This window comes from Haemorhous mexicanus, chromosome 3 (assembly GCF_027477595.1).
Source record: "Haemorhous mexicanus isolate bHaeMex1 chromosome 3, bHaeMex1.pri, whole genome shotgun sequence".
Taxonomy (NCBI): Eukaryota; Metazoa; Chordata; class Aves; order Passeriformes; family Fringillidae; genus Haemorhous; species Haemorhous mexicanus.
The window spans coordinates 12,645,129-12,706,239 of NC_082343.1; the positions used below are offsets into that span (position 1 = coordinate 12,645,129).

The window sequence follows — 61,111 nt, forward strand, 5'->3', positions numbered from 1 at the left end:
ATTCTGAGTTGGAAGGGATCCAGAGGGATCATGAAAGTCCAACTCCTGGAACTGCACAGAACAACCCAAGGGTCACACCAAGTGCCTGAGATTGTTGTCCAAATGCTTCTTCAACTCTGTCAGGCTTGGTGCTGTGACCACTGCTCTGGGGAGCTGTTCCAGTGCCCAAGCACTCGTTGGGTGAAAAATCTTCTCCTAATTTCCAAATAAAACCTTCCCTGACAGAGGTTCATGCCATTCCCTCAGGTAATTCATCCTTTACTCCCTTTCTTGAAGAGGAAGCAAGGAGAAAAACACAGGAATAATTTTGCACCTGGAAAACAGGGTTGTCCAGAGAATTTTCTAAAGATTTTCCATGCCTCCCTTGTACTTCCTGGTGGCCTCTCTGCTTCTTCCCAAAAACTCTGTTCTAGTTTGTGGTGTGAAGCCATGTCTGTGACCCAGCCTCACCACGGACACCCTTGCAGGGGTTTGGACATGACATCAGCCAGAACCAAAGATTTTGTGTTTCTGACTCTCTGAGAGTCTCTCCCTGTGAGATCTCTCCCTGTGCATCCCACTTCCTCTTTTTATTTTGCCTTGTTTTCTCTATTTCTTAGACACAGGTCTAGACTGAAACTGGGAAGAGCTCCACTCTACAAAAGTACAATCACAATATGGAGGAGTCCATCATGAGATTTAGATCTAGAAAGCTCTAAATATTCTGTCATATTCAAAAATAAAACCAAAAGTGTCTGTATTATAAAAGCTTTCACAAAGAACAAATAGTTAGCTGAACTTAACAATAGTTCAGCTGAACTGAACAAGAACTCAAACAGTAAATATGAAACAAGAACTAATATCTAGAAACAAGAGCCAGACAAATCTGAATTAGAAACTAGATATACACTTTTAAACTTCAAGTGTGATTAATTACTGTGACTTACTGAAGTCTTTCCAAAAGATAGGCTTGAGTTAGACTTAATGTCTTGGACTCCCCAGAAAAATAATTGGATTCAATTCTACTTTCACCTGATGATCAGAATATCCCCTCTGGTCCTAAGTGACAATGTCTGCATTAGTTGAGTCAGATAGAACAGAGCTTTCATCAAGACAACCTCAACATTTCATAGTTAAACTAAACCATTGGGGTGTTTGCTTGTCTTTTCTGCCAGCTGCATGTTGACTTTTTTAAGATCTAGGTTCCTATGTCAGGCAGTTTATCTTCTTTCACAAAGCTGTCCAAATTGTGTAGCTGTCCTTAGGGCTATGAATACTGCTCTAAGTCAGAGGAAAAAGGTTTTGATTAAGATTCTGAACTTCCAGCCCTACGGCATGAAGGGAAAACCATGTGACTTTTTTATTGCACATTGGTCATTAGGAAAAGAGTTTCCAGTCCATTCTGCAAGCAATCTCCAGCAAAACTGTGTAGCTGCTCAAAACAACTTTGTAAAATCACTGACACAGACATTTCTTTATATTTCATGACATTTTATTGGTCCTGTTACACTGGGACTTACTTCTCTCTACAGTGCCCAGGAGGCAGTTTTCAGTCAGTAATGACTATTTTCTTGGTCCCTTCTACAACTACATGAAATAAAATTCCAGTTTTATTTCCCATGTTCTGTACAAGTAAGGCAGTTTACAACTCAGCTGAAGCAAATCTGGTTGCTTAGTTCCACTTTCAGTGTTTAGCAAGAAAACCTTTTCCCTAAAGAAGTCATTATTTATTAGGGGCAATGTTTATTCTGGTTTTGAAAGGTCAACACGTCTCTTGTCCTCAAAATATTCCCCAAAGAAAGGGGGATTCTTAGATGACCAGGTAACTCCCAGCAGATAAGAAGTTCTGTTACTATTTCTGAAAAAGAAAAGCACTGTAAGACTCATGTTGTGTTCTCAGGTACTGAGATACCTTGGGTTTACCATTGAGCTTAAAACCCTCAAAAACCTGACCATGTTTTAAGGCTCTATGCAGGAGGCAGACACTCAGCAGTCATTAGCCTTCTGCTAATTACCAGCTTGTGAAGGAATTCAGAAGTGCTCAGTGAAGATGGAGGAGAAACCTCTGACCCCTCCTACTGTCACACCATTTTGCTGATTTTGGTGGAGCTGCTTTTAATTAATTAAGTGAAAGGAGCCCCTTTTAGGTTCCCACCATAAAATCTCACTTGATTCCTCATAAATAATGTCTCTAGAGCTCATTCAAAATAATAAAAATATATAGTGTGCTGATTAAAATGGTTGCAATTTATATGCATTAAAAGCTCGATTTAAAGACGTATTAAGGGGCAAAATTCTTTGACCATGACACTCGAGTTTGCATTTCATTACAAGCTAAAGATTCAGTAGCTGAGATTGCCATGTTCTGGCAAAGAACAATAAAACTCAATGACATGGTGTTCCTATCCTTCTATGTTGGGAGAAAATCTTTCACTAAAAAAAAAAAAAAAAAAAAAATTAAAAAAAGACAGTAATACTATTTTCCATAGATTTGCAAAGAGGTTGTCAAGGCAAGGTTCAGGAGAGCAAATAATCCACCTCAGTGTCCATGATGATGATTCATATGGTCACCACAGCCATTTTTAAAACAAGGGCTCACTTTTCTGGTTCATGTCAAAAATCTGAAAGGGAAGGAAATTGCAAACTCCACAACCAGCCCCACGCCTGGTCCTGCATCCCATCAAGCTCCTCCTGTCCTTCCAATGGTAATGAGCACAGGGATGCCCAACACTTTTTAAAAGGGTACCTGATGTCTTAGAAGAACAAGCCTTTTGCAATGTGCCCTTCAAAGCAATCACTTTGCTTAGTCTGAAGGAGCATTTCACAGGTTTTTGCTGTTCTGACAGTTCATGAGCAGCCCACAGCATGCAGAAGCAAAACCCCTGCATTAAAAATACTGGAGCCAAAGGTGGTATTTCACATATCAAGGGCTGAGGTGGCCAACTGTCTGAATGGTAAAAGCAGCACAAACTTCCATGGAAGATTCTGTGCCTGCTTCTCCCCTGGCATAATTCAGTTTAGTATACCAGTTTATTAAACTGACAGACCTTGACCTGTGCCTTTCATGCTTTCCATGCACTCAGGTTAAGGATATCTTTTCAGTCTGAATGACCCTAGGATGCAACAAGCAATGCTGAGAAAGAACTGAAGTAGGATTTCAGAGCAAGAATTTAGACAAACACAGGACCCCCATGCTGCTGCCTGAAGCAGAGCAAAAAGACTTTTTTTTTCTGTACAAAAGCAGAAAGGCACAAAGCTGCTGAGGACAGAAAACCATTTTTAATGTGTTCAGCAGCTGTAAACAGTATTATCTGCTAAGATTAATCATTAACTATTTCTTTGCCATTTGTTCAAAGGAGGACAAATGCAGGAACTGGAAGTGCAGCCAGCCTGTTCCATCAGAGAGCACTTGATGCAGCCAGTGCTGTAAATGCACTCCCCATTAGCTGAGAGCTCATCTCGGGAAGGCCACTAAAAGCAGCAGTCAGCTCTCACAAAACCAAACACAGCAAAAGGCCCCACCATATTTTACATTGTTACAGAACACTCCTGGTGAGGCACACTCTGAGCTCCTCAGCATTAAGGCTGCTGCTGCACAAGGCCATTTCCACCCCAGCCCCTTGCTGCAATCCTCCAGCCAGGGGACACCTTGTGCACAGCACCACATTCACTGGGCTGAAATAAAGGCATCCACCTCCCCAGCACCATCAGTCACTTCTCCATTTCCTGTGAGCAAGGTGCTTTCACCTTGACCTGCCTTCAACCCAGCTGAGTCAGAGCCCCCTTCCTGTTTGTAAGGCTTGGACGAGTGTGCTTGGTGTGAGTTTCACTACCAACAAAGTTATTGGCTTCATGTTTTATAGTGAGATTGAAATTAAACTTTTTCCATGCCAGTGGCAGTTCCTGTCAACACAAGGCCATGCTATCCATTTCTCTCCTGTGCACCTGCCCTTGTAAACTCTCTGCAGAGCAATTCATGCTGATGATACAACAGGCTTTCCTCCCAACAAGCACAGGACTGAAGGAAATCATTGCACGGTCAATGTAGTGGAGAGGGGAGGTTTGTAAACTCCAATTATAATTACAGACAGAAACATTTCTATTCAAGATTTTTACTCCTGATGTGAGTCAAGAGTGATGAGATTTGAATAAAGATGGCTCCATCAGATTGAAATCACTCAGTGCAGTGAGGTGATGTCTGCGCCAGGTTTTAGCAGAAGATCCTCCTTCAGCAGCACCCATTTACATCTCTGGGGGCTGAGCAGTGCTGTGCCATTCCATCCTCTGCAGCATTTCCCCCACTGGGCAGAGGAGCAGGAGAACTGAAACAGCCCCTGAAACCAAACAGGAATCTCCAAAGACTGCAGAAACCTGACATTGTTCTTGGCCTGAGCACACTCCCAGACCAAGATGAACTTCCAGTCTTTGGGATGAAGTGGAAAATAAATTTTAATGCACGAAGACAAGCCTCCTGTCTGTCCTTAATGCCCAGCTGGTCCCATCTCCCTACCCTGCTCAGCTCTGTGGAACACCAGTCACCAGCTCCTCAGGTCCCTTCAGCTGGTGAACATCCTCCTGCAGTGCTGTGCTCTGGACACACAAACAAAACCCTCAGATCCAGGGGATGGGGGTGCTCAACCTAAGCTGTTGAAGGTGACTTATTCTGCAGATGTCACTGGGAACCATTCACGTGCTTCAGAATTAAACCCGTGATGAAAGGCTTTGTTGGATAAGGGACTGAGCTCCTGGTGTTTTCAGGATGAAGCCTGAGATTTGGCAGATTTTTACTGTTGCAAATAAACAATGCCAACAGCAAGAAGAGGTTTTCAAACTCTTTTACTGGGAATTGACTTAAAATAGATATATTCAGCAGGACTGAGAAAGCACTGCATCACTAGCCATTTGGGACAATACTGCTTCACAAACACATTTGGGATGATATTGAAATTCCAGTTATTCAGCCTTGAAATTTTAGTCCAAAAAGCCAGTACCATTTTGGGCTCAGTTAGAATTTTCTTTATTAGTTTTTAATTTCCAAGTTAACTGTCATCATAAAGCAGGAACACAGTTTTGCTGTAGATTTCCCTGGGGATCCTTGCCTTTAGCCAGCCATGCTCAAAAAGAAGAGGGTACAGGACTTTTCCCTGCGTGTGTGGGAACAGGCAGGAAGCAGAATTACAAATCACACCTGGGCAATCTTTAGCCCCAGGTGTCCCAAAAAAAGCATCAAAAAATGCTGTGAAAGCAACCCACTTACCTTTGAGGAATTGCTGAACTGTTAGTGCACTGTAGATGGAAGCAGGCAGAATTTCTTATGATCTATGGCCCCGTTTACATCCCTTTTTCTTTCACCAGTGTCTTTATTTATATTTTGCAGTTATTTGCTTTCTTTGAGGGTGGAGGGACAACAGTCATTACGTGCTGTCTTTTACACTTGAGATGTTTTCATGGATCCAGGATAATTGCTTCTTTTCAGAGTGCTAAGGTAAAAACTGTGTAACAATTAATGTAAAAGGTGAGGTTTGATTGAGTTTCCAGTGTCACAATATTGCTCTCAATAATATTGACAATGCTGAAGGCCATGATTCATTAATACCAGGGAATTTAATATCAGAGTCAAGGAGCTAGCTTATAGCTATCACACCTCTGCTGGGAAATGATACTGAAAGGAGCTTTATTGCAGAGGATTTGAGACTTACAGAGGCAATGGGAGAGGCAAATGCAGCTTCTAGCAAAGCTTTGCTGCTGCATAGAAGACAAGTTTGTGCATAAGTACCAGATAGGAGCCATGGGGATGTGGATGTAGTTTCATGTTACCAGGCAGGAAGCATGGCAGTAAGTAATAAATCTCTTTTCCATGTCTCAATCTCCTAGCAGCAGCAATTGAAGGGGCAGTTGATAAAGACTCAAGTTTCTTCTGAGTAGAAATTAATCTTCTAATTATTCAGAATTGTCTTCTTATCAAGAAAATACTGATTAAAGAGGCTAGGAAAAGAGCACAAAGGAGGAGATCAATCTGCAGTGATAAGAAACTAAAGGTCAATATGACAATGTGCCTCTCCTAAAAATGACAATATGATTGTTCAGCCAACATCATTCCCCCATTTCTATGCTCTCCCATGGTGTTTCACTGAGCTGGCACACCCTCATGGACTGAATTTGACAGCTTCCCTGCTCAAGAACATTTGCACCTACCTTACAGACTTGTAAGCATAGAGGTGTCTATTTTTCAAAAATTTTTTTTGCCTCTTTTTGTTCACGAAGGGTCTAGAGTGTGGCATTTAACAAAAACCTTCTAACAGCCTTTTTTTCCTCCTCTGTGATATTTTTGTGCTTCTTAATCAAGCAGGGAAAAAAAAAAATAAAACAAACATACTTCCAGTGGATCTGAAAGACAAATCATTATTTTAAATTTACAGAGTAAGGTCTGCCTTGAAATGAACATCCAAGGCAATTGCTGCATTTTAAAAGCTCCCCAAGTTGCAGGCTTAATATGAAGCAGTTCTCAGCAGAATGTCTTTTACTGCCTTTTCAAATAACAGCCTAACCATAAGTATAGATCTTCTGGATAGTCTCCGTGTAAAAGATCAATTGCAGAACAGGCAGGTTGATGTTTGCAATCTGTCTTTTAGTAAACATTTCTCTTTCTCCTCCTCAGTTGGAAAATTCCTGCTGGGTTCTGAACAGTGGAGACCTTGAGGAGCTTTCATGTCGGTAAATTATAACAGATGTGACTTTTTCTTCTTTTTTTATTTTTTCCCACTGATAAGGATGTTCTAGCAAAATCCCCCCTAGCCTTTCTTCCTAAATGCATTCCTCAGCCAGCTTACGAAAGTTACTTGAGTTCCAAAAGTCAATGTTGCTATAAAAAGAGCATGGAAATGCAACACCCCTTTTAGTGGGGATTGGAAAGAAATAGCGTGTGTGACTGAGGTCTGTATGCTATCCAGCTTAAAATACCTGATGATGTTTGGGAGCACTTTAGCCATTCAATTCAGTTTGCTGGTATTGCAGATATCACTTTATATAAAACACTTCAGACTCCACCTCACAGGCAGTCTAGTTTTTTGCTCTCTATTCTGCCTATTGGAAGACTGTTTAGAAATTTGATTATTTTAAATAGCTAGGAACATTCTCAAATATTCTCTCAGTGCATTCATAGGCAATACATACTCATTTGCTTTTGGGCCAATGTTATTCTTTAGCTTAAACATATATTTTCTTTCCCTGACTTTCATCTCTCTGATTCCTCTATTCCTCAGTCCTATGAAACCCAGTGTTATTTAAATATGATGTAGCCTAGAAGAAGAATCCTAAGGTCAGGCAGCCCCAAGGATTCATAACTCCTAAAAGTGCCAAATAAGGAACTTCTGGGCTACATTTCTATCAGCTATACACTTCCTCTGTGTGTGTGTGTGTGAGACCTGGGCATACACACTACAAGCTCATAATTATTCAACACCCAACTGATAAAATCCAGGCACTCAACTCCTCTATCATTTCCAGCTGATTTATGGATTTATTTTGTTGTTAGGCTGAATCCCATGACACAGGTTACCCCATGCTGCAGTTAAGGTGATGATTTATATTCTCTTGTATTGCAACAGCCCCTTTAAACTTCAGGTCTTGATCAGAGGTGGGAGAATTTGCTCCAAGGGTTCAATACACAATGGTACCACTGAGTAGTGTAGGGCACAGTCCTCTTCAGGATCAGAACTGCACAGCTCCAGAGACACTCCCTACTTGCTAAATGTGCTCACTCAGTCCAGAGCCAAAGGAATGTTCTGCAATCCCAAACCAGAGCAAATTGTGACTGGGTCACCATAAGTCCAACCTTCTAAAGTGCCATCAGAATAACTGGAATGAATCATAAGTTAAATCAGGAAAGACAAATTTTAGGAAGACTAAACTCTGACAAATGTAATGTTTCCTTACTTGAGGGTAAGCATGATACAGGTGTGATCCTACAAGTACACCCTGCAGAGTCCAGCCAGCTGCTTCATCCCACAGCACGGACCCTGCTCTGGCAGGAGGTCTCACCAGCTCAATCAGAACATCTCAGTATGTCCAAGACCCAGCAAAAGTCCTCAGGTGATGCTGAGAGGTCTTTCCTTCTCCTGGAAAACACTCCAAAAAATCTAGGATCCTCTCTAGATGTTCCATTCTCCTGGATGGGCAAGTGTCTAAGATGTGACAATTGTCTTTTAGTACAGAGAGATAAATTTAGTGGTTGGGATCAAAGTCAGAAACATGGTTTGTAAGGACAAAGCAAAAATAAAATTAACATATTTTGCTTGGAAAACGTGTCATTTTTTCCTCCCTATTTAAATTCCCAAGAGTATTTGGACCATTTTCACTCATGAGGAACGAAACAGACCCAGGAAATTTCCTCTAGAAAAGTGAACATTCCTTTTCTAATAGTATTTAATACTGGAGCAGGATCACTTAGTGCATACCAGTTCTCTAAAGCAAAAAAAACTCCGAAAGCGGCACACTGAAATCCCATAAAATAAATAATAACCTGTGATTTCTTGCCTGAGATTGTTCTGCTGCTTTCCTTAGCCCAGACCACAAAAAAGCAGCAATTTGATTTCCGTGTTATACACTGCCTGTTGTTTGTCAGCAGGAAAAATTCAGAGTATTAAAAATGCTTACTGCTTTGAGAGCAATAATAAAATGTGTGCTTGCCTTCAGATTAGCTATCACTGTTTTTTCCTGCAGAGTATGAGAGAAATATAGAGGTGAAATTCCATGTTGTTATGTATAAAATAGTCTTTGAAGAGGAGCCTGGGGAGTTATGTTGTATGGATATTAATGTCTTATGCAGCTAAATCCCTGCTCACTACTTATAAAAGATACAAAATCTAGAATCTTGATCATAAAACACAAATTAAATCAACACAGTCAACTTCAGAGAGCCTAAATATATTTCACTTCATTAGAAAATAGTAAGCCACACTGGCAGAAATGAAGCCTGCTTGCTAGAACATGCTTTTTTCACAGCATTTTCCCCTTATATCATTATCAGCATGACAGGGTCTCCCCAGTACCATGGTTCTCACACCAGCAGGATTCTCTTTTATTTCCTTCAGGGATGGTGGGAAGCTGGCCATGGTTTCTTTGCATCTCCAATGGAGCTTTGATAATGCATCAAAATAAAAGCTGTTCTATTCTGGAATATTTCTCAGCCTAGGGAGAGAAACAGGACCAAGGTCTGAAGGGTAAGTAAGGCAACTGGTAGAGAAATTATTGGACCAAGGTGATGCAACGTGTCAGCTCTTAACTGGTGAGAAATCCATGTTTTCCAAGCCTGGCTGTTAGACCAGGAGCTGTGGGTGGCACATGGGCTGGACCTGACACAGAGTCACTGTAAAATGGGAATGGCTCCATCCTGAGCCATGGCCAAGAGTGCCAGGGAAGGCAGCAGCCCCTGCGTGTCCCTGGGTGGGAAGCGACACTCGGCCACCCGGAGGCAGCTCGTTCCCATGTGGGACAAATCCCCTATCTCCCAAACCTCTGCCAGCCCACTGAACTTCTGGTTAAGAAAATTCAAATACACTTTGGCAAGTGCTGCTTGAAAACTTTCTGCCCTAGACCATGCTCACCTCCAAGTCAACACACCTGAAAGGCCAGCAAGGGGACTGCACAGCAGAAGGAAATCGTCTGAGAGGACTCAGAGCTTCTAAAGTCTGTGCTCCTTTCTATTCTCCACCCCTGCCTCCTGCACTTCTCCCAGATGCAGAGCTACAGAGGTGCTCTCCCAGGCACAGAGTTACCACTATTTACTCCACTTCTGAGGTGTCCACTCCCAGGCACCTGTCATCCCACTGTTCCTTTGTGTCCACCTCATTCCTTACCTTAGCAATTTCTGCCCTGAAGCGCCCTGTGCAGTGTGGTTTCAATATCATATGTTCTTCACGGTGCATTTTTATTTTTGATGTTTCCACAGATGCATTTTCACTAGATAAGTGCTTGTTAAATGATAAATCAATAGCCCAGTGCTCTAAAACCAAAGTGAGAGCACTGGCCACACTACACCTACAATGCATTAAAGCCACTGTAACAAGTTTAATCACTTTGCATCACTTTAACTGCTCCTTTGTGGAATGACTGCAAACCCCTGCCAAAGAGCTTCATTTCATTTTTCCTCAGTGCTCAGGTGAATATGGGCAGTGGCCATCTCTAAAAATAGGAAAATGGGAGGCTGAAGTTCAGTTCCAGACTAAGAAGACCAGAGATGAAAATTACTCTGGTCCTGAATGTTTTCCCTGGCACATTTTTGCACACTCAGTGGCACAGCAATTGTCTTCCTTTCATAAGATGCACAAAGACTGTTTTGGTATTACATATGAAACACTTTAAATATGTTTTTGTGGCCATAAATAACAGGAAATCCTAATCTGAAAAGGTCCTTTGAAACCCTTTACACAGCAAACTGGAATTTTGCTCTTTTTTTAAAGCTTGATACATTTCCCTATTGCTTAATGGACAGCTGTAAAAGGGAGCCTTCCTCACTGTGACATTCTCTTCACCTTCTGCTTCCTAGCAGGAGCTTAAAATTTGTTCTAAAGATGCTATGTTGCTTTTCTTGTATGTGCCTGATACCTGCACAGGAGCCTGAGTAAAGTCTTCAGCCATACACTTCCACTCCACACATCCTCAAGAACAAACCAAGTTGTGTGAAGTTGCTTGGTCACAAGTGGAACCTGCTCATGAAAAGCTTACCAGGATAAATGACCTCAGAGGAACATCAGCCAGCACCTACCTGAAAGAAACAAGAAGGACAGATCCAGGGCAGGAGGGACATTTGAAGCTGTTTGGTGGTAACTGACAGGTGTAATCAGCACACAATTGATCTCTGAAAATTCTCACCCTAGAGAGAAAATCTAACAGGCCAAAGAGGTTGCCAATATTTTCTTCAGAGCTGTGATCAAGTGCTGCCTGTCCTGAACTTCTGTAAAGCCTCAGCCTGATGGAGTGAGTGTCAGCTGAGTTGATTTCATGTTGGTGCTGCTGGCTGGAGAGATTTGCAGGAGCTGCAGCCACAGGCTCGATCAAATACATACAGTACATCTTCAAGTGGCATGAAAAAGGTGTTTGCCATTTCACAACTTTGATTCATAAATCCCTCACTTTGTCCTTGGCTTTCATGTCAACAGGATAAAGTTGAACAGGCTTTCCTGCCTTGAAACCCTGTCTGCTCAGGGGCCCATTTCCAGCCCCACATTCCTGTGCTTTCCCTCGAGAGTGGAGGGAGGGTGGGCAGGGTGATCTCTGCCATGCTCACCAGCCTAGCTGGGTAAACACCCACCTGTCAATGCAGGCAGGGATGTGAAATGTAAGGAGGCCCCATCCCCAGGGATTGTTTCCTCAGTGGCATCACGAGATTCAGGGCTGCCAGCTCCCAGACAGACATTCCTCCTCCACTTTTCACCACGCTCTGCTGCAGCAAGGCAAGTACTTCTGGGAACAGGCTGGAGACTGGATCCCAGCTGAAAGTAGCCCTTCAAAAATAGCAATTTTTAAACTGAATCATTTTCCAAATCACATTCTAAAATTACTTCCCTTCCTGGCAAGCTCCCTGCAGCTCATTGGTACACAGGCAAGCATGGACTTGGAGGATGCAGATTTCTCAGGAGCTGCACCAATCCCATTCTGCAGGATTCTGCATCCATCCATCCATGCATCTGTCTGTCCATCCCTCCCCTCTGCACTGTGAAGCTCAACCACAGAATACAGGGGCCACATCTCTAACCTTAACAGAGATTTACAAAGAGCTCTTCTTCTTTCCTCCAAATTCTTGTCAAAGGAAATGGCAGGTGACAGAAGTGCCTAACTGGCCTTTCAGTCCTTTCAAGAACTGAGCTCTTCACTTGGAGGGCTGGAGGATGCTGACCCCTCCTGAAAGGCCAGGCCCTGGTTAGGCTGAACAAGGTGAGATCCAGAGAATAATTGGTTTGTTGCCTAATAGTCTACATGAATTCAACAGTGGGTTGTGCATTTAGAAATGATCCTTTGCAGGGTCTCAGGGCTGCATCTTCCTGAGTAGCAGAATAGCAGCTTTCCATTATTAAAATGCATTAAAAATCCCTTGCATGCCAAGCCACTGACAGAGATTTCCCTGTGCAAAGCAATAAGAGAAAACAAATTAGCAAAACTAATGCAGGAACAGCATAAGCCAGCAGAGTGGAAGGTTTTCCCATAAAATGCCAGATTTCATACCAAAAATTGTGAGCCAGGTAAGTCATGTGAGCAGAGCTACCTGCACAAGATGCAGGGTGCCTGCAGCTTCCATTGGCAGCACAGGCAAGTGAGAACACATTAATTAATTAATTCGTTAGTTAGTTAACGTGCTTGGGATGCTCGGAGCACTAGAGAGAATCAGGCCTTCTGAAATTGGCTACTCATCAGATTTAAACTGAATGGAATTGGCAGCACAAATTAGATCATTCTCAGTGAGAGCAGTGAAAGTGAGAGAGTAATAGTTAGATCACTGAGCCTCAGGAAAAATAAAAACAAAAGGCCATTGCATATTCATAAATTAGCAGGAAGAATGAAGGAATCTCTGATTTAGACAGCAATTGCTGCCTGTTTCTCTTAAACCTGTGGAAATATTCTCCCAGTAAAACCATGTCTTTGATTAACAACAATTTCCCCACAGCTTAGCATCCCCTAGCAGTTCGACCCAGCAAACCAAAATCTGCACTGGCTGAACCAAAACCTCCTACATCTCACCCTGACTTGATTTTGAGCTTGGGAGGACAAGAAATGGTTCCCAAAGGATTCTCAAGTTTATCTCACCAGCTTCTTTGGCTCTGCTCCCATGAAAGCCAGAGTGCTGCTGGAAGAGCAATGGGCGCTTACAGAGCCCAGCTACCTGGAAACAGTTTCATGCCAAGACTCCACATGGACCACCTGCTAATCAACACATAAAATGTCTTAGTTTTCAACCAAATTATCGGCAACAGGCAACTCAGGGCTTCAAGACCAGTAATAAGCCTGCCTGTTTCTCTCTCCCCTCCCCAAAAGCTCATCCTGGTACAGAGAGAAGACATGAGAGCACAGTAGGCTATTTGGGTCACAGGAGTGGTCTTCTGTTTTAAAACCTAAAAAGTGCCTGGGGAGGGTGAGGAGACCCTAGTAACACCTGAGGCTCCATGGAAACACACATTCATCCCCAAATACTTTGTACTTAGTATACTTTTCACTGTCTCAACCTGTCATCACACTAGGTCAGGTAGTGGGAAGAGCCCTCTATCCTAAAGTATCCAAATTTCTAACTTAAAAATTGGGCATATTCATTTCTGTTATGTATAGTGACTGAAACCCTTGTTCACAATGCTACCAAGGCTCTGATTGCATCGGCTACCAATTACCTCATCCATTTTTCTATTGAAAAGGTAATACCCAAGAGACTGTTCCCTGATATCCAGCAGGAGGTAAAGGTGAAGAAGAGCACCATCTCATTGCCTGCACAACTTGTCAAGCACCCAGGCTCACCATAAGGCCACTCACTGAAAAATAATTTCCTTGGTACATGTTACAGACAAAAACTAATTCACACAGCCCATATTGGGCTGCATGGAGAGCAACACAAAACTGTCTGCACATTAACTCCAGCTGCAGGAGCAGTTACAAATCCATTTGCCTTTGGTCGCTGTTGAGGTAGAAAATACGTCCAGCTACAGCAAACAAGCTGCACATTTCAGGTCAGGGACTGCATGGCATGTTTACCTTCAGATTGTATGGTACACTTCCAAATAACTACTTCAATATAGTGGTAAAAAGCTCCTGAATGAGGTACTTGATATTTTTTCTTGGCAAATATTTGCTACAGAGTCAGTGGGGACGTGCATGAGTGAAGCCTGTACTGGAACTGAGAACACAAATGTGGAGGTCTTGGTATCCCTGAATTCAAAAGAAGTGGTCTTGCTAATTTGCTTGTGAGTTACACAGTCAAACCATGGCTGGAAATTTAGAGGATTTTACCCATCCAAAAAAAAAAAAAAACCAACTGAAAAAAACCCCAACAAAACTATTCCCTTGAAAGGAATAACAGTAACTGGTCTTTTTCAGGTTTAAAATACTGTTTTAAACTGTATTCGCTAATAAAGGGATGTGATGTTTAGCAGTACCACCTATTTGCAGACAATGCTTTAATTAAACATTTAATGAGCCCATCTCATTTCTTTGCACGAGCTTAACTTCACACAGACAAGATAATAATGTAAACACGACATCTTGGTTATTAAAATAATTGCTTTCACAAACACTGACCTCCTGACAAACCAAATGCCTGGTGACATGCACACAATACTCCCACAGCTCAGGAACCTAATTTTAGCATAAAGCCCAATTCACAGCTGACCATCAGCTTTTAAAAAAATTCTAGGCAAATAGTTTTTAAGACAGTGATGTTCTCAACAAATCTCTCAAGATTTCATTAAATTATTCAAGAAAATTTAGAAAAACATCCTTCATTTAACCATATAACAGCCTTTAAGAGGGTTACTCAAGCAGGGGCGCAGCAGCAGCTTCAGGATGTTTCCTCAAACTCTCATATCTGGATCAGGGAAACCAAAACCATGATCTTCCCTTAAGCCACAGCTCTGGAAGATTTTTTTATCTAGCTAATGGAGTTTTTCCAGGAGCCAGTTACTTTGGAAAGGACCAAACATTTTCAGTGGGACTTAAATGAAAAAAAAAAAAAAAAAAAAAACAACACCAAAAAACCATTTTCCCCCTAGCTTTATAGCCAAAAAAAAAATACTTTATTTCTGCAGAACGGTGACAAATTTTCAAGACTCCAAGTAAAAAAATCTTAGCAAAATGAGTTGTCAAAACATTTTGAAAATCTGTCAACAGCTCAAATTCTTAGAAACCATGATTCGGTGTTCGGTGATGCTGGAAATACAATCTTGTCCATGCTGAAGCAGCTAAACCACATCCCTTGCTGCTTCAGCTGAGCTTTTTTCTTCATGGAAAGTTACTGGTAGGCTTTCATATCTATGAGGTGATTCCTCAAGCTAATCAGCATCCCACCAGCATCATCCTTTTCCAGACAGGACATCTCCAGAGAGGCCAACATAGACTCCAGAGCCAGTCAGCTTCTACTGCTTGGAAACTGTCCTGCCACCCAAGGAAATGGCCAATTTTTCACTCCCCATCTATGAGAAACCATCCCCCAAGAGGGGAGAAGGCATGGCATGGTGAGGTATGAGTTACACAAACTTTGCTAACTGGCTTCTCACTAAAAACATCAGGGGTGTCTCACAGTGGGTGACATTGCTGAGGACTCCAGAGAACTGAACCCTCATTTTATAATGTTCCCAACAGGAAAGTGAAAAAAAGCAATAAAAGCAGCCAACCAACCAACCAAAACAAAACAAAACCAAAACCAAACAAAAACAAAATCCAAACCCCAACCAAACAAACAAACAAACAAAAAAACAAAAACAAAAACCCAACCAAAAAAACCCAAAACACTTCCCCTGCAAGCACAAAAGCACCAGGAACCTAGTGATATCCATTTGCAGCAACAAAATTCCTGCAAATTCAGGTAAATGAGCTTAGTTTTACATCATCTGACACAGTGGATTGCATGTAATCGTTCCTGGATTACCACAGTGGAAATTATTTCCAACTATAGTCCTTGGCACTAAATGGCCCATTTCTGACCTGTTAAGCCCTTGACTGTCCATGGGAGACTTTCCACGCATTTCAATGATCTTCTGATCAGGTCGGATATACTTTCCCAATGTTTTCTGCCTTTTGTGTCCTTGAGATCTGCTATTGCTTCCCCCAGCTATTGGGTTTGTGATTTACTGGTTTAATTTTTTTTTTTTATTCAGTTTTAGTATTTATTATGGGACACAACTGACACTTTGAAATAGGAGACACTTTTTTTCTTAAGCGTTGCATGTGGTATTGGTTGCCTTGAGCACAAAAGGAGATTGGAAATCTTCTTTGATACTTCTAGACGCTTTCACCTCTACCGAACAAAATGCTTTAGCACAAAAGCAATAACAGCAAAACCCCAAAGTTTAGACACATTAGTGGCTATCAAAACATGATATGTTGATTAGATATGTTCCTAGGAAGCATAGGTGTGAACCCAAGCAGTTTTCTTCACCTGACAAGTATGAACAGTCTGTTAGAAAGGGAGGAAGTTCTCCTGCTATGGATGTGGTGGCCAAGAGATAACTGCCAATAATGTGAAATCTCATGGCAAAGCAAAATCTCTCAGATCCAAAATAAGAAATAGATGTGTGAAGCTATGGAGAGGTTCTAGTGATGGCAAATAGCCCTTTGCTAAAAGACACCATGTAGCTACCAAGAGGCAGCAAATATCTTCCTGTAAACGAAAAAAAAAGAAAAAAAAATAAAGGAAAAAATAGAACCTAGGCTAAAAAAAAAACCATAAACGAGGGCACAAGCTCCCATCCCAGTGAGACTGACACTGGCAACTGTAAATTGTGGGGACCATTTCCTCCTCCAAGCCCAGATCTTTCCTACACGTGTTATCAACCCCTACACATATGTTTGCAGGACTGGCATCACTCCCATCCTCTTTGCAATACTTTATCAGTGAGAATTCTCATTTTATTTAAAAGATACGAATGTAATTATTTACTTCAAGTCTCCCAGGAAAGGACTGCAGTTCTTACTGCAGCATAACAGATAAGAAAGGCTACTGTATGTGTTCCAAGGCAAACAGCAAAGACAGAATCCAACATCTTAGGGGAAAAAAATCACTTTTCAGACACTAGCTAAGATTAAATGGGCATTTGGCACTGAACCCAAAATGTATCATTTTCTCGGGTCTACCTCTGTGGAGTCAGATCAGAAACAGCCATTCGTTCATTTAGAAATGGCTGAAATTAAGTAATTAGCGCTCCACCGACCACCAACAACTCCCTCAAAAACACCCTCTTGGCACCAGGCGTAGAGGAAAGCTTTTGAAGCCAAACCACCCCCGCAGCCACCACGGCGCATCCCACACATGTCGAGGGACCAGCGTGCCCGGCCGGTGCCAAGGTGGGAGCGGAGAACTGGGGAGCGGCGGGCAAGGCAGGGCAGGGCAGGGCAGGGCGGCCCGGTCCCGCCCCATCCCTCCCCCGGGCCGGGCGCGGCGGCCCCCGGGGGCGCGGCAGCGGCGGCTCCAGCGGCCCGGCCCGGGCGGGCGGCGGCAGCGGGGCTGCGGGAGCCTCCCCGCCGGGGATGCGGCTCCCCGGGGGACGCGCCGTACGCTCCCGCCCTCCGCCCGCCGTCGACCGGGCGCCGCGCGGAGCCTCCGCCTCCGCCTCCCCGCGGCGTCTCCCCCGCGGCGGGGCCGCCGCCGCCGCCGCCGCCCCGCATGGCCAGAGGGAGCCGGCCGGTGCGCGCCGCCCAGCCCGCGCCGCCGCAGCCCGCGGCCCCGGGGCCCAGGGCGGGCGGGCCAGGCCAACGGCCCCGGGGCGCCGCCGTCGCCAGGCGGGCGGGCAGCCCCGCCGGGGGATGACTCAGAGCCGCGGCCCCTGCAGCGAAGCCGCCGCCGCTCCGGGCTCCGCGCAGCGCCGCCCCATGCCCGCGCCCCCCGCCGGGGGCCGCCCGCCGCCCGCCGCGCCCGCCGCGCCGCGCACCGGATGATGCCCCCGCGGGGGGCGGTGGGCTCCTGCCGCCGGCGGCGCCTGGCGCCCCTCAACGAGGACAACGGGCGGTTCCTGCTGCTGGCCGCCCTCATCGCGGCGTACCTGAGCGCCGGCGCCACCGTCTTCTCGGCCCTCGAGAGCCCGTCGGAGGCGGCGGCGCAGCTCCGCTGGAACCGGACCCTCCACAACTTCAGCCGCATCTTCAACATCAGCCTGCCGGAGCTGCGCGCCTTTCTGCGGAGCTACGAGGCGGCCATGGCCGCGGGCATCCGCGTCGACGCCCTGCGGCCCCGCTGGGACTTCCCCGGCGCCTTCTACTTCGTGGGCACCGTCGTCTCCACCATAGGTGAGAGCCGCCCCGACGGCCCCGCGGAGCAGACCCGCCCGTCCGGGGGATGCCGCGGCCGCGGCCCCGTCGTTATAGCGACCAAAGTTTGGGGAGAGGCGCCGCCGCGTTGCTGTGGCAACCGGGGCTTCGCAGCGCCTCCGGGTCGCTCTGTCCCCGCTGACCTCCCGTCCCGGGGGTCGCGGTCCCGCGGTCCCCTCCAATCCCCCCCGTCCCGCTGCACGGAGCCGGGACCAGCGCTGCTCCCGCCCCGCAGCGCTCCGGCTCCCGCGGGTTCGCGGGAGCGCCGGCCGTCGCGGCTGCGGGAGCTCCGTCCCTCCCCTGCAAACTTCTGCTGCCGGCGGCTGGGCTTCTTCATTCCGCCGGCCCGAGGGAGCGGACGGGGCTGGCGGCTGCCCGTGTAGCGCTGCCTGCGCCGGGATGCGCCCGCCGGGCGGATGGCTCGGTACCGGGAGAGGCGGCGCGGGGGCCGGCAGTAGCGGGCTGATGGAGATGCTGAACGAGAGATAGGCTTTCGCCGTGCCTGTCCGCTCAGCTTGGTACCGGCTTTTACTGCTGGCAAAGTTAGGATGTGTATGTATTTAAAGACGCAAAGTCGCTGTCTTCCAGCCGTAGCGCAATACAGCGTTCTCAGTGTATCGCTGGAGCCGGCTGCAGTTTTTCCTATCCCATAGATGTTTAGGAAGAGCAGCACTTTGTAAAGCAAATGATGAGTTATGGTGCGAGGATTTTATGGTTTTTTTTAACTCTGCGGCTATCTAGTGCTCTTGGACTATTTCTTGAGAAACCCTGTCCCTGAGTACGAGATCTTAGCGCTCTTAACTCTGCCAGTTTGTGAGTTCTGTAAGAAGCCAGGGGTCTTCTGAGCTTAAATGTTGTGTTTTCCGTTTATTGTAGAGGAAGAAAGTCACAGCTCGTTATTGCATTTGCACTCATTAGGTATGGGAAATGTTTTATCAATAATGACTAATCCGTATAATGGAGTCGTGATGGTGAGTACAGCAGTCTTGTCAGGTATTGTTTTTGCATTGAAAAATCCAGTTAACTTTTGCTTTGCAATTACATTTGGTAGCCCGGTCATTAAACCACTGTTTTAATTAAGCATTAAGCTTTCTTCATCGCAGGAACATATATTTAAAAGAGATTATTTTGACTGATCAGAATGAGTGAACAAAAAAAGCCAAGGTTTTAAAAAAACAATTCTTTCATTACACCTGCTGTAAGAAACAGAAGTCTTCAGGTGATGGGGAAACACATTGCTTTCCTGCAAACTCTGGCTTCTCCTCTCTGAGGTCATTGAAAAGTGAAATGTTTCCTTTTACTTTGCATTTGTTTCCTCTCCACTTCATCGCCCCTCCTGCAGTTATTTGTCCCTGGGCAGAGGGACTGAGGAACTCAGCAGGGGGTTTTGCCAGGTCTTGAGGTGTAACTGGCAGAACTAGGAGTTGAATTTCTCATATATTCCTGTAGCACCAACCCCGTGCTTTCTCCTTGAGTCAGTAATGTCACATCTCACATGCCAGGTGGGGGCTGGAAACTGGGGGGTTTTTTTGTGATGTGCAACAAAGGCTGGATTCTGACAAGTGCTCCCCAAGTCGTACCTTCTCTTGGAATGCTACCTGGCAGTGCTTTCTCCTGGATTGCTTAGAGTACTTGGTGTGAATTCAGAGAGCTGTAGAGCAAGGCTTTGCTCTGAGTGAGGAGATGCAGGCTGAGCTGTGCCTGTGGGCACAGCAAAGGCCGTGGCAGGGCCAGGGGTGCCAAACTGCACAGCCTGGCAGGAGCAGTGCCTGCCAGAGTCCCAGCATCCCGAGGCTGCTGTGCTCCATCCAGGCATGGCTTTCACCATGTACCTTTCACATGTACAGCTCCTGCAGATGAAGAGGAACTGCTGCCCCCACCTCAGTGCTTCTCTTCGTGTGCCTCTTCAAGCTGCTGCAGCTCATAGAGGCAAAGCCCACGAAGAGCTCAGCTGCAGCAGGGTTTCTTCCACCACACAGTTGTATTTGGTTATTTTTGGCAGTTCTGCCCAGCAAAAGCGAGAAAACCCTATGAATTAACTAACTAGTTGTTCCACCAGAACACGACGCTGTGCTCTTAGTCAAATGTGCACAAAGCTGTCTGGCTCGTGGTCCCAGCATGAGAGAAACCAAATGGCAGGGCAGCAAGATGTCCCCTGGGTGAGCAGTTCCAAAGCCATCCTTTCAAGGTCCACTTTTTTCCCTCCCAGACAGTTCAGTTATGTACCTACCCACCTGGACTACCTTTGATTCCACTGTCAGCTCGCACACCACGTTATCCTGGCTCTGAGCAATTTGATTTGCTTTCGTGTCATGCTTAATTGACAAGAATGCTGTTTTTACCCAGCCTTGCCAAGAACTACCAGACATGCAGAGTCAAAACAGCTTTCCTTCCTCCACAGCTTCATCAGTTACGTGTGTCAAAGCAACTTTATTACTCCAGCTAAACACAGCACCTTCCTAGCGAGGTGGTGGAAATCTTCCTTACTCACTGCTTAACAAACAGCCAGTATACTCAATGTCTCTCAAGGGTAAATCACCCACAGGTTACTCAGCTTCTCATCTTTAGAGGATTCCAACTCGCAGGAACCTTGCTATGTCTTTTCAAACCCTCTCTCTGTTCTCAACAGTTTTAATAAAACTACTAAATCTTTCTCATGTAGGCATTGAAATGCAGTCATCCAGGCACAGGGCTGCAAGTCCTCCTGGAGTTGGTGTGAGCTGAGCTGAGAAGGACTCCAGTTCTTCATCCTTCTGTGAACACAAGGGTTTGGAGTAGCCAGGCTGGGAGAGAACTGTTCCATCCACACTCCTTGAGCAGGCCCTCTGCAGAGCCAAGCAGCTCCCCTCTCTTAGGTGCCTCCTTGGCTACAGTTCTGCACTTCCCTAAATCCTCAGGGACACAATCATACAGTCTGGGTGAGAAACATGTTAATGTGGTCTTTAGGAAATGAGAGTTGAAATTCTAATTTTAAAGCATTTTTCTGAATAGCCCACAAAGTGTGTGGCTTGCAATCCATAAAACACCCTCTTGATAGCACTCTGGGTATTTAGTTTTTATTACTGTATTGTTTGTGCTTGAATAATGAAATGTTGACTCTGTTTTCATTAGGCACATCTGGATTTTCAGAGCTATGTAAGAAAATCCTTCAGTCTAATTTCTGATTCCTTGCTGTCAAACTACACAGTCTATTCAGTTCTTGTCTCCAAAAGGCACTGGGTTTCTAGGCTATTATTATTATTATTATTATTATTATTTCTTTAAGGAGCAGCTAGGTGAAATTCATTCTTGATTCTTTGGTCTAACTGACTGTAGACTTAGGTTTTTAGTTGAGTTTTTTCCTTCCCTCCCCTAATGCAAACCACCAGTACCACCAAAGTACCCAGCACTTTGTTAAAGACTGAAAGCAAAAGTATAACTCAGACCAGATTTCTCCCTGGTAAAATGTTACAGATGCAGGTATAATCAGTCCTGGCTTTCCCTGTATTCTGGTAGCAGAGATTTATTCTGCCTGGCACACCAGGTAACTCTGGAATGCCTGAAGATCTGGATTTCTGACTCAGTCCATGAGTCTAGACTCTTGTACCCAGATTTTTTCTTTCCTCTCTTCAGGGTTAGAGTAAATCTTAGGTGCCTGTATAGTAAAACATTTTGAAACATAGACCCATTTAAATTGGATTCTAAGCTTCTTATGTGTAAGTACATGTTTCAAAAATCAAGTGATAGAATTGATTTATAGAAATCCATACCAGGCGTTAAAAAATGAGGTCAAGTGAAGTACTCCAATATATAAAAGGGATTTTTTCAATAAAATATTTTTTATAGCACCTTTACTGTGGGCAGATGATTTTGGGATGGAACATGTCTGGGTTATGTGCGCTTGAGAAATGCCCTGGGAGGAAAAGAAGCATCTCCTCTCTGTACAGCTGTGCAGAGGTTACAGGTGCTGGGGTCACAGTGTGTAGGAGTGAGCAGGACTATTCATACTTGCCTTATCCCTGAGGTATCCTGGTAAATTACTCAGTATTCCTGTGGACTGACAACTCCGCCCAAGGGGATGGGGTCATCCTCTGCTCTTAAGTAAGAGACACAGCATTCTGTGTTTTCTGCCATCTCACTGGCTCTGGCAGAGGTTTTCTCCTTGCTTGGGATGTCAGCTGGGTTCGATCTTCTTCTGTCTGGCTCCTGTGCAGGGACCAGCACACCCAGCACAGCATTTCTGCTTGTGTTCCACAGCCTAAGCACCAAAGCCACTCACTTCTGAAATACCCTCTGGCCCTGTATCATAGTCTTGTGAGAATATCTGTCGGTCCAGGTGTTCTGGAGGTAATAATTTAATGGAAGTGATGTGCAAGGCACATTTGGACAGCTCAGTAAGCACAGGTGAGGTGTTGGACTGTGCTGCCAGGAGCCAGGGGGTGAGCCTGTGAGAGCTGACACTGAGAGGATAATTTGGTGAGAAATCCCACAAATAACCAAGATGGTCTGAAGGTTTAAGGGGCAAGTATATTTGTCCCATCTTCTTCACTGTTGTATTCCAGGATGTGAATTAGAGCTGCAGCCACAGGAGGCTCTGGCTCCCTGCTCTCCCTGAAGGCAGCCTGGCTGTCTGTGGGGCCAGCCCAACCAAAAGGTGACAGCCAAACCAGGGTGTGCACCTGCTAAGCAGCAGTGCTACCTCCTCAGGGCTCTGCAGTTCTCTGGGGCTTGTACAGGCAGCTTTTGCAGAGGTTTCAGATTAGGGGGGAGTAGCCTCCAGATTTGACCTTCCTAAAGTTAAGAAATAATCAAACAAAACTGAATGAGAAAGCAGCTGGAAGAGCCAGCAGTGTTATTAAGCTGCAGTGTCAGGTTATTTGTCTTTGCCATCCTATACACAATCTGCAGGCAGAATGAGAGGGTGTTTGAGGCAGATCTGGTTCCTTCATGTTTTGATCAATGTGCCCATGGATTTCTGAGAGTTATTATCTCACTCAGGTAATCTCGATAAAGAACAGAGAGCAAGAGGCTCAGAGGGCAGCGGGTCAGTGGTCAGCATATTTCTGTGGAGAGTTCTGATCCTACACTGATTTTCCTCAGATGAAGTACTGTCACCATAGCAATGTTTTCTGCTTGCCATAGCTGCATGGGAGTATTAACTTCTTTGGGTGCCACTGATAGGAATTTCCTAAGTGTATGGGCATAGGTTGGGTGCTCCGAGCAGAAAAGTAATCTAAATCACAGCTTGCTTTCTTGTAGTTGAGAGCAGCAACATAAATCTTTACTTGGAATACATCCATGTAATTACACAGGTGACTTGAGGAGTCCCCACTGAAGGGTCATGATTAAATCATTTTGATCCTAAATTTCTTGTGATTTTATTCTAGAAGGAAGGAAGGGGAAACCCAAATACTTGAAATAAAACTCTTTCTAAAATTAAAAAAGAAATTGTGAAAAATATTACTTTAATTTCAGTGCTTCTTAGGGTTTGCCTGCCCCTGTAGGGTTATGCCAGACACAGAAAATTTAGCTTTCACTGTGCTTTGGCCATCTAAACTGAATGATCTCTGCAGAGCATTTCAGTTCATATTAGTTAATCTAAACATTTCAGATGTTTCTTTAATATTAACCTCTAGCTAAATGTTTCAAAACATATTAACATCAGTAACTGATGGAGAAGTCAAGAACAGACAAATTGGACTTGTTTTTGCCACGGCTGTGGAGTTTGAGGTGCTCAGCTGGAGCACTAAAATGTGGGGTCTCCAAATTACATGTCAAGCACCACAGCTTTGTAGAGCAGTCATGCAAAAAACAAATTTTGCCCGTGAGGTATGGTCCAGCATCTCAGAAGTTAGGGGAGATTTTATACTGCCTCACGAGGTGCTGGTTCAGGTTCAAAACCAGCTGGAGTTTGTAATCATGGATTCTCCCTTTTTGCAGCCTTCAGGGTCCCTCTAGCGTGGGTCATTGAAGGAGCAATGCCTGCTTAGTGAGCAGGTACCTCCTGCCTGGCACAACATTCCATTTGGTCTTTGGTGATAGTCCTGCAGACACCTCTATTTTAGGTGCCTGTGCATTTCCAGGAGCTGGTAGATGTGGCTGCAGACCAGCCTCTGGTGTGCCAAAGCACCCCTCTGACAGCTCTCCATCCCTGGTGGCTCCAGCCAGTCCGTCTCTATTACCAAGCAACCTCCCTGTGAGCCAGGGACTGTGCTTGTGTAGCTGTGAGGGATCATAATTACTGGGTTTATCAGCTGCCCTGTTTGCTGCAGGCTCATAAAGCCAAATCCTGCTTGAAACTCTGTAGCCTGGGTTCCCATGGAGCCCTGCCAGTCCCTGGAGCCTTCCCCCTCTTTGTTCTCCTGGGGATGTTCCCCCTTTCCTTCTCATAGTGTTTATCTACTGCTGCTGCTCACCTGGCCTTTCCCAGCCTGAGCTTCCCCAGCTTCTCCTGCCCTTCTCCAGTTAGTATGCCCTTCTCTACTGGAGATTTGTTTGCTTGATTAACTTTCAAATATTTGCTTGCTGTCTTTACAGTCTTTCATATTAAGGACTACCAAAGAAGTGAGAAGTAAAGCTTTACAGCTTCTCCCTGTTCCTCATCACCCTCATCTCCTTTTCCCTAGTGTTAATCCTGCTATTGACCCTCATTTCTTTCTTGGTTTGTTTCCTCCTTCTCTCATTGTCTTCAGTTCAACGCAGATCATATGCACGTCGTAATTTTTTCTCACTTGCACCAGGGGTCATCTTTGCCAGCACTCTGCCTTGTTTTTATGCAAGCTTTAATTGCTCTTCATCGTGGAGAGAAGAGGAAAACAATTACAGGGTAGTTCTGTTGACAATTAACTTCATGTAACGTTACCTGCTGCTGGCGGTGTGCTGGAAAATACGTCATCTCTTCATTTTAATGAATGCAGGATTACCTTATCTTTGAAGCTGTTAAGTCAAAGAGAATTTTGCCTCTTGCCGTAGTGGCATCAGGGTTAGAGCATCAGAAAAACGGCTCAGAACATGTCATCTGCAATTTTTAGACTGAAACAGCTTGATATTATTGAAAACATAGCCTTTGGCCGTGATCTGAATAAGCCTTGCTTACCTATATCAAAAGAGACAGTTTTTGTAGTGTGTCAGCACCAAGTGCTTATCTCAGGGCATTTTGGGGAAAGATGTTTAAGGTCAAAAATTAGGGTTCATGCTGGTGAACATTTGAAATGTGAAAAGTCCTCCTGAGCACAATAAATGTTTGAAGTGACAATAAAAACCTTTTGTGAATAGAAACACTCTAGTGACAAACAGAACTATAATCCAAGGGGCAATGGCATAGCAATCCAGGCAAATAAAATACCTCCTCAATAGCCTGTTTCTGCTGAAGTCAATAGCAGACCAGTCTGCAGAGCTTTAGGAAATCCTGCCTTAGGTGCTTTATTGGCACACCAGGTTTATAAAACAAATGCACTTGTTATTACCATGTAAAATACATCCCCTGAGCTCAGTGGGTCTGTTGATGGCACTGGCTGGTGCACCTAGACATGGGAAGGTTCCAGTACAATCTCTCTTGAATCAAATGAGAAGTAGAATGAGAATTAAATCTAATTGCATTAGACAAGGCAAAGCATTAGCAGCCTTTACAAGTAATTAAAGCTTTGGAGTGGAATAAGATGGAAATTGAATGGTTTGATGTTAACGTACGGGATTACTGATTGTGGGTGAGCACTGCTATTGCTCGTGTTTAAAATTCCATAGTAAGTGCATGAAAGAAGCAGCAATACCTTGAAAACAGTTGTAGCCCCACAGCAAGTCCTCACTGGATTTTAACCTTCCTGAGCTTGTTCCACTGCAGCTTCTTCCCCTTTAGAAATTATTGGCCAGATGTTTCCCAGTGGTTCTCAAGTCTTGCACAGGCAAATTGAATCACGGCAGAAGCTGCAGCTAGAAGGAATTTGTCCATGCAAGAGCTGAATGAGGAACTAATTCAGTAAATTTCAGTTAAAGCCAGATAAAATGCCTTTGGTTATTCATCATTATATATTCTGTCATCTTGTTGCTCAGCCTGAGAATTGCAGAAGCAATATATTTGTCTCCTGAGGTCAAACAAAAAACACAGTGTCACTCATGCTCAGTGTGCATGGAGTCAGGTCTGCTTTAAGCCTGATGGAAATAGAAGGGAGTGACAGCAGTGTAAAGGTCTTAAACCCAAGTTGTGATTTTCACAAGAGTGGCAGAAACAAGCTGTTTGATATGATGATTTGTTAGTTTACAAAAGCTGCTACCGGCAGAGCTGCGAGGACCAGGAAAATCTCAGATAAAATATGAGCTCAAAATTGTCTTGGTAGTGTGGCAGAGTTGTTCAGTGTCATTAAATTTAAAAATAGTCAAGGGAAATGCATGCTAAGAAAGGAAGAGTTAAATGAAGAAGTAGAAAATAGGAAATAACTGGTTAGTCAGCAGTCCTGTCGCCCTCTATTTCTGTTACAGTAACTTAAAATCAGGTCTTTGTGCCTTCATGAATGGATTGGAAGAGCTGCCTGAGCAAAAAGATGCTTGAGAATTTGCTCTTTGCTTTCAGCTGAAACTTTTTAAAATAAAAAGGGTCCCATGAAGGTTTATTTAAACCACTAAGAGGCCCAGCTAGGTTTATCAGAGTTTTTTTCATAAAATTGTAACTGTGGAAGTTTGTACAGAGATTTGGGAAAAAAAAAAAAAAAAAAAAACAACAACAAAAACCAGGGTTAACAGTGGAAAGGATGTTTTCATGTTTAGGGCCTTTTTATGCCTTGGGTACATCTTTAACCAAACTCTTTGTAAAGCAGAATAGCTGAGACAACTATGAAGAAACAGATGTTCTCTGAACACCTACCTACACAAACACCAGTGGCAGAAGAAAAAATATGCCACAAGTCTGTTGTTTAATCCAGTCAAAAGATAAGCCAACAATATAACCATGGAAGAGCCTTTCCCATCTGCAAGGCTCAGAAAGCCCACGAGTGACATCTTCTTCTGTCAGACTTCTTATGCAGGGAAATATGACATAGCCCCAAGATCACTTGTGAAATCTGGATAATGCTGTTTCTTAGCCTGAAAGGAGAAGTATTGTGAGATGTACTGGCACTGAAGTGACATGTGCAAGTGTTCTTTAGAAGCCAATAATATCTCAAGAATATAACAAAATTTGGATGCCATTATTCTTTTTCATTTGGAGTTTAGGAAAAAAATATGAAAGGCTCAACCTTGGGTGTACACAGATATCTGAAATGCAACTGCAAGTTTCAATAAACAGCAAAAGCATGTGTGAATGCTAATGTTTGAAATGACAGGGCATAAGCTTTTTTCTGTTAGGGTGTTGCTTAGAGACACAATCATCCACACAAAAAGCATTCTCAAAAACACATAGAGAAATAAGAATGGAAGCAGCTTTAAAGGATGAAAAATTATGATTGCAACAGAAATCTACTTTTGGAACAATATTCACCTAGAATCATCAGCTGCATGAAGACTGTAGGAAGGTCAGAGGAGGTGGCAGAGTATGGACACATAGCAGAGATGAGACACATCTTAAGAGCAAGAAGGATCTGGTGATTCTTGGGGTCCATGAGCTCCACTGTTGTGTATATCCATGGTTACTGAGCCACACTTCATCTATTTCCTGGTTACCATGCTTTTGTTTTCTGTGTATTTTTTAAAGCAGTTACTCTAAATGCAGGGGTATTTCCAGTGTCTGGTGGTGGTGCAGAAACCCCTGCGTGGTATTTTCAGTCCCCAGGACGAAGGAGGAATTGATGAATCTGACTCCATGTTCCTAGAAGGCTAATTTATTATTATATGATATTATATTAAAGAATACTAAACTAAAACTATACTAAAGAATAGAGCAAGGATACAGACACAAGGTTACAAAGAATGATAATGAAAACTCCTGACTGCTTCCAGAGTCTGACACGGCTGGCTGTGATTGGTCATTACGTAAAAACAATTCCCATGAAACCAATGAAACAACCACCTGTTGGATAAACAATCCCCAACCACATTCCAAAGCAGCAAAACAAGAGAAGCAATCACATAATTATTGTTTTCATTTTTATCTGAGGCTTCTCAGCTTCTCAGGAGAAGAAATCCTGGCGAAGGGATTTTTCCAGAAAATATGACAGTGACACCCCTGTGTTTTAGGTGATTCTGGGCAGTGCAGTAAGCCAAGGCAGATGCTTCTTCACACAGCCTGGATTATGAGCAGGGGTTTGATACCCTCCCTGACACCTGGTAATGTGACAGTGTGAAGTCCCTGAGCCTGTAGTGCAAAGGGGAGGGTTTTTTCCACAGTAACACAACTTTGTCAAACAACTGTGGAGCGTGTGGGATATATTTTTCTGTTATTAGCACCACCACCATTTCAGAGAAGATTTTAGCAAAATGGTTTTCCCCAGCTGTTAGGATAAGAAAAGAAAACGAGCCAGAGACAGGACCCTGCAATCATCAGGGGTGGAGGCAGCCACAGGAAGCAGCTCTGGGCCAGTTCAGATCAGTGTGCAACGAGACAGGCTGCCACCAAAGGAAAGAACATCCTGCTCTCATCTCCTTTTTCTGGAAGTCCTCCTTTGTGAGGTGGTTTAGGACTAATTTAGGCAACACTAACCCAAATTCTTTCTGTTTTAACAAGCCATTAGAGTGCTTGGGCTGTGCCAGGGGGGCAGGATAACTGACAAAACAGGAGGACATTTAGTGGCATCTTGCTGAAGATTTGTCCAAGAAAGGCAGCGTAAAATGAAGAAAATAATTTCAGTCTTGATTTTTATTATTGTAAACCATAGACTGGCCCCAAGAGTTTAGCAGACAAGAAGATTATATTATTTATAAGAACAATAAACCTTTAAGTATTGAAAGAAAGTTTGTGAACAACATGTTAATGGAGGGAGTTTGTCACACCACAGGACACATCTGTCCCTTTAAATTCAATTCAGCAAGAATAGTGCCAGTTTGTAGGTCTTGGCTTTCTTTTTCTCTGTGTAATTTGAATTCCTGCTCCTGGTTTTCATCCTTCTCTGAGCCTTATTCTCCACCATCTCCTTTTTGGAGGGGCTCCCTGTCCCTCATTTGAAACCATGTTCTGACGCAGTAGGATTAGGCAGAAAACTGTACATAAGCTTGCCAAAGATTTTGAGCCTCAAGCCTGTGACTCTCCCCATGTATTCCCTCTTCAGGGGGGCCTGCTTAGCAAGGCCTTGGGCCAGAGCTGCTGCTCAGCTGGCAGCGCTGATGGCTTGGCACAAGTCAGTCCCCATTTGCTTGTACAAGGTGCATAAAGAGCAGCTGGCCCCTGCCAGGGAACCATGAAACTGCTTTAGAGACACTTCTGCCTCTTCCTTGGCTTGGTTCTGTGCCAAAGCAGCTTCAGCAGACCTCCTTCTGTATTTATTGGGTTTTGTCTTCGGGATAATGGCATGTGTGGGGAGCAAGGGTGGACTTGTTTGTGGTCTTCAATGTGCCCTTCCTTTGCAGGCTGTATGCAGAAAGGGCAACCCACAGTACAGCTGAGGAAAAAGCTTTCCTACTTCTGCTGAGTGAACAGAGCAGGAATGCTGCTGCTGGTGCAGAAGCTGAAGGCCCAGTGTTTATCTTTTTAAGGGCCATGCATCACTCAAACATACAAAAGTCAGGCCACTTGAGCTGATAGATGTGCCTGCTGAGTACCCACTAGAGACTGAAGATCTTTCTTGGAAAGCTCAGCTAGAAGGTCTCAGCTTAGAAAAACACACCTGGGAAACCTGCAGCGAGGAGGAGAAGTTAAACATTCCTGAGCAGACAGGTTTTGAGGAGGTTATTCCTCTCTCCTTCCCTGAGGTTTCTTTGGGATCACCCCCAGTGCCTTAGACCCCATCAGGGTGGCAGCAGTTGAGGTTCCTGAGGTGAAACCTCACCCTTGCTCCTCTCAGTCCAGCATATCCTTCACCCTAAATACATTGCTCTGGCTGTTTCACACATGGCAACCTCTCCTTAGGTTTTGGGGTGCCCTCCTCACCCCCTTACAATTCAATTAACTCTTTTTGAAACCAACTTACATCAAAGAGGAATGAATGTGTGGCCATGAACTTTTAGCCTTTCGTGGTTTAAAGCATGGCCAGCAGAGAAGTGCCAAGGGTGATTGATTCTGGTGTTCACTGATCACTGAGGCATCACAGCACTTTGGATAACCAATAACCTGATCACCATTGTGTGTAAATAGAATAAAATTGTAGAAAGCCTCTAATAGTCGCCTGCAGCTCTTTGAAACTCCCTAAAGTTCAATTAATCATCTCCTGGCTCTGTTCTGCCAGCGTGGCTCCTTTGAGTAGCAGTTGTCTCAAACACCTGGCTAATGTTTCACAGGTGGAAATGAAACAAGGAGCACCAGCAGAGACATGGGTGGTTTTTAGCTACACTCATTGGGCTCATCATGATGCTCTCTCTTGGATGAATGGATAGAGAGAATGATTATGGAACTCAGTCCTTATTTGCATGGTCACTCAGTATTTTCTCCATGGAATATCTGCCCCAGTACATGGGTCACCAAGGACTACAAGCGTGTGTATGACACAGGTTAGGCCAGCCCTAAAAACTGCTGTTGTATCTCATTTACTCAGAAATAGCACAGGTCCAGCATAAGGGATCTTAATTCACACAGTGCTGGACAGACCACTGCTCTTCAGGAGGTGTTTGCAGATAGTAATCTAAATAAGATCAAGTGGGATTTTACAGCAACTTCTATATTAAAGGCTTTGCAATAGAAAAGCTCTAAAATAATTTACTGTTTGAGCCCAGAGTGGGGTATTTTAGTAAAGCAAGCTGAGAAAGATGTTGAAGGGAAAGTAAGTCTTTCATTTGTAGTCTGGAAAAGCAGAGCCAGTTGGAAGAACTGACTTGTTGTATTTCCACTCCTTGGCTAAAAGCTCTGGATGCAGCAGTTTTGTCAGCTCTGAGCTGTGACCCTGTATCCAAGGCAACTGTTTCTGGATGTTGGGTGGTATGGAGCTAGAGAATAAATGAGAGGCAGTTGTGGAATATACAGGTGTGATTCTCAGGGGAAATAATTATGAAATGCTAACAAGTGGGGAAGGGTGGAAGGAAGCACCAGAACCCAAACATGGGATTCAGAGTAGGATGTTTGGTTCCTATATATGTGTATAGTGTGGTTTATGTGTCAGTCAAGACCAGCCAGGACTATTGGATGGCTATGAAGTAAAGCAAGTGTGAAAAAGAGAGGAGGCAGGAAAGCATGAGAATTGGTAGCTCTTTGTTTCTCTGTCTGTGTTCTGTAACTCCCATCTCTTAGACTTTATGTTGCAAGAACTTCTTTCCCTCTGGAAGCAGCATTCTGGTTGTAGTTGTTTCTGTTGTTGTTTGTCTCTGAGGAACCATTTGTTTAAAAAGTTACTTTCAACCATTTTAGTTTCTTTTGTTTTCCTGAAATCTAACTACATGATGGTTATATGGTGGTATAGAGGTGATATGCTCTGATGATCTAAGTGCTCTTTCACTCTGGGATTTCAAATGACTGCTCTAGTGTGCTGACCTGCTGTGTGAGTGAAGTCCTATGGCTTATAAGAAGAACTAGGGTGACTGAAAGAGGCAGGGACACACTGTGCCCTTTATTGTGTTGTTTTCTCTGACTTCCTTGTGTTCAGTTTTTGAAGTGACCAAAACTTTATTGCATCTCTGAGTAAATATGTTTTTACTGCAAAACTGTCACCCCCTTTTATCTCAAAATGTAGTAAGACAAGGTAATTGCCAAAGTAATTTGACTGAGAGAAGAGCTCACAAGTACTAAAGCTGCTATTCCTTTCTGTCTTCTGGCATCAACCATCTCTTACTCATAAGAAAGTGGGTAAAAGAAAAGAAAGCAAGAGCAACAGGAAGCATATGTCACAAGTTTGTCCATCTGTTCTACCTCTTGAATCCATCCCTAGCTTAAGTAATTTAAAGCTCCAGATGAGCAGAACTGTAACCACAAACCTGTTATGCAAGTCAGGATGAGGGTCTCATTAAATGCCAGCACTTAACCATGAGAGGCTGCTGAAGAGAGTTTTTATCAGCTCATCTCTGCCAGTTCTTTTTGGGGAGGAGAAATATCAACCAGCTGAAATTAATGCTGCCACAGAGCTTGTATCTGAGCTGGTGGGGCAGAATTGGCATGGGGGAAGTGCAAATATTGCATCTGAGCCACACAAAGTCAACCCCAAGGCACCTGTGAGATGTGTCTCAGGGCCATGAAAAGCACAAAGCCCTGTTGTGCTTTTTCCCTGTTCTGTGCTGGAAGCATAGGCAGCTCTGGATGAGTTTGCTGCATCCAGGCATCAGGTGTTCTTAGCCTTGGGCAGGGGCTGAGCTCAGGGATGAGGTACAGAACATCCCAGGGGCAGCTCCTCGTGCTGGGGGTGGCACCAAGGGACAAACACAGCTGGCAGAGGAAGACCCTGCACAGAGAGCCCACAACTGCTTCCCTCAGCCAGCTGGTGACCTAAGGGATGTGTTTTAGTGGTGGCTTGGCAGTGCTGGGGTAGCAGTTGGACTCAATGGTCTTAAAGGTCTTTTCCAACCTAAATGCTTCGGTGTTTGCCTAGGCTCATCTTTTGCCTGTTTTATGTATTTCTTAGCATTCTCATTGCTGTGATGGGCCCTTTCACCTTGCCTCGCTACATTCTGAATTTTGGAAGCATTTTGCTTCAGAAAATCTTGATGAAACAAACAGCATCAAAAATATAAAACTTCATCACCTCTCTTGAATGATCACCAGAAAATAGCAAGAGGCTTCAGCACATTTGCAGCTTGATCCAAACTGTTGCTATCTCTTTTTTTTTGCTAATTAATAAATGTGTCTAGCCATATGTGTGACAATAAACCCATTTATTTTGATGGTGATGTTCACATGCTTGCTGTGAAGCACATGTTTAAGTGCTTTGCTGACAAGGCACAGGCAAACAGATGCCTTCTCCATAACAAGTTGGCTGTGTATCCCTAGCTGGCAACCACAACAGGCTCCCCAGCTCCTTCTGGGGGCCAGGCACTTTTGGATATGCATCATTAAATGAGAGGACTCCTGCTACCAGCCAACCCAATCCAGAGAACAGATCCATCCCACAGAGAAGAAGGAACTGAGAACTTCCCAGAGCCCATGGCAGGCTTTGTGAGGTCTGCTCAGAGGGGGTCTTGCTAACACTGCAAAATGGAGAGAAGACAAGGGGTCCAAAAAAATGTAATGACCTCTTTGGTAATATTTTCTGGTAATACTGGGCAAGTTTTTCAGTGACTTTTACACAAAATACTCTTTTTACAGTGATGCTTTTGATCATAAAATCAGAGAATGGTTTGGGTTGGAAGGGAGCTGAAAGGTTATCTGTTCACATGGGCAGGGACACCTTTCACTAGATCAGGTTACTCAGATTATGAGGTATGGGCTGAGTTGCTGGCACACAGTTGTTTCTGAGCCTGCCAAATCTGTTGTGAAAGTAGGACCACCTCTTCCCTCACTCATCTTCATGTCACTGGAAAGATACATCTAAGTTTACTTGTCATGAGCATTTACATTCTTCTGCCAACCAGTGGGAAATTCTCTATCAACAAAGTAGGAAGGGAGCACAGATAAACTAGCCAGAAAAATTCAGCCATTGCAAAAATAGACCAAGAGATTTCAAGCAGCAGCCTCAACTCATTGTATACAGGCAACATTATCTTGTTGCTGTTTATAAAGGTGTGTTATGGTAGTAAACTGGATTTAATTATATCATTATGCTCTGCAGTGATTTCATTATGCTCTACGCTTTTCCTTCACAAACTTCTGTTTATATAGTCTGGTGTTGTTATTTACCTCCTTGAATATGTTACTTGCTGGGTATTTTGGTTGAACAATACAGCAATGAAATTTTGGAATGTGGATTTTCCACAAAACTTTAATTGAGATTAGATGTGGTCATTTATTCATGGAACATAAGCAGTCACCTCAATCCTGTCAATGTTTTTTGCCTGAGCCACCAAGTGTTTTTACAGGGAAGAATAGCAGAAAAAAGCCAATACCTGGAGAACTGAGTTTCAGAAGACTCTTCTTGAGATAGGATGTGAAATGTAGGTAATCTTTTTCATAAGATAACTGGTATCAGCAAATTACATGGAGTAAACTTACTGTATTTATTTGCATGCAAATTTAAGTTCACTTTTGCTGTTATTTAACCATCTGTTAGCTACAAAGCATTACTGCTTACTTATAAAACTTCATGTATGAATAATATTATAATAAGTAATATTACAATGAGTAATTCATGTGAAGAAGAGTTGAATTAATATTGTTGCTGGATCTTCCCAGAGTTTGTACACTCTGATTTTTCTGTTCAACTGTGCAGCAGTGTTTTTCCCTGCTGTAATTATCCATCTGCAAGTTCCCAGTGCCCCCAGTCTGTCTGCCAGGCAGCTCTGTGGCGTGATGGCTTTTCCTTCCCTCTGTGATGATACCAGGTGGGCTAGACACAGCTGGGATTTGGAAAAGACTTAAAAGTGCTGTTCTTTTTAAAACAGTATTCAATATTTGGGAGGTGGTTTGGTTTCTTTTTTCCTGTTATACAACCTGAAAACTTCCATCTTCTCAGTGGGAATGATATAATCAGACCCCTATAACAAAAATGTTACACTGGGTTACAGCTTGTGAGCAGGGAACTTAAATTTTCCATCAGGTTGTGGTGGCTGACACATGTGGAAGCAGGGAAATGGCCTCTTCACCTCATCTCACCTTGAAAAGGTTTGGGCTCAGTGAGTCTTCCACCTGCATTTCAAGAGGTGTTGCTCTGTTAATACGGATAATAATCCTTTCATCTTGCAAGGATTTTTTTGCTCACTTTTGAGTTTTAGTCATCTCGTTGAACTTTTGGTGCCTTCTTCCTTCCTTACCAAATTCGGTTTTGTGTTGGCCTAAGCTGACTTAGCACTCCTTTTGTCCCGTGAGATGGGAGCCTTGTTAAGGTACATATATCACGAGTGTATCACAAAAACCTGTGTTATTAACATTGCCCGTTTATCTCCACACCGTAGGTTTTGGAATGACCACGCCAGCAACCGTGGCTGGAAAAGTGTTCCTCATCGTTTACGGCCTTTTTGGGTGTGCCGGGACCATCCTCTTCTTCAACCTCTTCCTGGAGCGCATCATCTCCCTGCTGGCATTCATCATGAAGGCGTGCTACGAGAGGCAGCTGCGAAGGAGTGGTCTCCTACCTCCCAACTTCCGAAAGGGGCCGGCCGTGTCCGGGGTGGGCAGCCTCGTGGGCTGGAAGCCGTCCGTTTACCACGTGATGCTGATCCTGGGAATTTTTGCTATCGCCCTTTCCTGCTGCGCCTCCGCCATGTACACGGCAGTGGAAGGATGGAACTACGTTGACTCCTTGTATTATTGCTTTGTCACCTTCAGCACCATCGGCTTTGGAGATTTGGTAAGCAACCAAAACGCTGTCTACCAGCATCAGGGATTATACAGATTCGGGAACTTCATGTTTATATTAATGGGAGTATGTTGCATATACTCCCTTTTTAATGTCATCTCAATCGTAATCAAACAAATTTTGAACTGGGTGTTGAAAAAATTCGAATGCAGATGTTGCCCAAAGTGCCATAAATCCAGTACCCGCCTCAGCCGTCGCAACGCCATCACCCCGGGAGCCCGCCTGCGCCGCCACAACGTCGCCAGGGACGCTGACGGGCAGTACGACAGCGACACCGAGGGCAGGAGGCTCTCCGGGGAGATGATCTCCATGAGGGAGCTGACGGCGTCCAGCAAAGTCTCCCTGGCCATCCTGCAGAAGCAGCTGTCCGAGACAGCCAACGGCTACCCCAGGAACGTCTGTATCAACACGAGACAGAACGGTTTCTCTGCGGGGGTGGGGGCTCTGGCCATCATGAACAACCGCTTGGCAGAAACAAGTGATTCTAGGTAGAGTTCTTGGAATCCCATTTGTTTCTGAAATAAAAGTAAAATGGCGGTTAGGGTGGAGTTACCACTGTAAGCTACTGGAAAGTTTTACATTTCAGAGACAGCCTCGGTATTCACTGGGTGTTCAGCATTTTACTTTCTGGGGGTTTTATAAGTTTTCTCTAATATGCAGTGAGATCTTTACCATTATGTTACAGATTTCCCCTAAGGGGGTTTTTAATGAGACTTGGATGTCTTTGATGCAGAATCTGGTGCAATTACAGAAGGATGGTGTGCATGGCTAGGATGGTGTCAAAACCAACGTGTTCTTCTTCAGAACAGCGCCTGAACCCAAACTCTGTGTTAAAAGGCATAAAGCGGGCAAGTTGAGCTCCAGATTCAAACATGGGGTTGGTAAGTTTTGGCTAACCAGTGTCTCCCAGTTTGCTGAAGTCTGGATCTGGTCCTGAGCCTTGTACTCGATGCTCTTCAGCAATTCCTCGTAGCAGGCCTCTGTAGGACATACATGTAGGTGGCTGTCATCACACCAGCTTTAGGGTGGCTGGGCTTCACCTCAGTAATCCCACTGACTTCAGTGGCAGAGGATGGAATGGGCTGAACTCCCCTCCTATAAATGATGGGGTTTAGCCAGGCTTGTATGAAAGACCACCTGCCACCTAACTCTTAAAAGTCAGGGGATTATCAAGGACCGTGTTAAAGTGTGCAGAACTGTTCCTACCTACTGGATAACAGAAAACAGGCAGTTGTCATCCTCAGAACTGGCTTTGTTTAATGCCAGAGAAGCTGGTATGCACCTCTGGTGTCAAATGTTTGCATCACCTCAAAAATGCTTACTTCCTTACTTTCTCATTGAAATAAGTCACTAAAATGAATGTAGGCTCCCTGCTGTCCTAAATTTGCATCTTCTGCAGTGTTGTTGCAGAGATTCATGCTAATCATTTCCTTGCAATTCTCTGAGGGCCCCAACCCTGTACTTGTTTCCCACAAATCTGACTCTGCAGCTTGTACAGAAGAAGAGCATTGCTTTGGAGTTCCCTCAGAAGCTGGCTGCCCCCAAAATGTTGATACCAAGTTATAAATTGGCCTTTGGCTGTTGCTGCTACCATCTGAAGCCATATTAAACCTGTGCTAGCCCAAACCACTGAAGAGCCAAAAGCAGACTTGGTCTAGAGTGTGTAGTTTAGCATGACAAGTGGGTGCAGAGGATTTACTGCAAACCTCTTTCAAAAATGCATGCACAGCTCTGGATCATTTCTCTAAATTCTCTCTACTACACTGTGAAGATAACAAAAAAGGCTTCTGCTGATTCCAAGCAAGAAATAAAACTTAAGCTCATATTCTGAGAAGCCTTCTCTTCTTACTGGAAAATTGTAGGTAAGACCATGAGTAATAGGTTGGCACTGAATAAATTGAACAAGCTGATGAACAAAAACTAGGAATATTAGAAACGTTTGAAAATATTTCCATGAAGTTTTATATAGATATTTTACTTTATTTACTTTGTTTTTCATGGGTTTGGAGCAGCCATAATTTTTGCTTTCTTTTAAATTTGTAGCAGTGAAAAATGTTTTGGAATTTACCCTTGGAAAACCAACTTGAGATTTGAGGTTTTGCACACCTGAGCCTGCCAGCTGAATTATGGCAGTGAATGTATCTTTTTTCCTGATGAAAAGAAATCAGAGCTGCAGATGAACCATCACACATGGGTCTGTATCACACTGTAAATGTCACAGCTTTTATCAAGATGTGTTTGGCCAGAAACAAGCAGTGATGATCGTAATGTGTTTCCAGCTGGCACAGACTCACACTTAAGGTTCTGTGGTATGGTAGGGGCTGCACTCAAGAGGCAGGTGCTTTCTTGGTGGTAGAGAGACTCAAGGTCCATCTGTCTGAGTGCCTTCCTGTCTGTGCACTCCTCCTCTTTAAGGAGGCAGGAAGAGATGCTTGGTGCTCCTTTTGAAGGCTACTGAAGGATAAATTTAGGCAGGATGTACAGGGACAGATCTGGAAAAAGCTCTGACTGCTGGAAGACACAGTTCAGGCAGATGCCTTCCAGAGATGCAAGGGAAACAGCACAGGCAAGGAACCAAAAAAAAAGAAAATTTGTTATTTCCCCTTGGGATTATCCCCACAGGTAAATCTCTTACTGTGATGATTTATGTGTTTGTTTATATAAAGTGTGAATGGGACCCTGCTCTTTTTTTGCAGCCCAACCTCTCCTAAGGTTGTATCTTGGTGCATTTGTCATCATGGGGACTATTACTCATTAGAACTATTACATAAATCAGGGCAGACAGGCTCTGTCCCAAAGGATTTAGGAATTTGAACTGATAGGGCCCCAAGCCACAGCAGAGTTACCTGTTTATTATTTTGCTCATAAAAGCATGCTCAAATGTATCAACATTCTGTGAGCTCAAGAACTCTTATTTTTATGGTAACAAATTTGCAAATTAAGGGGTTTTTTTCAGTGAGTTGTTTTGAAGGATAAATATAATAACCATGATTAGGATCCTCTTTAAACTGTAAATTTGTGAACTGTTTTCAAACTACTTATTCCAGCCTGGCAAATACAATGAAGTAATATGAAATTGTACATACCTCCTCTGTACTTTTTCTGAGTCCATGCAAAGGCAGACACACAGTGTGCTGCAACATGATTGAAATGTTTCCAAGTCTTTCGGGTGCCATCAGTCACAAGGGTGCCTTTGCAGGACCCTTTGCAGTTCCTATCAACTCCAGAGGAAGCTGGACCAGCTCCTAGAGCTGGGAATCTCAAGGAATTTGGGCATCAGATTGCTGCTCTGTTCACTTAGATCTAATGTTTCCTTACACCCAAGGTCCTTGATAATCTCCATTCTGCTTCTCTCTAGCCTCAGAGGAAGTGCTCACCAGTATTTACCAGTGGCCCTGTTGCTTGCAGGTCTCATATCCCCAGATGCTGACATAAGTCAACCACAGGGACCACCAGGTCATATCCAAGTCCTGTAAAAATCCCCAAACCCATCTGGCTCAGCAAAGCTCAGTTTATGAGAGTCAGAGCGCAGTTACTGACCTGGGTCTCACTGGGAAGCATCTGCTGAAGGGTGGCCTTACAGTTCCCTCATATTCAGTACAGAAGTATTTTTCAAGGATGCATGGAAACCAAGCTCCAAATCTCTTCAGCCTGCCAGCCCTGCCTGGGCACCCATCACCCCTGTGCGTGAGAACACGAGCCGAGAGGACATAGGAGGTGTGAGATCAGTCTTTCCTAGTCAGTTGTGCTCTTCCTTTAGCTTTTTATTTAATGACAGCTCCTCTTTGAACTTGCCAGGCTTGGCCACCTAACTCCTCTTTCATTGTTTGTGGATTCCCCAGGGCAGCCTGCTCCATTGGTGAATTACCCCCTAACCTGCATCAGTTGCACCAAGTGCAATTCCTCCTGGTATTTCATTTTCACAGACAAAGCAGATACCAGCAATACCTGGACACAGACCGAAGCACAAGAAATCAGAAGGAAACGAGAGGAACAGAGTGGGAAAGTGAAAGCACACTGCACTAGATTGCACTTTCTTTTCAGGTAACTTGGGAGCTGTATTACATTCTTGAAATGGGTTGGGTCTTTTTCCTTCAAATTTAATTATGGGTAAACTTGAAAGAATGCAGTTGACTTAGATTTTAAAAGTTCATTTTCCCTGGTACAACCCCCCCCTCTGCACCACCCTGTAGAGCAGCAGTAGTAACTCTTCACTGACACAGACCAAGTCATCCCAGCTGCCTGCTGAGCCTATAGGCAGCACAGACCTGAGCTCAGACCCTGTCCCCCAGATTGGTCTTCTGCTGCCTGAGCCCAGGGAAGAGCATTCAGGGGCAGCAGAAGGCTGCAGGAGTTAGGACTTCTCTGTGAGCTGGCCCCTAGTGAGAACAGCAGTGGTGTGAGCTGCTTGGACAAAGGAGATACCGTGATCACCTGGCACCTGCACTAGTACCTTGCAGATGAAAATTAAAACTTGGGTGAAAATTGATGGGCAACAATGAGCAAATTCAAGTGACATCTTCTCTCAACCCCAGAGGTCAGCACAGAGCAGTCACAAAGAATAATTCCTTGTGAAACCTGTAGCATTTGGCAAGTCACTCCATTGACCTCTCGGGGTCTGTCTTCCCTGAGTGTGTCTTGGACAAAGTTTGGAGTCACACCAATATGTCATCTGGTTTTCATTGGTTTCTTCCCATCTGCAAACACTGTCCTCATTTTGAAAAAATTCCAATGGCTCTTTATTTCCTTGCAGTGCAGAGGATGTCCTTCAGACCATGTAGATGTTCAGAGCAATCCCAGCCACCGAGGGCAGTGTCTGAGGGACAAGGCTGTGCTTTGCTTCCCTGCAGAAGCAGCATTGCACAGCAATGCATCCAAAGGCTCTTTAGGCACTTACCAGCTCTGATTGCAGCCAGAATTACTGATGGAAGACAGGAATCCCCCTAGAGCTCTCTAGGAGTGCCCTGTGCCATGCTCAGGTTACCCAGAAATGCCCCTGTTGGTGTAGTGCTGCTGTCCCAGCATGGCTTCAGCCCTGGCCCTCAGTCTTTTCTCCTCCCCAGCTTTCTGTGGGTGAAAATTTGAGTATAATGTGACCATTTACCCATATTTCAGTCATGCCTTGCTGCTGAAAGACTTTAGCAGCAGTGGAGGTCATAAAGCCATATAGGCATGTGGGCTCAGTATAAACCTGATTGCCTGTGTGGGATGAATTTGTGACTATATGGAAATTAGCTGTAGCAATGAGACCGTTCTCACATTTTAGTATTTTTCTAGCCTTTAACTTGAAAAATATTCAGTGGCAAATCCTTGCAGTGAATGTTCAGAGCTAATCTCAACAAAATCATACTTTGCTGATTGCTGGCCTAGCAAATCTGTGGGTATGGCTGCTGCTCTAATTGGATTACTAATGTGCCTTTGCAAACCAACACACGTCTGCAGTGTTACATTTAAATAATACAATAAATGCTGTGTTACATAATCAATTCAATTAGGAAAAATTACTACTTGACTCACACAGAATAAATAATGAAGGGTGCATTGCACATTGTACAACCAGTATGCAATTTCTAAATCTTTTTTTTTTGTGAATATGTTCATATTTGAGCTCAAATTGTGTTTTTATGAATGCTAGGAAAAAAAGAAGCACTACATTGTGGAAAATAAAGGAAAGTATGGACAATTCCACTGAGCTTTGACACAAAGGCTATGCATGTTAGCACATACACAGTAAGTGGTTCATTATGCATTATAAATGCATTGTGTAGCAATGGCACTGAGGAAAAGAAACTACTTTAGTTTACATGGCCACAGTCTGAATGCAGCTACCAATAAACACACATACCTTTTTTCTTTCTCTCTTTTTTTGCTAAGTGGGTAACATCCACCTTTTAATTAAATTATCTCTTTAAACCCTCCAAAAGAAAATGCAATTACCCTACATTTTGCATAGGCAAAAAGGGGTCTAAGATCAAATCCAGACTTTCATTTCTAAGGATCCAGAGTGGTGTAGTTTAAGCTTTGAAGTGGGGCTGCAGTTGTGCAGCCTTCAAATATACTGTGTTTTATCCTTCCCTGGGGAAAAAAAATAAAGGGAGTAAATACAGATAAAGTTTATTGCAGATTACCCAAAAAAGTCTGGCAATTTAGCATGAGGGGAAAAAAAGATACAGCAGAAGTGAAAAGCATGGGGAAAGGGAGAAGCTTAGAAATGTTCTCCAGGAAATGCAGCAGAAAACCAAAGACTGGCTTTGCATTCGCTCGTGCGTTTATTCCTCGTCACACAGCACTGTGACACTGCCACCCCCCTGGGGCATCGTGGGCTCAGCCACCTCGTCTGAGGTGAGAAATGCCCACACTCTCTCCACCTCTCGGGGAGAGAGGTCTTTGGTGAGAAATGCCCACACTCAGTCACCATCTTCATTCAGCACTGATGTTAGGAAGTCAGTTGCCCAGCTTTTACCGGGAAAGCAGCCGTGCTGGTCCCTTACAGTGATGATCAGTGGTTTGGGTGTGTCAGAGGTGCAGATTCCCATGCCTCCAAGTCCTTCTAGTCCCAGGGCTGTGTCTCACCCAGGTGTGTCCCAGCCAGCTCCCAAGCCCAGACTTGGCATGAGGATGTAGCTGGGTTTGAAAGTGTGTAACATCCCAACATCCTATCCTCAACATCCCAAGTGTTTTCAGGATCAGACCTTCAGCAGGTGATGCTTTTTCAAACCTAAGGAATACAAAGAAGTCTCTGTATTCCTTTTGTACTGTGCAGACTGTAAGAGTACTTTTTAAAGCCAGTGAGTCAATGCAAGATTAATGCTTTTATAATAACATACAAAAACAACATGAAAAAATTACTGCTATTTCTGACAATGTGCAAATCAAACACCAGGTTTTCTCAATGGGTATAATTTCCTATTCCATGCAAGTAAAATTATGTCCAGGAAATTTTTGCTTGTAGTGTCACCCATGGGCTGCACAGGCAGTGCAGGAATTCAGTTCCATTTTTATTGTAAAACCTCAGTATCTGAAAGCACAACATCTAAAAAATGGTTTGGGGATTGTTTGTGGGGGGTTTTTGTGTGTGTAAACATTGTTTATTTACAAAAATAAAAATGCTAAAATTCTACATATACAAACCCATGTTTAGCTCACTAGAATTCTACTTTGTTGGATATTCTCAGCAAAAATATTAATCCCAAATTTCCAGCCAATTTAAATTACTCGAGTTTTGAGATAACCTGTTGAAAAGTATTCCTGTTTATTTTGTTTCTGTTTGAAAGGGCACAGCTTGGTAGACATCTTTAGCTGAGCTGGCATTGCTATCTCCTACTACAAACCTCAAAATTTTACTTCTGGAGCTAATTCCCCTGGTTTTGGTATTTGCTCATTTCTGCATTTAATTCCAGAAGGAACGACCAGTTCTGTGCTGTTTTCTGGTTGGTATGACTTTCCTTTTTGCATTGATTTCAAATAGCTGAAATATGAACACTAGCAAATACTCCCAGACACAGCAAAATTAGTCACTTTTCTGAATGTTTTTCTTTTTAAAATTGTTATGTAAAATCTAGAATCTGATTGTAAATTATGTCATGGTTGGAATTAGCAAACTGAGTATTTGTTCTACCAACAGAATTGTTTGACATGAATTCTGACAAGGATGCTAATGATTCAGTTTCATGTAAAAAGACTTGATTATTTCATTTGCCCATTTTATCCAATTTGTTTCAAATTCTTGAAGTCAGAAGTATGTAAGTCCCATTTGGAAAAAGCCCTATGCTGAACATTTGCTTCTGTGAATAGATCTTTTAGAGGGACTGAAACAGAGCCTGCCTGATTGCTGCAAACAGAATTGTATGTCTAAACCTTCAAAACCTGAATATATGTACCTATTGGCCATTGCAAACCAAGGGCATGCTAGTGTAATTCCAATTCAAGCAAAGAAACATAAATCACAGGGCTCAGCTGGCTGTTTATCACTTTTATCAAAAAGGCCACACAGCTACAGGGCCAAGGGTGATGGATGGACTCTTGACACACAACAGTGTTATTTTGGAGGTTGGTTTGGTGGCTGGGAGTTGGCACTGGGGTGGTTAAAGCAGCTTGGCTGGGTGGATCCAGGCAGTTCCCTTTGCTAAGCCACTGGAGGTGTTTGCCAGTACTAAAAAAGTAAAAAAGGTAATGGACGAAGCATTGAGCCTCTCTTGAGAAGCACAGCAAAGTGCTGTAGGCTGTGCTAGGCTGTTCCTGGTTCTGGCCACCTTGGAACCCTTGGTTGTTCCTAAACCTGGCGTGTTTGGGGCACTCCAGTTTGCTCTTTTCAGTGTCTCTGCACTGGCACAGCAGCAATCCTACTGTGATGCTTCTCTCCTCATAAAAATGGATAGAGAGATTTGTTTAGACTTTCCATATGATGACAGCATATATAAATATTACAAGATGAATCAATTACTGAGTCTGGCTATATTTGCTGAGAGATCTTTATCAGTAAAAACATGAAAAATTTTCTTACCAGTACAGTGAATCAACAAAAGTAAGTGGTGTTCTGAACAGAAAGTAAGGTGCTAAAATATACAGTTGGACCCCAAAGCTCAGGCATGTGTCTCAAAATTATCATTCTTTTCCAGTGCTCAATGCACCTGTGTCTTCTGGGAAAAAGCCTTGGTTTTTGGCTGCTCCAGGGCATGCAAGACTTTTCTTTATCTGTTAGAAAGCAAAATGTATCTGAGGACATGCCTTGGTCTGCACAGCTCTCAGGAGTGGGCTTGCCTCCATCCCCAAATTTAAGCATGCCCGTAGACCATGAATTCTGGTCCAGCCCCCAGCAGAAAATGGACAGAATGTTCCTGCTTTGGGGTGTCTGTGGTTTTTGGAGAGCAGCTGAAGGTCATGGCAAACCACAGCTGCCTCCTCCAGCCAAGCCCCCACCAGGGTGGGATCCATCCCACTGCCAGCCCCTGGTCTGCAGCCAGGGATTGTACTGCCAGGAGAGTGGTGCAAATCATCAGCAATGTGCTCTTATCCCTGCCTTCTTAATGGGCTAAAAACAGTGGAAAACAGAGAGATCATTTTCTGTTTTAATGATCAAAAGGGTGTTGCCCATTATTCACAGCCTACACAAAAGATGTTATGATTTTCAATTTTCCTGCACTGATCATTCAGTTCATTTGGCAGCTGACCTTCAATTGGTCATGGTTTTTTAAAAAAAGGAGGAAAAAAACCCAAACAGAAAACCTAAACACCCATTATCAGCATTTCAGACAAGCAGAATAATCGTGAATGGTGGTGGTAAGGATCTCACATGCAAAAGCTGTGAGCAGAGCTGCCTCTCTTTGCAGCAGCTAGATGTTTTCATGGCAGTGGGAGAAGTTTGGGTTCAGGAGAGAACCAGATGGTTGGCTGGGGTGCTGAACATTGCCCTACAAGCAGCTTCAGCACCAAAATGGCACTTTTGGAACAAATTTCTGTTTCTACACTGTTAAGGACATTTCACATCCCTGCTACTGAAATGAGAGGATGGCAGCAAATGTTACAGGAGCAATTTACTGTCACATACTGTGCATATGGGTATTAGCCAGGGACATTTTTAACAACCAAGAGACATTTCAGCTGAGTGTTGGTCAGACAAAAAGGACATTTTGCCATCCAAAAACAGCTGCAGCAGGTCCCTCAACATACTCCCAAAGAGCCAAACCACACAAAGATTACCTAAATAAACCAAAAGGAATGGTAGGGTCTAAGAGGCAAGTGTTGCTGTGGCTTGAATCTGGAGTAACTTGGTGGAACTGAAGCTAGTGAAGAGCCTAATTAAATAGATGTAATGACTTAAATGCCTGCTAGAAGTCAAAAGGAGATGCATGTATTTTTCCATCACAATTTTGATTGTGTTTACCAAGTTAAGAGGTGAAATGAAGAAACATAAGTTCCTGTAAATTGTTGATTGGAAAAACATATATTTTTACTCTCTTTCAGATAAAACTTCCTTGCAAAACATTAAACTGAAATAAATTTCAAGACTGAAATCTGTTTAAACAAGTGTCAGTTTTAAAAATGCTTTTTCTGGGTTGACAGAAACTTAGGCTCCAACTCATTCCATAATTGTGAGTGCTCTTAATGAATCAGTCCCACTTTTGATGTCAGCTCAGGATTTTTCCACTGTAAGATCTTTGAATGAAGAGGACCAAAAGCCATAAACAAGCCAATCAAAGGCAGATCACATTTCTGGTTCATTATATACAGTTTGTGAACAAAAATGGGTATTTTGGGCTTGGCACCCCTTCATTCACAGAAACACGGGTATGGATCCAGGAGGCAGAGACTGCTGAGGTGCAGCTGCTTTGCAGAGCAGTGCAGGGGCATTGGCAGAGGATGTGGAGAGCTGGTGGTTAAGGAGACAGTGGAAGAACCCACTGGTGGTGTCCAGGGAACATTCCTGTGTGTTTTTAATGCCATGAAACATGATGGAGTATGAATTCCCTACATCTGGGAGGATGTCAAATTCCAGGTGACTTTTGGAGTGTTGCAGTTAAGCTCCTACAAAGACTTTTGAAATAAACAAGAGAAAAAATGTTGCCTGGGATGTGCATGCAAGTACTCTTGTCTTTTCTTCTGAGCATGGAGAGTGGGAGGTGAGGCACAAGCACCTCCTGGGTGAGAGACCCCCTTGGAAATGTATGGAGACCTCAGAGCCACATGTGGAGACCCCACAAGTCCCTAGATGCTGGGTAAACTGTGCATGGTCAAGCAGAGGAAGGAGGGATAACAACTGGTGGGATGTGCTTCTGATGTACCCCATGGTCATCTGTTAAATTCTGCAGCTGAGTGATCCTTTGCTTTGCAATAAAATAGAGAGCAGATGGAAACTGTTTGGTCTGTAAACAGTTATGAGGAACTCTCAATATATCCCCTCTCCACGACTTCCATTCTAATCAATAGAAGCCATCTGTCCAAGGTATTAATATAAATCTTGGGAATTTTGATATTGACTTAAGAAAGGCACTTAAAAGATCAATCACGCTGCCAACAGAGAAATGTCACTGCCCCAGGCGTGGAGGCTTGCTAATCCTGCCAGGTAACATGGACCCAGAGGGCAAACCTTTCTGGTTTATAAACCCAGGCAAAGCCCTCCCTACTGCTCTCCCCATCTCCTCAGCTAAATAAAACAAGCCCCAGTAAGAGCTGGTGCTGGGCATAGTCTGGCTGCTGCAGTGTCCAGCCAGACACAAAACCTGCCAGGGCTGGTGTGGCAGCCCCTGCCTACCAAAGCCCACACAACTTATTTTACCAGCAGAAAGGATAAGGGTGGAAGAGTTGTGGCCAGCAAAAGTTATGCTGGGCCCAGCAGTGAAGGGGAGAGGGAAATTTTTGGCTGTTTAGCGCTCATTTCACTCATGTTGGGTGTCCCCAAAATTGCTATGCTGGGAGTCCGATTCCCCTGGGATTTATTCATGGTCTCCCATGCTTCAAAGAAGTTAAGATTTTCACACTGTTTCAAATTCTTCACAGTTCCAGCCATAAAGTTCTCCACCGTAGAGTGTGGTGGGAAAATCCTACTAATCTGGTAGATATTCATAATTACAGAAAATCAGAAATCTTTTGGTTTAATAATTACCCTTTTTACACCACTGTATTTTGATGTTACTGCTCAAGTGCCTTCCTGATTTGCAAATATATCCCTGAGGAGTCCCTTCAGCTCATTTTCTTATGGGAAAAAAATAATTCACTGAGCTCTGCTCTCCAAGAAGGCAACAAAACAAATGAGTGGAAGGGAAAACTCACCAGGATGAGCAGCACCAGCAGCTCCCACAGCTGCTCTGAGGTCTCTCAAGTGGCTTGTCCTGGTCTAGGCAGAAGGCCTCTGTGAAAGCATCCAGTCTTGGTGCATGTCAGGAGGTGGAAGAAGGCAGCAAGTTCAATGGAGATGATTTCAGGGGAGATGATTGCTCTTGTTTCTGCTGCTGGTGGGAAGCTCATCCATGCTGCCCTCAGGTAAGCCAGGGCTGGCTTGCTCAGATGCTTGGTGACCCCTCTGGAGTGGACACGGGGCTGCCAGCACCCAGCCATGACATGCATCTGTCTCCAGGCCCCCAAAACCCTCTCCAGAGGCAGGAATGTAAAAATAGCCCTTAATCCAATTTATTACAGCAGGACCCAGCCCTCCCATAAGGGCTGCATTTATATTTACCATGCCAGGATGATGGGGCTGCCTCCAGTTCCCGACGGTGTCGCTGGGATTTTATCCCATGCTCATTCCAGCTACCAGCTTGGTGTCCAGGCTGCCTGCTGGCATGTCACTGCTGTGCCACACTGGGACAGAGCCTTTCGGGACCCAGGACATTCCTCTGGCTGCCCTGGGTGATTCGAGACCCTGGCAAGGGGCTCAGAGACCTTGGCACAGAGTCAAAACCACCTGTGCCTTCGATTTTAACCCATGGAAAAAATTCCCAACTTTGTGTGAAGATTTACAAGCCACGGGAGTTTGAGTAGAATGATAGCTAATTTGTCACAGGGTGAAAAAGTAGAATTTTGGGGTTCTGGAATGGGGGTTCAAGAGGCAAGATGGAGGAATCTGGGTGTGTCCTGTCCTTCTTCTCCTTCTTCTTGTCCTCCATCTTCTGCTGGGATGGTGACACTTCTGGATTGGTTTAGAGTAGAGACAGACTGTCTGACATAGGTGATAGGTATTGGAAAATTATTGTAAATAAAGTACACATAGTTCGTAGGGTAAAAATCTAACACCACCCCAAGGGCAGTAAACAGACCTGCTGGACAGATCTCAGCAGGTCAGAGAAAGAATGTAATAGATAAGGAAAAATAAACAAGCTTGAAAAGCAGAACTCGACTTCTTCGGTCACGGGGCTGGGAGAAAAGACTTTCTAATACCTCGGGAATCATCTCAACCACAGGAACCTGAGAAGAGCCCTGCATGGGGCTGGTGTTTAGGGGATGAGGCAATTACAGGTGATTCATTAGATATTGTGCACTGAGATTTGGGGGTTTATCGCGTTTTGAGGTTTTCAGTGGTTCCAGACACCAAGCTGGGAACTTCATCAGGCTGAGATGATTGTTTGCTGCTGGTTTTTCCTGGGACTGGGTTTCATTGTCCTTCCATCTCCAGTGGGCACCTGGTCACACACACCCAGAAACACACTGACACCTACAAAATGCTGGAGTGAATCCAGAAGATGAAGCTGTTGAAGGGTCTAGAGGGTAAATCCCATGAGGAGTGACCGGGGGAGCTGGGGGTGTTTGACCTGGAGAAGAGGAAGCCCAGGGGTGATCCCATCACTCTCTACAACTCCCTGAAAGGAGCTTGTGGCCAGGTGTGGGTCGGGCTCTTCTCCCAGGCAACCAGCAACAGGAGTAGAGACACAGCCTCAAGTTGTGCTGGGGGAGGTTCAGGCTGGACATCGGGAAGAATTTCTTTATGGAAGGGGTTGTCAGGCATTGGAATGGGCTTCCCCATTCCAGTGCCATGGCCAAGCTGGCGTGGCGGTGTTCAGTCAAAAGTTGGGCTGGATGATCTCAGAGGTCTTCACCGACCTGACTGATTCTGCAATTCTCCCTACACCATATCCAAAAAGTACATTTTGTGCAACTGTTGCACTTATACAGGAAGATTATATAAAGGTTAAAATCCACCTCACCCTAGTCATGTAACCAGTTATTTTGGTGGAAATGACGCTATTTGAATGAGTGTTCCAAAAAAGATTTCACCTGAAATACCCTTGAAATATGCTGTACAAGTCGTTAAAGCCCTCACCATGCCCACTGTTTTTCTCTTTGCTTTTATCCACTTTAATTGGAATCTTACCCCATTTATTCCTCTGCCTGCTTCCAAGTCCTCTGTTTCCTTCCCACTGCTTTATTCTCCCCAACTAATCCAAGTGCTGTGTGTGACCCTGTGACCTGCTGAAATCAGTGCCAAAACCTCCATGGCTGAGCTGGTCACCACATCAGCCCTAAAAATTAATTACAGCCTCGCATCTGCACTAAATGTCGTTGTTCCCCTTCCCTCCTTCATGCCTTGCCCCAAGTGATTCCTTCAAAGGACAAAATTCTGTCTCTGAGGGTAATTAAAAACAGTTCATATCCTGCTAGGATTACAGGTTTAAAAATCTGAGTGCCAGGGAATCAAGGCGTTTGCTGTTTTTGGAGGAAACGAACTCCCACAAGAAACATATAACTTAATTTTGCTGTCAGATGTTCCCACAGACTCCTCTTGAAAGTCAACCAAAGCTGTATATATGTGCCTGAAGTCAGTTTTAAAAAAGAAATTACATTTATATTTAGATAGTCACCCTCCAGTCATTCAAAATGGTTCATGTGGGAAGTTTATAATGCTATTATCAAACCCTTCATTTTGGAATTTATTGACGTTTGAGTGTCTCAGGTCTTCTGCATGAAAACTTCTGATTGCCTTTAACACACACATCGTGTTGACACCAAGAGAGATGGTCCAGGATGACCCAGCCCCAGAGCAGTGCCAAACAACTGGGGACACTTTCCCTTTGGGACTATTGGCAGAATGAGAAGAAGGAGCCGCCTTCCCTCACCCCAAGAGCTGCAGGTGGATTCCTGTTGGGCAAAGATTTATGTCCATATGTCCATCACCACCTAAATGTCAATCAGTTGGCAAAATCCTGCATATATGGCTCCTTGGCCAAGGAAACTATTCTGACCTTCTCATGCTCCTGGTGAGCCAGAGGAAGGAATAACAAAAGACTTGGTGGGGAGGATCCAGTGCAGCCATAACTGATGTGCCTGGGTTTGCTGTGCAGAGTGGCCATCTCATGGCACCTCTCTGCTTTCAGAACAGTTTGGTCTCCTGCCACACATTGCACCAAGGGCAGGCCTGTGCACTAGAGGCACGTGGATACTGACAGATGAGTTCTGTGCTGTTCCTCTGTCTCCCAAAAGAGATGAGTGCTGAGCTGTGCACCAGTGGCCATCCCTACACCTTCCTGGGGAAATTATGTGGGACAAGTGACTCCAAGCCTCTGCTCTTTTAGTAGGAAACGTGGGAATTTGAGAGTGTCTTTCAAACAAAGGATTTCTGCTAACCTGTGATGTCCAGGGAAGAAAAGCTATTCAGCCTGACACACTACTGCAGCTTAAGGACATGGAAAGATAAGTGATGAAATCAATGGAGGGACCAAACCAGAAGGACTCCTCTGGGGTAAGATGAAGGGATACTTTTGCTTTATCCATGTGCTTCAGGCTGTCCCCAGCTCACTCCTGCTGGTCAGACAGGGTCAGAATTCTTCTCCTGCACTCCTGGCCCGAGCTGTGTGCATGCCAGGAGCTGCAGCAGCCCATGTCTCATTACATCAACTGCATTTGCGATGCAAAATCAAACCAATTCATCTGAATTGTGCAGGGAGAGAAACACTCATCCCTGAAATCTCTGCAAATCAGGTAAAAAACCATCAGCAATGGGAAAGGAAAAAGCCAATATGGACAAGATTATTCATACCCATATAATCATGTTGACTTGTACCAATATTTATTTTTATCATTCATCTTTGAAAGTGTAGGTATAATTAAGCAACCTCTCATGAGCATCATCTGTGCTAGTACTGAAGAAGTGAAATATTCCTATGTAGATCTAACAGTTGATGGTAAATGTTAGCATATCCTTGAGACTTGCGAGAACATTAAAGCAGAAATTATCTCGTATTAAAAATGGTTATAGGCAGTCACAGGCTGTATCCACAGCCCTTTAGGGAAAAAAATGAACCATCAAGGATCATTTTTTAGTCATTGTTTCCATCTGAAGTGCATTATCTTTTTTCTAGCCCCTCAGAGCATTTTCAATGATGAGAAGCCTGTGGATGAATCAGATGCTCCATCTTGGCTCCCTTCTGTTGCTGGTGATTTCCAAGCATCTCGTGACCAGCTGTAGGCTTCTCCACAAGCCTCTGAATGAGACATTTTTGGCACCCTCATTTCATATACATTATTTGATGGTCTGGTGAATCTTTTCCAACCTGAATGATTCTGTGAGTCTATACACAGAAAGATACCAGAGAGTCAAGGACTTGTCCACCACAACATGGGAGACCTGAGCAGGAATTAACAGCAAATCCTTGAGCCCCAGACCAATGTTGTAGGCAGCACATTTTTCTCCTGAAGATGATCAGAGTCCTGACCCTACAAATCTTGAGCACCTTGGCTCCAACAGAAACACATTCATCAGTTTCTGAATTTTTCACCAGACCAAATCCCTTGTGCACACCAAGTTGGTTAAATTGGACACCAGGCCACTGACATCATCATCATCATCATCATCACCATTATTATTATTATTATTGTTGTTGTTATAAATTGAAAGAACTGAAAGCAGATGTTGCCACACAAAAAGCTGGTGGGAACAATTCCTCCCATTGTGCAGGTATCAGAATTAGGAAGCAGGAATCAGAAAGCAGCTCAGCTCAGTGGGATTGTAACAAAACATCCATTTATCAAAGCAGTCTAAAAAAAGCATAGCTCTAGGTTTTGAATCTGCTAGTGAAAAGACAGCTGCATCTCTCAGCAATTTTTAAAGCTATCCTAAAATTACTTCATTTCTGCTTTGTACCTAGGCACTGAAAAGTCAACGAGTTTTTTATGATATCACGTTCCAACCTAAGTGCATTTTGATCTATACTGCAATGCTGTAAAAAAGTTACATCAAAAGAGCAAGTGAACACAATCATGAGGGATTGTTCACTCTTTTTGACTGGTTTCACCTACAAAGAGCAGAGACTACAGAGAAACCTGGAGCCACAGACAGGCTCTGCTGGAAAGTGCCCAGAAATATCACAGCCCTTTCTTGCCAGAGCACGTCATTTTTATTTTCCAAAGCAAATGGAAACATCACCAGTGCAAAATCTTGCCTTGTGCCACAGGTGCTCTTGCTTGCTTTTCCACAGAGGGGGTGAAGATGGGTGCAGCCAGCACATACCATCAGAGAGGGCTCACGCACCCTCTGGGCATCTCCACGGCAGAAAATACAACTTACCCCTGGCAGAGGCAGCAGCCAGTGCAGGTGGGGATAGCTCCCTGTGCAGTGCCATGAGCAAGGTCACGTGCCCAAAGCCCTGAAGCCAATTGTGGAGAGATCTGGGTGCCTCTGGGGGAATTTGGGCTGCATTTGGGGGCTGTCCAGCATCCATCTCAGCAGACCCTTCTCCCAGGGCTATTTCTGCACAACTGAGAGGGATGGGAGTGCCATGGGGGTCTCAGCACATCAGCTGGGGTGTTTTAGCCATTTCTCACTTTCCTGCCTCTCACTTTGGTCAGGTCTGCAGGACACCTCAGGATCCAAACTCCGAGCAGGGGAATGGTGCCACCACAGTGCCCAGGTGTCCCTGGCAAGGTGGCTCTTGGGCACCTGCATCAGCTGCAGTGCCACAGGGCCCCAGGTGTGGCAGCTGTGCAGACACTGTGACACTCAGCTCCCTGGTCAGCCTGGGGCAGCATCCAGAGCACAGCCAGCATCCATCCCCTCTGCAAGCAGATGGTTTGGCACTGGTGCCCAAAGAAGTGCTCCTGGATGCCCTCCAAGCAAATAAATATATAACTCCAGCAGAGGAGATTCAAAAGCAATTTTTAAAATTAAGAATATAATTTTATTAAAGGGTTTTAAAGGCATTGTCTTTACCCAACAGAAGGAGAGGAGGGCTGGTGGGTTGGCAGGAGCCTGGTGTTCAGGGTGACACTGCTGCTCACCCGGGGTCTTTCAGAGAATCAGAGAATTCCAGAATCATTAAGCTTGGGAAAGACCTGTAAGATCACTGAATCCAGCAATGAACCCAGCACTGCCAAGGCCACCACTAAACCATGGCCCTGAGCGCCACATCTACATCACTTCTAAACATCTCCAGGGATGGGGACTCCACCACTTGCCTGGGCAGCCTGTTCCAATAGTGGACAACATTTTCCATGAAAAACCATGTCCTAATTTCCAACCTAACCATTTCCTCTCATCCTGTTTACCTGGCACATTTCCTCTCTGCCCATCAGCCCTTTGGCTCAGCAGTGGCACCATTCCCACATCCCTCTCTTCTGATGAAAATGTGGTGCTGACATGGAGGCTCTGCACAACCTGCCAGAAGAGAAACAGCCCCCATGAAGAAAATCATTCCAAGACACTGCTGGTACCCACAGATGTCCAGGGCTGAGGGGGTTTCTCAGGGCAAGAGATGATTTTGATATGCTCAAGTCAGCACCAGTAGCATTCCACATTGTCAGGAGAGGATGCATTCCCTGCATCATTCAGCACTGTCAGTCATCTTTTAAAATCTTTTAAAGATTTAAAAAGTCATCTAAAATCTTTTAAAACTCCAGAAACTGCAGCTGGGTGTTATCAGCATCAGTCCTATACCCTCCAGTATTTTTCTAGTACCCCACAAGGGTTTAATATGCCATGCTGGCAGCTCTGGGAGCATCATCCTACAGAGAGCTTGCTCCTGCTTGGTTCAGTGCTTTCTTGTGCAGGCAGGAAATTTGTTGTGGGCAGAATTAAAGCACCTGCAAGGCAGATGTTGAGACCATGAGGAGAGCTCTGAGTAGGCAATATTTGCCTTGGGAGTGGTGTGGTGTTCAGTTCAAACTGCAAAGGTTTCTCTGCTCTGATTAAATGACACAGGCTGTGGAGACACCCCAAGGAGAGAGAAGTGACAGGTCCCCACATGGATTTTCTTCCCCTGCTGCTGAACAAATTCAGTCATTCAAATCCCAATATATTATCAATAGACAGGCTCATATTTCCATCTAGATAGCCTGCAGAGTTGCAAGCCACTAAAAATAAGGGTTAGAATAAATGCTGCTCTTCCCAGAGAGGGGCTGAGTGGGGAGGTGAGGGTGACACAAAAGTGGTGCTTTATTTAGGGTCCAGCTTCAGGGGGGAAGCAAAGAGCTTGTCTCCTTTCAGGACATCCATGAGGATGCCTGTCCATGTGCTTTTCCGCTCTGAACTGGATAAAAACCAGCATCTTATATATAGTTTTTCCAGCAACCATTTTTGGCCACTCAGTCCATTTTAAGACAGAAACTGCTGACTTTCAGGGTGCATTGAAGCTGAGAACTTATTTCTGTTAGGTTGGTTTCTAGCAGGTCTCTCTGAAACTGACACAAGCAGAGCCTAGCCAGGGTTTCTCCACAGCTCACACTCTGACATAGAGTCACATCCTACTCACCACAGCTTGTCTGCTCTCATGGGTGTTTTTTACATGGCCTGACAGAGGGTGCAGATCAGTGGGAAAAGAACCATTTCTAGAAAGGTGAATTTTCAGCAGGCACAAGATTTCTGCCATCCAAGTCCTGGAGCTGTTCTGCCTGAACACATTCAGGAGCATCAATCTCAGCAGCCACTTTCCTCCTCAGCTGGAATTGAAAGACTTTGCTAGTGTATACATTTTTTAAAAAGAAGAACTAGGACTACTTTCTGTGTGCAAACAGCTTTTGTTGGTTTGTTTGTTTGTGTGGCTTTTTAGAGCAGCATGTGAAGGCCACCCAAAAATTACAGCCTCTCCCACCTGCCCCACACTTGAGCCTTCAGGTTCAGCACCCCATTCAGTTTCAAAGGGCTCAGGGCTTGGTTTCCTTACCCAAAGAAGTGAGAAGTGAAACATCACACACAGACTCAGAGTGATCTCATCCTGCTCTCTTCAAATTGGTGCAAATTTTGTCAGTGACTCACTTGTCAGCAAAATCCAGCTGTCTGTGGTGCATGAAGTGAAAACCCTGTGGTTCTCCCTTTGTACCACTTCAGTTTAAGCACATGCTCCTCATGGCTGTGCTTCTCCTCTCCTCCCTGTTTGCCTGTCCAATTCCACAGCACTGAAAGCAGAGGAATTTCACTGAGCATTTGCACTGTGCTGGCTGCAGTGCAAAGCAGGACTGTGTCTGGGGACAGACTGAACTGCAGGAGAGGCAGAACAGAGCTTGCCTCCTTCAGCAACCAAAGGTGTCCAACACCATCCTAAAGGTGTGCCAGGCACTACAACCCTCCTGACTGGTGCTTGTGGAGGTTGCTTTGAGCTCCCTGTGAAATGCATTATTGGCTGCCTGCTCTCTATAGACCAGATGCATTGTAATCTATTTTCTAGACTAAATTTTCCCATTTGGATCAAGATCCTACTTGGGCAGACCTCATAAAGGGACTGGCCCAAAGCAGGCACAGCAGGTCAGGATTTCACACCAGGCATCCCTCCCCTGCTCCTATGTCCTCCTGGAAGGGCCAAAGAGCAAGTTTTTTCAGGCATTATCTGTAAATGTCAGATTACAGCACTGCTTTCCATACTCCCCCAAAAACCTCCTTGTTCACATTAAACACCTTCAAGCAGCCTGATGCCTTGCATGATATCCTTTGATAAGGGTAACAGGGAAAAATAATCCTAAGTGTATGCCTCAGGATGTGTGGGAGGTGCAGCAAAGCTCTGGATGGTTTGATTTCCTCTCATGTGCACAGGATAAATAAGCATCTAGTCACTGGTGGAGATCAGTTCTCATTCTTGAAAAAAAGACCAGTAAAACTGAACTTTGTAATACTAATGGGTAAGATACTCATCAGCTTTCCAAGTTTTCCAGTGAGAAAATTACACTTTTATCTACAAAATACACTCCAGAGAGAAATTAAACCATTGAGAACTACTGAGAGCACAACAGCATTAGCATGGATTCATGGGCCAAGTCAACAGCCAGTCTAATCTCAGGGTAAAAAAAGCATTTACTTCATGCAGCTCCTCTGATTCACACTGAATGAGCACATCTCTTACAAGAGAGATTACAGAGCTAATCCTGTGTCTCTCTACAGCACAAAGATAATCAGCACTGCAGCTTTCTCATAACCAGTGTTGTATCACACTACATGATGCTTGATATCCAGCCACAGCAGCACAGAAAGGGGGGCTTCTGCAAGGTTTCCCTCTCAGAAAACGATTTCCTCCCCAGAGTCAAAAAAAAAAAAAAAAAAAAAAAAAAGAAAAATAAAAAGAAAAAGAAAATAGAGAAGGACCCTTTAAAAGGCTACTGTAGGGGAAATTGGAATATGACTCAGGTCTGCTAGAGCCAGGTCAGCTCTGCTCCAGGGCTGTGTCACTGCACTGCAAGGGCAGGTCCAAGCTGGAGTCTCACAGGAGCTTTCCCCTCAGAACATCAAATGTTTTAAGCAAGCCACCCAGCCATGCAAGTGTTTCATAGTGCTGGTGGCCCACTGCCTGCTTAGCAAGTGCTGCTCGTCTTCTGGGAAAACCTCAAACTAAAACCTCTGGTTTTAGTCTCAGATGGCTTTCTTTAAGCTAAAAGCAATAACCAGAGCAGAAGAGCAGAGGTCAAACAAGTGCTGAAACAGCACCTTCCAGAACACTTCTGGAGAAAGGCCAGACTGTGCTGGAGGCCAGGGCTCCTACAGCAGCCAGGGTGCCCCCAAACTGGACCAAAGGAGAGCACACCATGGATTCTGCACTATCTGAGATGCTCCTTCTTCTCTCAGGCTTCTGTGCCAGCACGGAGAAGTGCAGCTTTTAAACCCTTGAGTTTCACTGGGGATGCTCCCACAGAGAGGGAACATCTCACAGAGCTCTGTGCACCCCCTGATTTCCTCCCCCTGCATCACCAGCCTTGGGCACTATCATGCACATCCTTTTATACAGCAGGCACAAAGTAAGCAGGCTCCTTTTTTTTAACCTTTTAATGTCATTGACTGCCACCAAGGTGGGCGTGAATTGCTACAGTGAATCCCAGTGTCCCTGAATGGAATGACAAATGCCACAGCAGAATGAAGATATGAAAGATGACTTCCTGCAAGCAGAAAGGGAGTGTGAGCTTGAAACATCTATTACTGCCCAAGGTGAAAAGAGTCAGTAGGTACAGAAACCAAAATTCCCATGCTGCCCTCCCAAGTCATGGCAAAAAAAGTCTGCAGCCAGAGCATCTGCACTAAAATGAGCATCAGAATCGTCTTGCTGGTAATTTGGATGGTGAACATTGACATAAAGCTTGGTTTTTAATTTTTACTTTCTTCATTAGCACATGAAAGCATAAGGAAAGTACCTGCCATTATGCTGAGACCCTGAAAACCAAGAAAGGGACACTCAGGTCAGCAACAACCTCCAGCAGAAAGGATGAGGAAGAATTATTGCAAATATCCAGCAGAAGGGACCTGCTTCAGATTGGCATTGCCCCAGTCACCCAAAACCTGCAAGGCTTGCACCATGGTAACACATGCTGTCACTCCTTGCAGGGCTTGGGACCACATTCTGGCAGCTACATTCCTGATCCTTTCTAGAGTGTTTTTTGCTGAACCACAGGCCCTGGGGAGGAGGTGCAGCACGTGCAGCAAACGTGGCACAGTTTGCTGGCTCTGTCTCCCTGCAGTGCCACTCTGGCTGCGCCTGCACAGGGAGAGCAGGTGCCCAGGCAGTTCTGGATGGGGTCAGGTGGCTGCAGAGAGGTTTAAAAGCTTGGACTGTCTGCTGCCAGAGGCATCTGGGAACGGCCACACAAGGGAAACCAGGCTGAAAAGACTGACAAGCTCTGGTCTGAAGATTGCAGCAGTGGATGCTTTCCTGATGTTTTGTGCACAAAAAGAAAGGGGCAGGACAGAAGAAATTTCAAAAGCTCAGTATGAAAAAAATTCATGCTCCTCAGGATATAAAGCAGCACCTTCAGGCAGGCACAGACACACTTCAGGAGTGCTGCCCAGCTTCCTGCCTCCCCCACAGCACGGTCCAGAGCGGGTTGGAGATGGGACCAGACTGCCAGAGTGATGTGCAGCAGCCCTACCTGTGCAGCTCTGCTCTTTGCCATGGCCATGGGCCCACTGCCAGAGTCCACAGCAACTCACAGGGGAGCAGCTGCCCAGTTTCTGGAGAAAGAGTGAGCATATTGAAGCCACCCCCTGTGCCTTGCCCTGACAAGCCATGCCTTTGCAGCCTGCAGCTGGACTGGGTGGATCAGCAGGGGAAATGTTCTCATAAGCACAGGCTATTTATTTACTCACTGCTTTTCCCTCAGCTCTCCTTGTTCAGCACTGCAGTTTTCAGTTTTCCAACCATCCCCATCAAGGCAGAATTATCACATCCTTAAGGAAACTGCCACAGAAATCAAGCAGCTCAAAGCAGGTGCCAAGGCACCTTTTTCCCACAAAGGCAAAGGAGCAAACACATTTTCTCACCTGTAGGAAAGCACTGCTCGCTGCAGCTGGAGGAGCAAACACAACCTGTCATCTGCTTTACACAGTGTTTCCCTCAGCTACAGGCACTGCTGCTGGGTCAGGGGACACCAAGTCAGGAGGGCAAGTCCCAGCTGCCACCAAAAGGGATCAGAAATTGTCACGTCACTCTTGAACGGCAGAGGTTGGTCCCTCTCAATTTGACTGGCAAAGCAGCAGGTGCAGGGATGCATCTACCCCTGTCCCACCCCATGCAAATAAAAATCTCTGCTAGCAGCTGAAAGAGACACACACACACATAAAAGAAGCCCTGGATGGTGCTCCCTGTGTACAGGAACAGTGCAGGAGCTTGGCAGGAACAGGGAGAGGAAAGGCAACAGGCTGGGAAAGGCAGCTGCAAGGCTGGGAGAGGAACAGGAATATCTGAGAGACAACTGCTAACAAGGCTTTTTCAGCAAACAGCATCAAGAGCCAAGTTATACCAGCAAGGGTTGCAGCCATCTCAGGAAGGTGACAGCAGCTCTCCCCTTGTATTTTAAGGCTTCAGGTTCCTGAGGCCACTTCTTTTCCTTCTTCCCAGGTCAGCAAGAGGCAAAGAATTCAATGCATGACCTCACAATTCTTCAGATACAGAGCAGCAAATGCTCTCCCTTGATTTTTCAAATAAATCTGCCCCAGTGCAGAATAGCAAGACCAACTGTCTTACTTCTTCATAGCCAGAGAAATTGTGTAGTGGCTGGGTGTTCAAAAACTCATTAAATTAATGCCATGAAAACCAGTTTAAAGCACCATCGTAATCTGCTCACACAATCCCAGAGCTCAGCAATGAGCTCTCCCCCAGGCTTCCCTGGGTCTGGAAAAGTCAGACCAGGAGCACTCCCAGTACTGACAGGGTGGTTGTCAGCCCAGAACAGCTACATGCCCTAAGAGCTGATGTAAAGTTACTACACTCTGCAAAGCCAGGCCACCAGCGGGGCCGGTGTCACCAGCAGGGATCCAAAGCTCTCCAAGGCCTGGAACTCTCCTCAGGACAGTGTCAGTGCAGCTGCCAGTGGGCAAGGACTCACCTCAGTCCTGTCCTGCCATTTCTGACTCCAGAACCACCTCAGCTCCAGGGGAGGAAAGAGACACAGAGCCACTTGGTGACTGCATCATTATTTGAGATGAACAGGCAGAGCTGGAATGTGCAGAGATGAGCCCAAATCTGGCAGGCACCATTCCCTTGATCCCTGAGTCATCCAACCCTAACTAGAGCCTTTGACCACAACCCCAGAGGTAAACCCAACATTTTCTCATCAGGCTGGCTACCAGGTGCTCCTGATCCCTAAAAGGGCAGTGAAATCACCAAAGGAAAATTAATTCCTTCAGTGTTTGCTCATGTCCCCTCTTTTGTTTTACCCCATCTAATGCAGTTTTCTTCATGAAGAGCCTTCTAGATTAAGAGTATGAGCAGAGACCAAAAAGACCATTTGCCTGCAGCACTCAGTGCCCATCTTTCTCAGGTGAATGAGCAGAGAACCTTGCATCTTTATTGAAGGCTAAAACTGCACGGCCTCACCCCTCCTCAACAGCCTCGTTAGTTTCCCTCAGAACTCTGACAATCTTTGCATCCCTGGCACAGCTCTGCAATAAGCAGACAAGTTGTGGGATTGCTCCTGCCCCATAGGTCCATTTCTGAACAAAAAGCTAAATTGGAACCAGCAAAAATAGCCACCCCGCCTGCTCAGATGAAATCACAGTACCTGAAACCCACTTTGCCAGCAGCACTGGCATATGGAGACTTAACCCTGCCTGTCTCCTCCTGCCTATATCCAGCAGCAGAGGGAGGGGGAAGTGTAGTGTAGAAGAGGAAAACAGTTCAAAAGATTACCTTTAAAATCTTGTTAACTTGCACCTTTCTTCCTTGTGAGTGTTGAAGGGCATGAGAAAACCTGAATCTTCTTTGCTGCAGACACATGAGACCCTTTCTGAAGCACACAGGAGATGCTGCCCTGAGCTGGCCCATCACTCCGGAGTAACACATGAGCACCTTTCACACTCAGACAGGCAAATCTGGCCACACAGGAACACCTCTATCAGCTCCAACTGCAATACAAAAATAAAAGCAGCCTGTCCTCAGCACACTGCAGACACACGGAACTGAGGCACTGCACCCAGAAAGGGAAGAGTGGACACAAAGAACATGAAGGGAATAAGGGAAGCAGAGAATTGGCCCCTCTTGCTGGTGGCAGCTCAGTGAGGAGCTCCTTGGCTAAGCAGACACTTAAAAGTGCACACAGGGTCAGAGGGACAACAGAGAAATTCCTGGAAGAGATGACCTCTGGTGGTTTTATGCCTGTTCTCTTGGTTACATGGACATTACATTGAGCAAGGGGCATCTCTGCTCAGACCACAGGGATCTCAGCATGCACAGGAAGAGGCTGGCAGTACCAGCCATTCCAGTCTCACAGGAACTGCCCCTTTCTAGCAATACCTGAAGCAGTTTGAACCAACATTTTTGGATACTTTGGTGGTTGAAACAATCAAAATTGCAAAAACATACATCGTTACTTTATGCAAG

At 44.7% G+C, this 61,111-nt stretch overlaps 1 protein-coding gene and 1 long non-coding RNA gene across 6 annotated transcripts; one reads left to right on the top strand and one right to left on the bottom strand.

Moving 5' to 3' along the window:
* The first annotated feature begins 17,593 nt into the window (after nucleotides 1–17,593).
* On the top strand, nucleotides 17,594–45,978 carry KCNK12 (potassium two pore domain channel subfamily K member 12). 5 transcript variants are annotated; one of them, XR_009485678.1, is made up of 4 exons: nucleotides 17,594–17,955; nucleotides 34,999–37,596; nucleotides 39,329–39,446; nucleotides 40,156–45,978. XR_009485678.1 is itself a non-coding variant. In XM_059840850.1 (2 exons), exons 1-2 carry the CDS (start codon nucleotides 17,604–17,606, stop codon nucleotides 35,892–35,894), a joined length of 1,248 nt encoding a protein of 415 aa, XP_059696833.1. In that variant the 5' UTR covers nucleotides 17,594–17,603; the 3' UTR covers nucleotides 35,895–45,978. The 5 variants fall into 5 exon arrangements, 1 of the variants encoding a protein (XP_059696833.1); XR_009485677.1 differs by having other exon boundaries at nucleotides 34,999–39,446; XR_009485676.1 differs by having other exon boundaries at nucleotides 39,329–45,978.
* LOC132324591 (uncharacterized) lies at nucleotides 35,788–59,408 on the bottom strand. The gene is made up of 3 exons (XR_009485679.1): nucleotides 58,555–59,408; nucleotides 47,172–48,057; nucleotides 35,788–35,917 (listed from the first exon to the last, which is right to left on the bottom strand). It is a non-coding gene; the product is annotated as an uncharacterized LOC132324591 (long non-coding RNA).
* Nucleotides 59,409–61,111: the final 1,703 nt, after the last annotated feature.

Bases quoted from the DNA above. Each gene is read 5' to 3' on its own strand.
- KCNK12 (XM_059840850.1), top strand. From the start codon at position 17,604: ATGATGCCCCCGCGGGGGGCGGTGGGCTCCTGCCGCCGGCGGCGCCTG. The intron at 17,956-34,998 runs GTGAGAGCCGCC...TCCACACCGTAG, and splicing joins CACCGTCGTCTCCACCATAG to GTTTTGGAATGACCACGCCA.